Below are 72,089 nucleotides of genomic sequence, written 5' to 3' on the forward strand. Positions count from 1 at the left end.
GTGTGTGTGTGTAATTTTAGATATAAGCATGTACTGTATGTCAGCTTGTATGCATGTAGGTATGTAATTAGGTGACCATGTGTGTAGATTTGGACTTGCATATGTTTGTATTTACTGATACAACAATTCATGAAATTTCACCTAGCCCACACAGTTTCATGTGAAACTGTATTGTCTAGTTATTATTATTATTATTATTCAAGATAAAGTATAGGGAACAGCATATCTGCCAACCTACTTTACTCCTTTAGACACTCACACACACACAAGCAATATGAAGGGGCGTGAGTTGCAATGATTAAGGTACAAATGAGAGTTGTGATCCGTAAGGCAATAAATTAAAATGTTTACTTCTGATACTGCTGATAGTCTCAAACACACAGAGGTCTCAAAGTAACTTGATGTCCAAAATCCGACCCATGTCCCCATAAATTTCTCTGTACAAAAGGTGAAAAATGGATTGTACCTCTCAACTCAGTCCAGGACAGTATGTTCAGTTTTCTTAAAAAAAGGCTCGAAGAGGTAATCCATCCTGTCAAAAGGAAAAATCTACTGAAACTGTTCTCCCATACAGGCGTAGAAAGTTCAGGTCCTCCAAACTTTTCCCACACCTTTTGCTATTGGTCTTTATTCAGTGCAAGGTTATACGATCTTTGGCTCAAACGGGCCTTAAAACTACCTTAGTTCCAAACACAACAGCCACCACGTTATATCAGCAAGGCTTTTTCGTTATCCTCCCACTTCCCGCCTCAAAACATCTTTTAGACCTACTGTAGGAGCGCAGAGTCTTACCATGGCGAGTCAGATTTACAACACACGCAGTGAGAATAGGAATGTACGTATTGCAAACTTGCACTGTACGTGTGTCAGATTGGCACTACCTGTTCATGTGTATTTCTTACACCGTATGCAAGGTCCTGTCCAACTACATGATCTCTAATGTGTGAAGTTTGTGTAATATGAAAAGTCCATGAAATCATTGGCGATCTGGTAAATTAGTGAGCATTCATACAGTTTGCTGGAAAGGAACACCGAACCAACAGAATACAAGTTGATGATTGGTCAATCTCTATGATACAATCTCTGGCCCCAAATGTTGTCAGAACCCAATGGATGGATGGACTGACAGGTGGATGAATGAATGGCAAGAGACCGATCCATAGTCTCCCAACAATATGAAAATGAAATGAAAATAAAATACAAAATACAAAAGTATGTGTCAAAGATGATGCAAAATTTGAAACTTTTGTTGAACGTGTTCCAAGCTTTAGTTTACGACTTTGTTCTCCACAAAGTTGCTTGATGCCTCACTGAGAGGCAACAATTCTACGTCCTTTTAGTGGGCCTGTCAAACTCCCCCAGTCTACAAGAGAAAAGACAAAAGACAAAAGAAAATGGGCCCAGTTTACTCGTAGTTGCAGTTTTACTGCAATTGCCAAAATAAGGTGATTGTGAAATTTGCTGCTATGTCACGGGCCATTTTAGGTGACTTGATGGAATAGTGTTCCGTCTTGTTTTTTCATCTAGCCGAACCTGTGGATTTTAGAATGTCAACATTCGATTGCTTAACAACACATAATCTTTTGAACCGGTCTCGAATTTTAGTGGATATAAAGATCAAATGTATTTCTTTTGTACTTGTATTTGTTCTATTTATTTGCAATGACTTGGCCTAAGCCTTTCATGGACATTACTGTTAATACTACTACTACTACTACTGATAATAATAATTTTATTTTTTATAATACTTTTCAAAGCACAGTTACAAAGTGCTTTTCATAGGAGTAAAAACAGATCAAATCAACAGCAAAAGAAATGAAAGCAAGGATAAGGAATACAAAAACAAGGCAAGAAAAGTAAGCAAAAAATTGAAAGGGGAGTCACAAACAATAAAAAACAAAAGATCATAGCATAAAAGCAGGTCTATAAAAATGAGTTTCAAGAGAGACTTCAGTATGGCCATTTTGGTTGTTAGAGGGTTATGAATATTCTTGCCTCCCCTGCCCTCTTCCACCCAACACTCTCTGTCCGCGGTCTTCAGATGTAGCTTGATTTCAAAGGTCACTCATATCCACAAGGTTTCTGTCTCTGTCTAATTATTCCACACCAGCAGCTACATCGGTGAACGCCTCGCTCTCCAAACCCCTTAATCTCTCCTGGTCCAACAGCTCCATGTGAGTGAGAGAAACTCATTAGGCAGAGTCTGTTTAAGTTGTGTTTGACCCGCGGGGTCAAATGTTGCGAAAGGGGGCCGACCGCTCGAAACCTCCACCGTCTAATCTCTGGCCGCGGATCTGAATTAACGAGGAGAGGGTTTTTCATGTGATAGAACATGCTCCTTTTCTGGGAAATGTTCTTTTTCAACCCTTTTTCATGTTCATTTGGGAGGAGGGATGGAGAGTTTCTTACACTAGAAAGGTCACGGCGCCTTCAATCGACTGTAGATTTGTATTTTAGCATTGAAATATCTCGGCTTTCAAAATGTCCCTCTGTGACTTTTCCTTGACTCCCGTCTTTTACAAACTAGCGTTTCACAATCATGCAAGGAAATAGCACTTCTAGCAATATTACTCCCCTTCAGTTGACGGCTTGTTGGCCTTCTCTTACATCACCGAAATCCATTGGTCTTGAAGGGTGAAGGCAACATCTTTTCTGCTGTTTCACAAGCCTTATATACAGTAGATCATAAGGTCTCCCACACATATGCACATGGCATTTACTGCAGTGTACGTCTTTCTACCATTCATACAATATTAATGTTAAGTATTATAAGTGTGTCAATGTCGATGAGGTTTCTTTTCTGTGCTGGTCGTTGCAGCCGAATGGGTATTAGGATTCAGGAATTAGAATATAAGCACACAAGATATAAAATAAGTAATTAAACATTAAAATAAAAAAACAGTGAAGTAATAAATTAGAGTGTAAACAGTTGTGGCGTTACATAAGCGTATGATGTTGACAATTTAAACACGTTAAGTAGACTGTATTGGTTGGATGTATGGGCAGTTACTTGCATATAGATGTTACTAACAGACATGGTTGCTTACTCAATATGAATTACAAAATTATAAGTAAGTTCTACATAATATATAGAACTTACACGAGCTGTGTGTGTGTATTATACATGCTTATAAGCATGTATAATACACACACACAGCTTTTGGACTTGAATGAATGAGAGCTATCTATTCCAGTGGTTCTCAACGTGAGGTCCGGGGACCACCAGGGGTCCTTTGGGGGTGTTCCAGGGGGTCCGCAGCAAATTGATGAATTGCTAAACTTCAGCATTACTTCAGTTAACACAATTAGAGAATGTAGAAGAATGACTGTTTTGATCATAGTTTCACTGTTATCTCTCTACCTACAATACAGATAGTCATGGAATTCTGGACAAAATCATCAAATCATCTAGGAATTAAAATATTCTCAGATTTGGGTCCAAGAGACAAATTCTCATCAAATGTGGGTGCATGTGACTAAACTAGGGGTCCTTGATATGAAAAAGGTTGAGAATCACTGCTCTATTCAGCAGAAACATGTTCATCAGTGGGCTTTAACTTTGATCAGTACTGCATTGGGGATATGTAACCATCCAGCCCTCAGCACTAGATGTATCAACACAGCTCCTACTGTAACACCGCTACACAGGGGCATGATTAAATTTGACAAGGCCCCTTCCTCCGGTCGTAAGTTTATGCAATCTGAACCTGCGGAAAAGTTCACAGAGCCACTGGTTGCCGCGCGAAAATACTGCACCGGGGATGGAGGGCTGCGAGCACGTCGAGCCATTGAGTGGCTCAAATTGCCTATGCTGTGAAAAACTACAGTACAGCTCCACCGTCAGCAGTTTCATCACTGCTATTTCCGACAACAAGAGTATTTTCTCCGATAAGGCTTTGTGTCTCTGCTTGGTTCCCTTTCCCCACTGCGATGAACACCGCTCCTCAAGGTCAACGCTGCCTACGGCTGGATGCAGGGCGGTGAGGGAGGACGCACACACACACACACACACACACACACAAACACTTGCATATGTACACGGACGCGCAAACGAACGCCCTCGCGCACAATTTTAGTTTAACATAATGACACAATAGAAAATCCCTCTCTGTTTGTACCATGTAAAAACTGCTGTGTAAGTAATAGTAAGGGCTTGAATGGCTGTGACCTATTCGGAAACCATGGATTGCACAATTGACGGTGCTCTCGTACCTATGAAAACGCACCGGCGGCGACATCAAGGCTTTCCATTAGAAGTCGCGCTGCATGAGTAAAACACTGGCTCATCCGTTTTTTTTTTCCGTAAAGACATAGTGGCCTTCTGCTAACTTGGTTTCTGTTATTAGATTCAATGCTCATAGGTCAATGCCTTTGTGAAATGGGCTAAATAATTATACCGAATGCATAGGGCAACAATCCGTTTGTTGGGGGGAAAAGAATGTGCAAAATAAGATTGGAAACGGACACATGAGCAAGCACACAAACACACAAGAAAGGAGATTACAGCGCGCCTCATTATTACCTCATTGTGACTATGTTGAAAACATGATTGCATTCCTGCAATAAACATCACTGAAGCTAAAGCGCGATAACGGAATATTGTATCAATTTGTGGGGCGAGTGTTCCCTCTTAGTGCGTGTAATCATGATGTGAAAATGGAGTCATGGTGTGTGTGTGTGTGTGTGTGGGGGGGGGGGGGGGGGGGAGATGCAAAGGCGGGATGCAAAGGCGGCCCTCTCTCAGGCATCAAAGACCTACAAACGTCTTCCCCACTGGCAAAATAAGCGATCTCATTAGTTAAATAAGTTGCGAGCATATTGATTAGAGGTGTTTTAATTTACCTCACCTCACCGACTGAGCGGCAACGGCCTTAAGGAAGGAGAGAGGAAAGGATGAGAGGGAGAGAGAGAGAGAGAGAGAGGCACGCCAAGGTTCAAAAGCAAACAAATGAAAGATGAGAGCGAGAGGAACAAAAGTAGATGAATATGCCACAATATGGATCCGAAAGCTCTCGAACAGCCGGGATCAAGTGACGACAATTATAAGATTTTTCATAAGATTTCAATACATAACCTTGAAATGGCTCCGTCGCAAAAACGCAACTGCCGTGCGATCCAGCGCGCCAGAATAATATTCCGCCGAAACATCATCCCACATTTGCACACCGCTAAACACACTCGCCTGCCCTTCTTCATAAATTAAGCATGGCCATTTCTAAACATTTACATAATATTCTCAAAATAACCCCACAAGGGTATTTGCATGCTTGTCGTGCTATCAAAGCCACGCACAGATCTTAGACCGCATTAAACACCGCTGCTCCTTCACTCTTCCCTTTGGGTTAGCGGTCAAGTACAGTACCACCCCCCCACCCCCCCACCACCCCCCTGTCAACGTTCCTCTGGTGGTCAACGCCGCCGGGGGACACGGGGAAAAAAAATATGGCTCAGGGGACAGACAGACAGACAGGGGAAAACGCTGGCTGTCACCACTCCCTTGCCCAACTTTCTTAAGTTGCCACTAATCAACAAAGAGCCTGTTGAGGTTGCGGCCCAAGGGAAGCCTCAAGCTATTTTCCAATTAGTGTCACCAGAGAGACAAATAGAATTCTACACAGTACACTCAGAGAGAGAGAGAGAGAGAGAGTGAAAACAAGAGGAGGGGAGGGGATGAGAGAGGCGAGAGCGGAGAGGATAAGACTGTGCTTTGCTGAAGAGCGCGTTGCAAGGGCAAAGAGAGAGAGAGAGAGAGCGAGGAGGCAGGCCAAAAGAACAGTGAAAGATATAGAGCCGGGTATCTCTTTTCTCAGGGGTGAGCAGATTAAACGATTGTGACAGCAATTTGGGCAAAACAACATTCGTGGCCGAGACAGACGGATAGACAGTGGGCCGCGGCCTGTCTGGGAGAATAGTCATTCATTACGGGGGCCATTGGAAGGGAATGGGAGACGGACAGAGCTCCGGCTCCGCAGTATCAATTAACTCGAGCTCGCTTTGTATGCTGCGGCTGTGTATGAAACTCGACAGTCCTTCACCAAGTCCTCTCGCCTTTTTAAGATGCAAGCCTTTCCATCAAGCCCCGCGCTCGCTGCTCAAAGCCCTCACAGTCCTCTTCCACCGGCTGCATGAAGCGAGCAATGCTTCCTGCACTTGGATCAAAAACAAAGGCAGAGTGACTCAGCTGTTTAATTTATAGGTGTGTGTGTGTGTGTGTGTGTGCGGACTCGATTTGGGTACAATGAAGGTCACAGTATTATGCTAAAAGATGCGATTGCAGCTCCTGCAGCTATTGATGGTACGCTGCTGGTAATAAAGCATCATCTCGTGTGCGTTACATGCCGTCTTTCTGCATTATGCAATTAATAATAGTGTGATTATAAGTTGGGAGTACCAAGTGGTTAGAGAGGCCGACTTGTAACTGGAAGGCCCCAGGTTCAACACCCACAAAAGCCAAAGTTGTGTCCATAAACCAAAAAGCCATGCGTCCTTGAGCAAGACACTGAACGCTACCTTCTCATTCTTTATATGTCGCCTGTCAATCACCTGTCAATCAAACAGTGTGGGCGGAGCTTGGGTTTTCTGTTGATGCAGTTTGAGTTTCTTTGTCTGTTCAGCCATGGTGGCTACCACTGCTCATGCTAACTACCCAGTTCTTCTTCTGTTTATTCCAAACAAACCGGAAACGTAAAAGGCATCACTACCTGTGTGGCAAAGGATTTTTCCCAGAAAAGAGCTACCAGACTCCAGGTGTTTAGAACAGCAGATGGAAAAGCTTTCATGAACTGGATATAGGTTGAATCACTGTTGGCATTAGAGAGAAGCAAAATGGACATTTATTTATGAAAATGTTTAAGTGTCACCAAGAATTTGCAATTGTCTACCCTTTGTGGACGGTACCATAAAACACACTCTCAGCCCTCTGTATACTCCCTTTTGCCGTCCTCATCGAAAGTGGCAGCGCCATAATCTGTAAAACAACTTCTTCTACTCTTACTTATAAATGTTGCGCGTTACTTCACTCGCGCCGTGCTCCTGCAGAGCGATGGAGAGAGCACAGAAGGGGGACGAGGGGAGAAAATAGAGAAGGGAGCGGGAGGCTTCCTGAAGCTGCCGAGCATCCCTCCCCTGCCTCTTCTGATCCCATCATCACGCCATGCATTAGTCAAGCCTTGTGGCCCCTCTGACGTCTGCAGAGAATATGTGAGGGAAGAAGGAATCCATCAAGAGTAATGGTATTGCTGTATGCCCTCAGGGCAGCCATCTTTAATCCTTACCCATCATGCCTCAGCCATAAACTATGCAATCACGGCCCCGTTTGCCGGCAACAGGCAAGTCCCCACTCAGCGAGCGCGTGGTCTTCATGCTCTATTTAAGAAAGTCGGGGGCTTTACTTTAGATTTCTCCATCTCCCTCCCTCTCTCCCTCCCTCCCCTCTCTCTTTTTCTCTTTCTTTTTTTACCTTAACCAGATGTGTCAGGTCCCTCGTCTCTCCTCCGCTCGCTCACTCTCTTCTTCCTCCACTCCTCTCCTCCCCTTGGCAGCTGTTCCCTCACATGGCCTCCCGTCTCTCTCTCTCTCTCTCGCTCTCTCTTCTCTGCCTGACTCGAGGTTTGTCTCTCGCTACTGCTCTCTCTCTTTAGTTCTCTCAGTCTCTCTCGCTCTCTCTCTCTCCAGTCGGTGGGTTTTGTGGGTAAAATAATAATAAACCAGTGCATTGCAGAGTGGCGCAAGAGGTACACTATAGCTCCTGCAAAACAACAAGCTGGTGCACTGGGTAGGAGATCGGTGCCTGGTTGCATGAAGCACCTTAATTGAAGATTTCCTTTAAAGAAAATCACTGAAGACTTGCACCTCAAGTCACCTCAAATCCTCTTCTCAGGATATATCTGTAAATACCGTTTGATGACAATAATCACTAATTGACCAGCATTGACCAAACTTGCACCCAAAATACGTTACACTCTCCCATATTCATCAAGTAGTATAGAGGCTTTGCAGTTGTGTCACAAATCTCCTATCAACCACTTCTGGCTCCATCATGGAGATCTGGTGGAGAATTTGCTGTGCGCAAATAATTGCTTAATTTATAACAAATAGGCTAGAAAAAGAGAGATACCTGAAAAAGTTATTGTTGTGGTGTGTGTGGGTCAATTCAGTGACTTTATATGTAAAACTTGAGTTACAATACTTAACTATCGTTTCCAAATGTAGGTTACAGTGACACAATAAACAGTGTTTTCTGTCTTTAGCTTTAGTCTCTACACATTAGCTTGAGAAGAGTCAGCTGCAGTTAAACTAAACAAACAGCTGTTTTTTTTTTCCTTTTTTAGCTAGCTAACTAGCTAGTGACAAGGTTAACATAGCATTATCAAAGACTGTAGGCCTACGCTTTCTCCCTTTAGTCAACATTGCATATTAGCAAACCTAGCTGGTAAGCATCATCAAACAGGCACCTTCAACGTAATATAACCCCTTAAATGCTATAAGCTAATGTAGCTTGGCTTACCTTTAGTGGAGAAGAAAAGATAGCGTTAGTTGGCGTTGTCACATGCTAACTGTAGTCAGGGCTGCCACCTTTATCAAATTAAATAAGGAATACATAACCTACTCTGGGAGAAGATTTTGTGAAAAACAGCTTTAACATGTTCAGTTCTGGCGACTTTTGAGAAGGCTTTAGCCAAGTCCTAATGGGCTGCTGTACAGTATTTGCTGTTTAGGGCCTCCATGTTTTACAGCTCAACATACTATGGGGTGAAATCCAATTTAATATGCTTCTTCATGGATGACAAGTGGGCATGCTCCCTTTGGTCCTGCTTCCAATGCACATAACGAGAGCATGTATAATGGCACTCTAAGCCAATTAAATCAGCATACTGATTGCAGATAGAATATACCCAGATTTATAGTTTATTTTGCTGGCAAATAGTCTTTTGATTAACAATAACAACAAAAGTATTGAACAGTGCAATACATCAACAGCAACATTTATTCCTTTAAACGTACCATCTCCCCTTATTTCCTCCTCTCTATTTAAATTGCAACATTTTAAAATAAAGCTTCAAATCTTAAGTGGCTTGTGAAAAGTGCTATGCAAATAAAGCTAAATTGAATAGAAAAAATACAATTTAGGATAATCCTTTCTCTTTCTCTCCCTTGTTTATAAATGTATGTTTATGAATTGTGTAGGCTGTGTTATGATTTGTGTAGGCTGTGTATTATGAATGTAATAACTAATATCTGCTTAAATATTTTGCATTGCCATTAAAACCACTGAGACAGAAACATTGTCATGTCCATGGTTATTTAAGCGTTGTTTAGTTAACATCAATCATATTATCATAATTACGGGAATTATTAGGATTAATCAAATTGCATCAATGACAGATAGCACCTCCAGTACTACAACAATGGCATTATAATGAAGATCATATTCCAGATTCGGATCATATTCCAAACATAAAATAAAAACTAGTGTAATCAGTTCTGTGATGCCTGTGGTGCAGAAACGCTGCTGCTGGACTCCTGCATTTCGGCTATGGCTGTTTCCTGAAGCGTGTTGCTTAGCGTCACATGTTCCTCTATAGGCAACAGAAAATAGCCTGTGGCACACTTTGCAGTTGGCCTTGTATTCATTTTCACCCACACTGTCAAGCCACAGATATTCGGCTTCACATTCACAGTGATGTTTTTACAATGTGTTGCGTTTGACAGGAGGGCTTGAAGCACAGACTGTAAATAATCAAGTTGCAGAAAGGGAAGAGGCCATTTTTAAAATATCAGTCCGACTCCCGCTCGCGACTCCGTAACCTGGCGACAGCCAATGAGGACACACACACACACACACACTATCACAGAGCGAAGAAAGCACACTAAGGAGGAGAGAAAAAGCTGCTTGTTTTTTCCTGTAGCCACCTTTTATAATGACACTGTTTTCCTTATTCATAATTGTGTTCTTCTCACTTTCATCACTTAAGTTGGAAAATACGGAACAAATCACGTTCCTTAAGGAATGCAACATCTTGCTCTTCATTAAGGGAATGTATTCCATATTATAAGGGACAGGTGGCAAGCCTAACTGTAATGTTAGTAACTTTGTTAGCTAGCTAATTATGTTAGCTTTAAAAACAAAACGTTAGGTCTGTGTTACGTTACCTTGGCAACTGGAATATTCATACCAGCTGCACTTTGGCAAATTGTTTAGTATTGTTCTTACCTAAGGAATCAGTCTGAGATGTTTGTTGCTGCTCTCTTGGCAAATTTCCTAAACTTAGGACCCTGTTGAAAACAACAGCCTAGACCTGCTAAAGCTACAGGATCTGGGCTTGTGTTTGATGGGAGCTGCTGGTCTTTTGCTGGTCTTAGCTGGCCAGAGGTCTGATGCTGTTTAAGTTACACAGGTAGACCAGTTAAGACCAGCATAAAAGTGCCCAAAATATATACTAATCTAGTCATCTGCTAATAAGCATATATGGTCAGAGCATGGCCAGCATAAGCAGCTTGGCTGGTGGAGGGTCATCAGCAGGGGAAAAATAAAAGCTGAAGTGAAATCCTTAGCAGAACAACTTGGAGCTGGAATATGCCCATACTGAACACAAGTGTGTCCCCTGAAGCACATTTACTGTTCGTTTTCTCCCGTCTGTTTATCTCTATATGGAATATTGAGTTCATTCATATATGGAGCGACAGTGGTGGGCACAATATGAAAATGCATATTAACAACTTATCTCAAGACCTAAAGGGAAATATTACTGTAGCTATTATCCAGAAGAATGTGCATGCAAACACAGTCAGTGTCATTTTGTAGTAGTTTAGGTTTAAATTAAGTACATTGTTTTTTGGTTGGTTTTTGTTTTTTTGTTTGTTTTCTAGGAGTTCAACAGTTCAATAGTTAAACACATGAACTACATTTTTTTTCCTTAATAAGGTTCTTCAAGAGTGCAGAAATTAATGTGACAACAAAATATGCGTCAGAATGAATTTTGAATGCATTTTAAAAGTGTAACATTTGTCTTCACGCCTCATTCTCTCCACTCGGCTGACAAGCCAGTATCTTATATGTCTAATTCATTGCCCTCATTCCATCATGTGAGCTGGGCTTTTTTAAAATGGACATTTATTACATGCTGTTTTGTTTCCACTCAGTGTTAATCACATTCAATTAAAGTCAGGGCCTCTTTCGTACTCTCTAGACCACAATTTATATGCTTGTGCTTTGAAAAGATGCTAAGATGAAGAGGGAATGAATATATTATGGAAGTAGGACTACAGAGATTGTAGGACAGAAGCAAGTATATGCATATAGATATTTTGTTTAATTGTATTTCACTTAAAAGGCTATTTCATGCCTTAAGAAAAAAAGAAACATTTGGTAAAATAATTACTAGAGATGTGTTTAATTTTACTTGCTGAAAGTGTAAATATGCAGCTACAGAAAAAACACATGAAAATCCTATGTGAAACATGACATCACATGGGCATGGGCATGCTTTGCACATGGGAAATGTGTGGTTTTGGAACATTTTCAGGTGCTCCACATGTGGTTCTGGAACATTTTCAGGTGCTCCACATGTGATAACATGATTACATGTGGTTTTTCTGAAAGGGTTAACAGAATATCTGATGGATAACTGGGATAAATTAAGCTAATAAATTTCCAATAGACTTGGTATGCCATTAAAATAAATAAATTTCTACTGAATTTGTAGGAATACACATGTAACTTTGAGAGTTTGGGTAATTTCTGCATTTGGGAAATTGTGTTGATTGTGTGTTGCTATCTCACACGGATGTGCTTTTACAGACATGTTCTTCTTCACTGTGTAGTCTGAATGTAGCTGTACTCCTCTTAATTAAGCAGTGGTACATTTGCAAACTATATTATTTCTAACAAGGTAAAAAAAATATATATATATATTATATTATTATATTTAACTCCTTCCTGTGCAATGTGTGCCAATTTCCTTAACACTGGCTAACCTTGGGTCACTCCATCCATCCATCCATCCATCCATCCATCCACCTTTCCACCTAGGAGAGTTACATTTCCAGTGGTATTCTGTAGCGTGTCATTTTTAATTCCTTACATCCCCCTTTGCCAGACCTACAATCAATCACAGAAGAACTTACTTTGGTGGATAAAGCCATATTTGGGAGCCAGTGGGAGTTATGTGGATTGACTGATCAAAGACCTCTCACATTGCTACGAACACGCAACCTGTTCCTCTAACCATGCAGGAATATTTTGATAAAAGGGGATGAAGTCCCATAGCTTAGTAATCACTGGATTGCCAGATTTACTCCCTCTTTTGACTTAATTCTACATTGATTAGACACAGTTGGAAGAAGTTTCAGGCTGAGCATTTATCTCGCACCTTCCCATGATGAGGAATATCGTTTAACTACGCAAATGTCATATCCTGGTTAACCTCAGTTTTCAAAGAACCCTCAGCAACATTCATATTTCAAGAAAGAAAAAAAATGTCTTTATCCTACCAGGTTTTTAAGTGTCTAATTGACATCTAGATGTTGGCTTGTGAAAGCGTGGAACTACGCTCAACATGTCAAAACACATTCAACTTACAGAAAACTGTGCTATTTTGGGATTTTTTTTAAGCAAAGTTTCTCCTGCCCTTCTGTTTGAGTGCCTCAATTCTGCTTTTCCATTATTTTAAGTTTGGACTTGGCACACACACTCGGCATCAATTTTGCTCTTTATTACCTTGGCAAAATGCGTTCTATTGTGTTTTTATTTCTGTAAGTGGTGGTTTAAATTTCCAGCGAGAAGAGCTAGAGCATTTAGGGCATAGTAAAATATCTCAGTGTTTATGAATGCGTTTTTCTGTGTACGTTTCAGCGCCTAACAATCCACCTGCTAGGTCCAGGTGCCCAATCACGACTTCAAAGTGCAGGGTGCCAAATAACAACTTCAAATGCTTCATTGTGATCCAGTTAGATAACTTGTAATACATACAACCCAGACATTTGTCTCACTGCGGCTGCTGTGCCGCACGACTATCTTCGCCAAAGTATAAAGAGCGTCTCACAACATTTGCTTGATGTATGGAGCGTAGATAAAACACATGCTTCTCAAAGAACTGGACTATCTTCACTTTGTTATTCCAATATCCTCTTCATTTCTTTTATAGCGCAAGTATGATAGGATCATTAGTCATTTGCACACATGTCTATAGCAGCCAAAGAATGATTGCTTTTGCCTGACATCATCTTGGGCTGGTATTTGAAGCAGAGAGAGTCTGGCTTTATCAGAATGAGAGCGACTGACTGAAAAATAACAAATGAGGGACCACTTTTTCTCCTCCCCTGCTGAAGATAATCTTGTTTTTGACTTGAGTGATAGGCAAGGATTTCACAGGCGCTCAATCTGTTTCTGACGGCTTAGCCTTTATGTCAAAATTGGATTTCTTAATCTAATCGCGGCGGTTCTAAACTAGCGTTTTGCTCGCCTCCCCTCCCAGCGCCAGATCATCGCTTGGATCCCTGTATCCCCCCCCATGCAAAATACTTCCTCTGATCCGCCAACGACGGATGGTCCTCAATTATGATAATAGCGGCGTAAAAAAGGAGCACAATACAATTCGCACAAATGGGTATAATATACAGTCTTTTGCAAATCCAACTTAAGCCCTAGCTGGGAACCTGTACGCTCCGCAATCCGCCCCACGAAAACGCTCTCGCCAGACGGCCGCCGGAGCGAATTCGACTGCCAATGTGTAACAGGAAAGGACTTCAGAGGGGTTGGGGGATGGATTGGGAGGTGGGGGGGGGGGGGGTGTTTGAGTGGGCAACAGGATCAGGTGGGCTCGACAGGGCGAACAGGTTTTGTGTCGACCAGGATTAGAGGAATGTGTCCCGGCCGTTTTTTAATGTACTGTCACATTATGTAAATCCCCGCTCCGTACGAATGCCAGAGATACAGTATTTGTCTGCCTGCTACACATGTTGTCTCTCCACGGGCTGCGCGGATTGACCTCAATATGTTTCACACCACTTCTTTTTTTTTTTTTTGCATTCTCTCCCTTTCTCTCGCTCTCTCTCTCTCTCTCTCTCCAAGCAATGGACTTGGGTCATCCGTATCTCCCTGTGACGGCGGCAAATGACAGAACGCCTTCTGCACCGTCGTGTTTACAGGACGCTGCGAGTAAGATCACGGCGCGCTCTCGCTGTGAACAAGACAAGAATTCAGACAGAGGAAGAGGCAAACTGCTCCTCCAGGCTCTCGCCGAGACGAGTCGGCTCCTCCTCTCCCTCCTCCGTCCGCCACTCTTCCCCCTCTATCTGTCTCTTATCTGCCTGCCCTCCTCCCCTCTCTGCCCATCCCGTTTCCTGCCTCCCTCCACCTTTAACTCCAGCTGTCGGCTGGAACTGGACTAATTGACAGACTAACCTGAGGAAAAGTACTGTTACTCTCTCGCCCGTACGCTCATTTTCTTCCCTCTTCTCTGTCTTTCTCTTTCATAGTTCCTCAGACTGCCCCGCGGTAAAGCTCTCTGTCCCCCCCCCCCCCCCCCCCCCCCCCCGTTTTCTTATGGACTTGGTAATGAATCGCGGCCGTGAGCGCAGGCAGTCGGTCATGATGGATGAGGAGGGCAGGGCCTAGGAGAGGCGAGAGCGGACGGACGGTTGGACTAGACTCTTGTAAGGCCGAACTTTAACAATGCAATGCCTACTGCCGAGACCCGACCTCCGGCCCTCCTGCGTCAAGAGGCTTTCATCTCATCAGACGCATCTATAGTTCAGGTCTTTGCGCGAATCCTCTTAGATGAAAAAGAATGCGAGCACCTGCCCGACTCTCGACTTCAGACGAACCCGTCTTCGCATGTCCGCTTCCTCTGTCTGTTCATGCGTTTCTTCCTCATCCCCGCCCTCCCTCCATGTCGTTTTGCCCACGGCCTACACGCTCTCCTCCTGTATGTTTTGGGCCCAGATGAGAGGTAATAAGTCGCAGAAGAGCACTCCTCATAGCCCACTGTTGAATTTAACCACGCTGTCATTCACCACAGTCAGTCCCCCCCCCCCCCACCCCACCCCCCCGCCATAACGTTCCTTTTTTTCTGCTTAAGTGCCACTGAACATTATCTTTATGACTGTGAAAACCGACAGCTGCCGGTAGGAGTGAAATAATTGCCACCGCCAGTGTGACAGACATTATTGGCTCACTTGTACAATAGCAGAACAATGCCGTGCTTTCAAAAGCATTTGGGAACCAGAGGAATTTATACATTGTTATTCCGCGGATGAGCCAGTTGTTTGCACCTGGATTGAATGGGCCTCCGTGATGATGATATAACATTTTGTCACTTTGTGTGCGCTTTAAAATGGTTCCGTTATTTTGTGTTTTGCCACTCCTAACAAAAGAGCGGCTCATATCCAAAACCATCTTGGCAAGATAATTCTCGGCTTAAAAAATACACCCTGCTGTTTTACTGGCATGGAGAATAGCCCGTCACGTCATCACACACACACATACACACAGATCACAAGATAGCCTTACAGTCTGTGGGCTTTGACAGTGACAGTCCCAGCCAACTGTAACCGTAGGGAGTTGGATTAGTCTCCCTTCCTCAGCTGCACTGGGAAAACCAAAGCGGGTCTCTGCAAAAATGTTTCTACCAGAACTGATGTCATAAGTGTTGTGTACGGATGTATTTCATCAATATACAATTACGCGCACTGTACCAAGATTGTTGCTCCGAATGTGTGTTTCGTGCCGAGCGTCACCTGTCATTATCCATTCATTACATGCAGCGCAAGTTCCATCATTACCTTGAACGATTTTATAATGATGACTGTGATTATTATTTATGATTAAGTCAGTGTTTCTGTCATTTCTTATGATGAGGCTGATGAGAAATGAGAACAATTCCAGATGCCATCCATTCCACATGCCAAAAATTGTGGTGCCATATAAAAGGATTCAATAGGACTTTAATCTACATCCTATAGTGTGTGAGTCCTATAAGACTAACCATCCTATTGGACCATCCTCTAAGACGCTAACAATTCTATTGGACCAACCTGTAAGACTCTAACCATCCTATTGGACTGTCCTCTAAGACTGTAACAATTCTATTGGACTGTTCTCTAAGGCACTAACCATTCTATTGGGCCATACTCTAAGACTCTAACCATCCTATTGAACTGTCCTCTAATACTAACAATTCTACTGGACTGTCCTGTAAGACTCTAACCATCCTATTGGACCATCCTCTAAGACTGTAACAATTCTATTGGACCATCCTCTGAGACTCTAACAATTCTATTGGACCATCCTCTGAGACTCTAACAATTCTATTGGACCGTCCACTAAGATTCTAACCATCCTATTAGACCATCCCATAAGACTCTAACAATTCTATTGGACTGTCCTCTAAGACTCTAACCAGACTCTAAGACTCAAAAGTCACATGGACTCACAAGTAGCTCATTTATTGGAGTTTTGGTAACCTGTCATGCTGCAAGGTTAGTGATTGTAACTTTAGCTAAGCATGATGGACTTGTCCGCGCTCTTCTTCTCTGGTGTTCATAGCAGTTAAGAACACATGAAGAAATAGCTGAATATGAGCATCAATCCAGACTGTGGTTTGACCTTGGTTCATTTTGTTATTTTAGAATTTCCAAGCATGAACAGATGTCAACATCTGTCTCCTTATACCCATAAAACCAAATGGAACAACAGTTGAACAACAAACAAGATGCTCAGAAAACCAAATGTTTTGGAGTCGTTACCTGTAGTTGGTTCAGATTACATTCTCACTCCTAATGAACCGCACTGTAGTTCTCTTGTTAGAGGCTTGAGACTCGCATTTTCAGGCATCTCAGTGTGGCTTTTTTGTGCCGCCTGAGTTTGAGTGGCATTGCAACCAAACTAAAGAGTAAACGCTCCAGACTTAAAATAAACCGCTCCAAACATGCTTTTTGTGAACGCCCCCTAAACCTATAACCACCCTAATGGACCTTCCTTGTAGCCACGCTATTGGACTGTCCATTATTGCAGGGTTGTGTGCTCTTTGGATAAAAATGGGTCATCTAGTATTCTTTTTTCCCATATGACAAATTGTGTTTGGATATTCATAGGGCAGAGGTCCTTACTAATTTGTTGGACGGGAGCCACTTTGGCACAGGCAAGGCATTGCAATGGTGGTTGATTATGTCTGCATTTTACATTGTCTTGCTAATGTCCTGATTTTTTCTGTCGACATTAATTTTGAGATTGGCAGTGCAAACGCTGCACTATGGAGTTTTCTTTGCAATACCAGCTTGTACCAACTTTCCACATGTGCCTATTTCATTAAAAGATTCTTCTTGAGAGACAATATGTGCATACAAAAGAAATAAAGGGATGGAAAGAACAAAAATAAGAGAATGAGGTAAGGGGCATGTGTATGGGTGGAAAGGGTACCAAAATATCATCCACAAGCAGAAGTTACTGAAATCTGACTTGAGTAGAAGTACAATTACTGGTGTAAAAAATTACTTGAGTAAAAGTAAAAAATACCTTGTTTAATATGTAAAAACTACTGAGTTGAGTAAAACTTACTGAGTTGTGTTTTCACAATGAAAACATTCTTACATATGATATTTATAAAACAAAATACTTTACAAAATGAAATACATGAACAAAGTAAAGTCAGGTAACTCTTCTCTGGCTGACCGTTCACAGCTAATGTCAGCTAATGTGTGATTTTCCCATTTCTGATGCTTACACAGAGCCTAAATAATTCGTACTCCGATTTAAGACGTAGCAAAGTACAATACAATACAAAGTACATCAAAGCATACTCAAGTAAAAGCAAAATTATTGCCTTTAAAAACGACTCCAAAAAGTACACATACACAAAAAAGCTACTCAATTACAAGAAAGCGAGTAAATGTGATTTGTTTCCTCCACCGTTGGATATGCGACCCCCTGTAAATGTATTAGAGAAGATTATCTGTGCTGTGCAAGACATTTTGAAGCATCAACTATTGGCATAAATACAGACTGCTACAAAAACATGTGATCATTGCCAACTGGACTAAGCTATTTTGGAATTATATTGGAAACAAGTATAGGGCCCAGGAGAGCCATGCTGCCGGTGAGCCGTGTAATGAACCAGCGTCCCGGTTGCTTCAACTGAGCTGTTAAAGGATAGTTTGGCCGGCGTGGCGGTGGTTGGCCAGACGGTTGTGACAGGTGCCATGTCTTTCAGGGAAAAAGAGCAGTGACAGACAGGACTGTGTGTGTGTGTGTGTGTGTGTGTGTGTGTGTGTGTGTGTGTGTGCCCGCCCAGTAGAGCAGCAGTAGCTCTTGGCCAGACCAAACTGGACATGTCGGCTTAGCTCATTTCACAAACAGGTGTGAAGAGGCCACTGCCTGCCGCTGTCAAGGTGTGACACACGCAAGGTCTCTCTCTCTCGCTCTCTCTCTCACACACACACACACACACACACACAAGAATGCGATATTAGTTGTCACAAGCACAGACATATTACGGACTAGGGCTGTCAAAATTGGCCAAAAATGACGTTCGATTATTCCTTCTAAAAAAACACATAGGTTTGAACCGTTCGAATATCGATTTTTGCGCATTATGTCCATAAGAGGGCAAACCAATATGAGAGACATAACTACTTGTATAGGTATATTTATTTCAACATAAACATGTCTTTTAAAAGATCTACATACCTACACATTACAAAATAAACAAATAAAATAATGTCCTATACCGTAAAACTTCATTTAAAGACCGTAGACCTCTATCTCTCTCTCTCTCTCTCTCTCTCTCTCTCTCTCTCTCTCTCTCTCTCTCTGTCCGCCGTGGTTGGTGCTAGAGTGAGAACTGAGAACGCGCTGTCTCTGGGAGCGAGATCAAATGAATGATTCGTAATTGATATGTTATTCGATAGCCTACATTTTTATACAGGTGAGGTAATATTCATACTGGTTTAAATAAACAATTTGATACAACTTTATCTCGAGGTTCCACAGTTTTGCTGTCTGACCAAAATCCGAAGTATTTCCAAACAAGGCTTTTCAGATTGCTCGGAGGGGGTTGTGAACTCTCTGCCATCATTACCACACGGTTGTTGTTGAATTATTCGCTCGTTTCCGTCATGTAGTGCATTCAGCGCAGCGGCCCAGGCCCACGCGAGAACTCGAATTCGATTATATAATTGAATTTAGAATATTCGTTGACAGCCCTATTACGGACACAGGCGATGACAGGTACGTAAATGTGGACAGGGGATTTGCCTTGAGGATAGAGAAGCGCACTTGTGACCACAAGGTTGCTGATTCGAATCCCTGGATCAGCTGGGAAAACTTGGATGGGGAAAGTGAATGAGTAACTCTCTCCCCTCTTGCTCTTGAGCAAGGCATTACCTTAACACTGTTAAAAAACAGCTATTGGTGATGTACCTTGCATTTCTGGGTCCATTTTGTTGTGTGGTGTGTGTGTATTTTTCTTATTCCCGTGGATAACTGGTCAAACAAAGACGTCACATTGAGATATTTCCAGCAGCTACAATGGAGTTTGATAGCAGAAAATGTTTCATTGATCTAAAACATCAACAGTGAACGTCAGGTTTTGGTGTCAGTCCCTCAAAATCAAAGAGAGATTTTGCCATTTTGCCATTGACATTCAACAATCATACAGGGAGAAATCCATTGTAGAAGAGGCAGAGAGACCAATTTCTCCACAGTAGCCTCAATAGATCAGAATGCAATGCAGCCACAAGTGCAGCTAAGTGGCGTGACTCTCTTTTTCTATTTTTCTTGACTGGAGAAACTGTTGCTCTGAAGTCGCTTTTGCTATTTATCTTTCCACCTACTCATAAAACCCACAGCTGAATGCAACAAGTTCATGCCTCTTCTCTGGGGGTTGCCGAAAGGCATTCTGGGAAATGTAGGGAATCATGAACTGAAGTGGAAGTAGACGAGGCAAGTGGATACACCAAAAAATTTAATCACCACACTTCGTCACAAAATAACTCCTGGAATGCATTGAAGATACTCCAATGTAACAATAAATGCCAAAACATAAAAAAAAAAAAACGTTTCTTGTATTTTTATATCAACATCCCATAACTTGTACTTCTTGGAAAACATCTTTAAAGAGTAATAAACCCCAAACCCAAATCTGTGGAGAATCCTGACACCTGCTGAACTGGCCATCTGCTATTGGCTGATCTTTGGTGCCAGGTGATGTCACCACTTGTTGTACTCTATAGAAGGTGACATCACCTGGCACCAAAGACCAGCCAATTACAGATGGCCAGTTCAGTAGGTGTCAGGCTTCACCACAGATTTGGGTTTGGGTTATGTCCCGACCCAATGTCCTGTTTCAACAGGAAATACATCGCATTAAGGAGGCAAGATGCTCTCAAAATGCTGTTTCATTGGGACAGCCATACTGGGCAGCTCCCAGTGGCCGACAGTAGAAGACTGTGACTGTACTGGGTGTGTGAACGTGTTTCAGTATGCGTGTGTAAAGCAGGGCGTTGCCGAGAAAGCGCACGGCTCCCAGTCGGCCCCTAACTAAAACGAGTTACGAGAAGTAGTCAAGCATCAAATACCTTCAGAAACGTGGCTCGGAGGCTTGGAGGACCGCATGGCATCGAACCAGGCGGCGGCCATCTTTATGCAATCTGTCCATAGTGGGTGGCAGAAGCATGAGGGGAGGAAGAGGATCTCGGAGCCAGACAGGAGAGAGAAAATTGCCTGTAGTGTTGTGGGTGTAATAGGGGAAGGCAGTGATGCGTTTCTGCCAGGCTAGTCTGGTCACCAGGGAGCTTCTGTCTCCAACGTTTGCCACTCGCTCTCAGCACAACGGCCCTGCAACTTCTTCTTCCTCTGCTTCTTCTCCTCCTGCTTTCCTTCGCCTTAGTTTTCCCAGTTTTCTCCTTCTGCCTTAACTCTGCCCGAGGTAAATATAACCGCAGCCTCTAGAGAGTGGGTGGGCGTACATTTTCAGCTCGTCGGGGAGTTGCGGTGTGTGTGTGCGTCTGTGTGTTTGTGTGTGCTTTTCTCCCACCATTCTGCAGAGGGCCATCTCTTTCAAGCTAAATTAACTAGCTCACTGTGGGCCTGTCTCTGCTGGGCATCTACTAATGGCTGCTCAATTACATTACAACACACACTCGCGCACACAATCCGGGCTAATGTGTGTGTGTGTGTGTGTTTGGGGAGGGAGGGGGGGTAGGCACCTTTGAAGTCCTGCGATGCTGCCCTGAGATATGAAGTCGAACGGTGCTCGGAGTTAAAAAAAAATAAAATAAAAAAAAAAAGCAGAAAAACACACAAACCTGTCAGAGGCCAAAACAAGCCAGCGTCTTGGTTTGATGCCCTCAGGGGAGGATGGGGATGGCCGAGGTGTGTGTGTGTGCTTGTGCGTGTGTAAATGCGGCATGTGTGCGTTCGCAGGAGGTGGTGGGAGCGTGTTTTTTTTTCCGCGGTGCCCCTGTTTGGCAGGGTTAAACGGTCAGACAAGCCTTCAATTTGCGCGTCCTGTACTCCGCTGCAGCTCCAGTTCATTAGGGAAGCCTGTTTAAGCAGCTAGGCAGGAGCCCAGGGGACGCCGTTAATTACACCGTTAAAACTCCTTGATGGGCCCGCGAAGGCTGGACACACACCGTGGGAGGACGCGCGCGCGCGTGTGTGTGTATGTGTGGGTCCTGTTGCATTGAAACCCAACACCAAAGGGCTGTAGCCTCATTTAAATGGCTCAAAACAAACATTATACCATACAGTCGTGTCGTGCTCATTGGTCCAGCAGTTTTCCTCATAGGGAGAAATGAATCTATATAGTATTTGAACCCGCAATGCTTCATTTTTTGCATTGCGTCTTGAAAATGATCTGCTGTAAGGCAATCATAACGTGTAAAAACACATTTCAAAGCATTGAACTATTACCCAGCGTTTATTACATATATGAGTTTTGCTTTGTAATGTAAAAAATAAGAAAAAGCTCAAATGGAAAGTGCTGTGCTCACATGATGAAGATCAGAAAACGTCATTGCATTGGTTAGGATCATGCCATGTCACACACACACACACACTCAATCATGATGTTTTCAGGGTTAATCCTATGTTCAATGCGTTCCAGGAGTTATTTTGTGATGAAGTGTTGTAATTCACTTTTTTTGGTTGTACCCACTTTCCCTCAACCTGCCTTGTCTACTTCTGCTCCATTTGGCGATTTCCTACATTTCCCAGAATGCCTTCTGACAACCCCTAGGGAAGGGGTTCTCTGAGCTGTATACATGTGGGTGGAGAGAAAGTTTGAGATTTTGAGTGAAGAGTTCAAGTTATAAAAAAGCTGTTGCATTCTGGTCTAGCCAGTCGAGAAAAAGCGAGTCGCCTGCTTTACTCGAAACACATGCCTTGTAGCTGCATTGCATTCTGGAAATTGGTCTCTCTTCCTCTTCTATGATGGATTTCTCCCTGTATGATTGTTGAGCGTCTCTTGGTGCAAAATGGCGGTTCTAGAAAGAAGCCCTCACTCTTTGATTCTGAGGGACTGACACCAAAACCTGACGTTTACCGCTGATGTACTAGATCGCTGAAACATTTTCTGCTATCAAACTCCATTGTAGCTGCTGGAAATATCTCGACTTAATGTTACGGCGTCTACGTTTGGCCAGTTATCCACAGAAATAAGAAAAACACACCACCAAACAACAAAATGGACCCAGAAATGCAAGGTACATCACCTGTAGCTGTTTTTGTTAACAGTGTTAAAGTGTTTTAGGGTGGATTTTACCTTTAAAGTCGAGATGAAATGAAAAATGCCTTTTTAACCCTTTTAGATCACATCCCCGGTCATACTGTGCACCTATTTAACAATATATGCCAAAAAAAATACCAAAAATCAATTTCATTGTATTCTTATATCAAAATTCAATCATGTTTTCTTCCTGTAAAACAAAATATGCCGTGTGCTTACGTAAGCATGCCCGTAACTAATTTCAACCAATAATATCATGACATCCACCCATCAATCAATCTTCAACTTTTAGCGCACAGAGCTAAGAGGCTAAGATTCATTAGTTAGCTAGCTAGCAACAGCACACCCACTTTTCAACATTCAAATCAAATTCCTCCCAACATTATGTCCCGCCTGTCTTTCCTGTTTCACTCGGAAATACGTCACGATACGGAAGTTAGATACTCTCAAAATGCCGTTTCATCTCGACTTTAATAGAGAATGAAGTGGCCTCACAGTCATGAATTCATGGTACAGCACACTGAGCCCCCCACTCACCTCCGGGAGTTGCTACTATCTTTCCTTCACTTGTGCAAAGAGGAAAGGAAAAAAAAAATCCCCAAATCTAATGTTTGCTTGGCAAATGGCGACAGTTCACGTTCTCCAGTCGTGAGACGCTCTGATTGGCATAATCAGGTTACGCCGAAGCTGAAAGGGAAAAAGGCCATCAGCGGGAATTAACGTCACGGCGGCGCGCTAACGATCGGTAACGTCAACTGGATATGTATCGGATATGGTGGTGGTGGGGGGAATTAAAAAAAAAAGGCAAATGTGGCTAGCCGTCCTCAGCAGGGCCCACCTGATCGACTCCGGAAACGGCTGCCTGATGAAATCTATCATTAACGGCGTCGCTCTCTGAGGCGGCGTGTGTGTGTGTGTGTGTGTGGTGATGGTGGGGTGGTGGGGGGGAGAAAATAGCAGCGGCAGACAGATTTGAGGTGACAAGGCGCTTACAAAGCCCTGTCAGGAGCCCCGAGATGTGAAGAAAGGCTGTCAAGGATGCAGGGGAAAGGCAGGCACGCTGTGGTCTTTTGAAGGAGCTTGTCATTACAAGAATTTTTTTTTTTTTTTTCTTTCCTCAGGTTTGATTTCTAATTTAGCCGTCTATTTACAGCGATCATTTGAATATTCACCGCTGATCACCACGAACCACATCGAGCCGTTTGCTGTTCTGAAGGCGCCGGGGTGTATTTTTGGAGGAATCTCGACTTCCGATTAATTACCTGCCCCGGCCAACTTGTAATTGTAAGTTGGACTGACAGCGTTGCCGTCGTTAAGTCGGCTTAATTTATGAGTTGTCGTATTGATGTAATATCAAACGCTTTGACGGCGCCTGTCAGTCAATCGGTGGTGGAATTACATGTAGCACTCATGCCATATCAATCGCTATTTTGACCAGAGGAAAGAAGAAACTGATCAACATTTAGTTTACATTATTGATGCAGAAGTGAAGTGATAAAATGAAATTATAAAATGCTAGAAATAAAGGGATGCAAATACTAATTTGTACACGTGAGATAAAAAAAATTAAAGAACTTACAAAAACATCCCACCTCAAAGCCAACTATAGAAGGAATGACAGAAAGACACAAAACAACAAATAAATCTAGATGACAAGCTGAAACACAACTGGATTGGATAACAGAATATAACTGATAATAAAAGTGGAAGTGAGTGTGATGGTGAGTGCGAGTGTGTGTGTGTGTGTGAGCATATCATTAGGGTACATTAGGGTTAGATCAATATATGGGGCCGATATTGTCCTTTTATTAAAAATCAGATGTGGTCCAGTCAGTGTCGTCCATCTCTGATATGATGAATATGATGCAGTTTGTTTGATTACATATATGTATTGTAGTCATATTGTATTGTATTTGTATTGGTTGTCATATTGTCTATGGGAAGCCATCAACCTGAATTAATCATAATGTGACATTTTGTAACATAATGACTTTTAGTGTCTGGGGGAATCACTGAATACTTACTTTTTTTGGAAGTTTTTGGCATGAAAATGGTTGAATTTGAAGATAATGACTATTGGCTACAAGCACCTTCAATATAAAAAAGTATTGGTACTGGCCCTTGCAACCTCAGACATCAGTGATTCTCTATATTTTTATTGTTAGATATGATTTTGTCTAGAATTGACTATCTGTATTGTAGGTAGAGAGATAACAGAGAAACTATGACCAAAACAGTCATTCTTCTATATTCTCTAATTGTCTTCACTTCTTGTAAATGAAATAAAGGTGAAGTTTCATCAATTTTGCTGCGGACCCCCTGGAACCCCCTCGAGGACCCCCGGTGGTCCCCCGGACCCCACGTTGAGACCCGCCGCTCTAGATCAGCGGGCTTCCGCTCGGCCTCCTTCCCCGGCCGACAGCGAAATAACTCCTAAAGACGAACAAGTCGCTCCACTTCCTAACTTCTCATCTTCACATTTGCATCTCTCTCCGCTGCTGCTTATTTACATCTCAATTCAGACGCTGAAATCTGAGACTCCGATTTGCATTTCTAGCGGCGCAGGAGGGGGAGACATATGGATCAGCGGAGAGAGGGAGTCGAGTCGCTGAAGGACAAACCCGAGAAGAAACGACGAGGAGGGGGTTACAGCGAAGAAGGGCATGTGTGATCAGATGCTTAGAAGTGGCAGGTATTTCTGCCACTTGCAAAGGCATGATGCAAAAATCCCAAGGCGGCAGTAAGGTGATTGATCATGAAGCGGGCCTTCATAGCTCTTAGTAGAACGTATGAGAAGCTAGTCTTACCATGTCTGACCATCATATTCATCATTATTTGATTATTTATTTTGTTCTTTCTGCATTTTATCTATTCATTTAATTGCTGTTAACTTAATTCTTTATTTAAAGGCAGTAATGTATCCCAGAGTTTCCCAGAATTTCATTATCCTGGGTTTCAGTGGAGAGTTTTAGTGTCCCATGATGGTCTAAATGCTGTTTCATTGTCATATTCATTATTTTTTTTGGGCATGAAAATGGTCAGATTTAGAGATATTGAATATCGGCAACTGCAGAGTGTAAAACTATGAGTACCTGTATCAGCACTTCAAAAAAAATAAAATATATATATATATAGCCTCCACTCCATAGCACATAACAGGGGATTGGCTGTGTTTTCGAAGAAGGCCACAATATGGAGCCTGTTTATTTCTCTATAGGTGTTTCTCTATACAGTCTGGCTTTGAGTCTCCTGTGTTCTTCCATATGGGTTCTGCCAGCAATAACAGTGTTTAAACTGTTCTTCTGATTCTTGACTTGATTCTCGACTCCAATAAGGCCTGTCTATAATCCCCCACACACACAGACACTCTCATAATTAATGTGTTTGTGCTCCCCGGCGTCCGCGCGAGAAGAGTTACTATTGATATCTATCGGGATGCGGCACTCAAGGACGCGTGATTAACACTCACATCGCTCGGACATAATCATAACTTGATCGATCCCCCGCCTTGATCGATAGGCGAGTTGATGCGGTTTAGCAGGCTGGGTAGGCGATGATGCAGCATACTGTACAACAGCAACGGTAGTCCGGATGGCAGAGCCCTAAATGAAAAAAAATAAAAAAATCAGCTTTTCCTTGTAATTAGAGTATTAGAAGGTGACGCGGGAATCAATCTGACATTATTTATGGCCAATTTGTGCGGCAGAATGGGAATCTTTACACGGCCGCCGTTCAATGGTAATTACTTGAAATGTGTGGCTTCGCCGCCAGATATCGAGGCAATCCTTGTAGTTATGAGACTGATCAAGAGAATCATAACTCGCGCATCTTTTGATTAGAGCGTGTTTATGTGTGAGGACTTGGGCCGTTACTTTACGAGCGCTTCTTTAAAAAAAAGCCTCCTTAGCCTGGCTTCCAGCTGGAATCCCTCACACCGCATTGCCAGTGAGCCTCGCACTAACAAGATGGAAAGGCTGTGAGTGACTGACTGACTGAGTGTGTGTGTGTGTGTGAGACAATGTGTGTGTGTGTGTGTGTGTGTGTGGGTGGTGTTACCCCAGTCTATGTTCTGTCCAAAGTCCCCTTTGTTCCATATGAAAACAGTTAGGGTAAGATTGTGTTTTTGAAGGTCGATACGGCTGTTTTTGCAATGAAACTGCCAATATTCAATACAAAATTCAACATCTTTAAGGTTTCATAGCCAAGAATTTTCTTCTCGTCAGGGTGGAAAAGCCTCCGAAACAGCATCTAGACCAGTGGTTCTCAATGTGGGGTCCGGGGACCACCACGGGGTCCTTGAGGGGGTTCCAGGGGGTCCCCAGCAAATTGATGAATTGTTAAACTTCAGCATTATTTCATTTACATGAAATTAACACAATGTAGAAGAATGACTGTTTTGATCATAGTTTCACTGTTATCTCTCTTCCTACAATACAGATGGTCACAAAATCATATTTAACAATAAAATGTTCTCAGATTTGGGTTTTAGAGACAAACTCTCATCATCCATGGCTCTAAAATGGACTAAATTAGGGGTCCTTGATATGAAAAAGGTTGAGAATCACTGATTTAGACCATCAAGGGACACTAAAACTCTCCATTCCTCCTCTAATGAAATTATTTTCAGGTTAGAATCTCCTCAAGGCAGGCACCTCACCTCTTCAGTAATAGAGGAAATTACTGCCTGTCAATGAAAAATTAAATCATTATTGAACAATTGAATTAATAAAAAAAAACCCTCCGTGGTCCCCGTTGACCCCAATCTTCTTCCCCAAAACCCCGAATTGAAAAAGCCTCAGTCTTCACATCTCCCAGTGGTCTAATCTGTCTCGCCCCCCTACCAGTAACAGCCGACGCCGTTTCCCATCTTTGACCGGTGTTTCCCCTGCCAAAGATAGGGATCTTCTGTCCCTCGGGGGGCGAAACAACCCAACGGTTGTCCAGTCAGCCGTCACACCGCTTCCCACGGTCAGACTGATAGCTTCCCCCCACTGGCTGCTGGGATTCGGTAATGTCCCGAAAGCCGAAGCGTCAAGGTCTTGGCTCAAATCCAGTTGAATTGAGGTGGGGGTGGCGGGGGGGGGGGGGGGGTTGGGAAGCGGAGGTCATTTTTAGCCACTGCTGAGCAAAGTAAATAAAAATTGGCGGATTTGGGCCGGCCATTCGCTCCGGCGCCAAGAGGGGGGTAGGAACAGGACAAACGTTAAAAGCAACGGCAACAAACGATGAGGTTTTTTTTTTTCCTTCGGAGGGAAAGAGATAAAGCGGGGGGGAAAAAAAGAGACACATTTCTGGATAATTGAGTGCAGAGGAGAGTGGTTGTTTTTCCGCCGCCTCCCCAGTGGCCGGCGTCTTTGTCTCCTGTTAAACAATCAGGAGAAAACAAGAGACAAAGAGCGGGGAGAGAGAGAATCCGAAACGACAAATTATTTTGAAAGAGAGTGCGGAAAAGTGGTGCATGTGTCAGAGTGTGTGTGTGTGTGTGTGTGTATTGGCATCGGGGGCGTCTGCACCGTTATTATTGATTGTTGAAATGGGATGGAAAGGGGTGTGCGGAGATCAATGCTAACAGAGTTTGGTCAACCATGAAACTTTCCAGAACACTCCGGCCCTCGCTCCACCCGTCGATAGAGTTAACGAGATATTAGGACACACAGAAAGAGAGCCAGACTGGAAGACAGGGACAGGCGTCAATATTTTTGGACTTAAATTTTGGACAAATTTCCAAAAAGTATGCAGTGTTTCCTCCAGAATTTTGCTCTTGTCAAGGGTGGAAAAGCCTTGGAAACTGCCATTAGACCATCATGGGACACTGAAACTCTCCACTGAAACCCAGGATAATAACAACAACAACAATATCAATAACTTACAAAAACAAAAACAACAGTAATAATAACAACAGTAACAATAATCTTCCTGTATACTTGTGGAATGTTATCAAAATTAGAAATGTCATCAAAATGTGGAATGTCATCAGAATTGGGAATATCATCAAAATGTGACAGCTGCTGTAGCATTGATCAATCATACAATAAATATGTAATCAATCAGACTGTATCATATCCATCCTATCAGAGGTGGACCACACTGACTGGACCAGATCCCTTTTTTTTTCATTAAAATCTGATATAAGCCCCATATATTGGTATAACCCTAAACATCATGATGATAACTTGTTTGGCTGTTTATTGAAATAGATTCCCAATTTGTTTAACCCTCTAGAATTTGCTTCAAATCAGATCTGCTGTGTCTCATAATAATAATAATAATAATAATAATACTTTCCAATACCAATTCCAAGAACTCTATTGTCAGTTCACATGAGCATAACAAACAAATCAGATTGTCCTGGAAAACATGTAGGCTAGGATATGATAGGATATGATGTGTATATGCCAAGAACAATGCTGCAGTGATGTTTATGTGTGTTTATGGGGGATTGCGGGGATTATCGGGTATTAACGTTGTGTAGTTACTCTGCCATAGCTTACTTGGCCAGAAAAAAAAAAAAAAAAAAGTCTGGTTACTGTGTGTGGAAAACTGGATATTGAAGGCAGGTAGGCCTCTTCTGAAAACGGTATGAAATGAAGTCAAAATTATTATTATTTGTGCATTCCTGTGTTTGATATTCATGTATTCCTCTCTTTGTTCACTGCAGCGTTGCGTCCAACAGAAATCGCTTTAGCTGTTGTTTGAGTGAGATGCTGTAGCCTGAAGAACAATTAATTTATACGCATCAGAAAATGACCCAGTGACTAATGCATCAGGGCTTGGGTTGTTGTTTTTTTTTTTGAAAGGGGGGGTTGGGCTGTAAATAACTGGCATCCGCCGCGACTGCGCCTGACACCAATAAAGCACAGGAATGAAACGCACGCGCTCGTAAAACTGTTTTACAGATTTACGCCCGAGTGTGAATATTAAGCGGCGTCGCTTATATCATTCTGCTTCTCTTTTTTTTTTTTTTTTGGGGCAAACTGACAGGCGTCAAAAATCATCGGAGACTGACAGATAAGACAGACCTCCAGGCTAAATAAGGGGGGTTGGGGATAGAGGTGGTGGTGGTGGGGGGGTGGTGGGATGATAATGCATCTTTTATACCGTCACTTTACTCCTCCATTTGCTCTACTTTGTTGTTTTTTTCTTTTTTTTTTCTCTTCCTCCTCTGCTGTTGGTTGTTTGTTTTTTCGAGTGCCTTCCCTCGGGGATCGCCTGAGTGAGCGCCTACGCGAGCGTGACAAGCACTTAAGGGACTGTTGAACGCCCGTGTGGATATGAAAACCAGCCGCTATCACACACACACACACACACACACACCACACACACACATCACGCGCGCGCACACACCAAACACACCGCCCACGGGTGTGGTTGGCGCGCTGTTGTGCAACAGTCATCCGGGCCGGTCGAAAAATCCAAACCGGTGATTTGCTTTTGAGGAGACGATTCCGCAGAGGTTGATCTCATCTACCGCAGATTGACCTGCGACCTTTCCGATTACACCAGACCCTTTAACTATATTTCATATCTGTATATTGATATGATTTCCCCCATCCCTCTCTCTCTCTCTCTTTCTCTTTCTCTATACCCAATTCTCCCTCGTGCTCTCTCTCTCTCTCTTTTCTTTTTAATGAAAATCTAATTCTCTCACGCAGCATTAGAGGAAAACTGATTGGTAAGCTGAGCGCAGGGTATCAGTGGGGCTTAACCTCGCTCGTCCTTTTTTTTTAATATCATTTTTCATGTATTGCTTCCGTGGTTTCATGCTCTGGATTAGGACCATGCAACATCTGCGGCTAGACCTCGGTGAGCCCGATCGTTGATTCATGCAAACAACTGTAGGAAATCAATGTTCATTGTTCAAATCTGGGACAGGTGGTCAGCAAAGTGTGTTAGGGGTGTGTATGCATGTTGGTGGGAGCATGTGTGTGTGTGCACGACTGGAAATGGAGAATTACGGTTACTCTCGTTGCTGTAATTGAGCTTTTTTGTGTGCTTTTACATTGAAGTCACCAATTTTACTTAGGTATCATTTAACTAAAGTATTGTAGCATACCAGTGGCCAGTTCTGTACACATAACCTACTCTTTCATGTAATTTCCTGTCTTTTGGCACAATTTTTCTGGAGTTTTCTAGCAAAAGACAAATGACATGAAATTAAACATATTTGAGAAACTCATATCAATGTGTGTGTTGGATTTGGTTTAAGAGTGTTTGGAATTGGCCAATCACATCCATTACAGAGTAGCCTAGCCAAAATGTATAGGCTATCCATAAACATTGCATCAGAAGCTGGCCATTCATAAATATGGTGTATGGAAATGTGAAGGAAACATAGAGTTAAGTAACTATAACATGAAATGCTCAAATTCATCCATGATATTAACTTAGTTGACATCCATACAGCTACAGTATTATTGGTTTGCATTTGCCTGGTTGTTGCTGGCTAGTTCTCTAGCCTTGCTAGCTAGTTGGATAGCTAATAGTATAGGAAACATCAGTGTAGTAACTAGGGCTGAAACGATTCCTCGAGAAACTCGAGTAACTCGATTACTAAAAATCATCGATGCAAATTCTTTGCATCGAAGCTTCGTTTAATCCATATAACTATATACACGCTCAGTGTTTCGCACGGATGACTATTACTGTTGCACAACGCGCTGGAGAAAGAGAGAAAATAGCAAGGGGCGAAGAGAAGAGACAGGCCAGAGAAAATGACAGAAAGTGTCCAAAGTTTCGGATCCAGTGTTGCCAACTTGGCGACTTTGTCGCTAGACTTAGCGACTTTTCAGACCCCCCTGGCGACTTTATTTCTCAAGAGCGACTAGCGACAAATCTGCCGACTTTTTCTGACCATGGGAAGCAATGTTAATGTGTTGAATCCCAAAGCATTTGGCAATAAATTGGTTCGGCTGATGCCGGTTTTCTCTACTTGCTTGTCTAATCCAGAGAGGTCTGACGGTCACAGCGCTTCCCACACACAGCGTAGCTCCCTCCCTCCGCTGAGAGCAGGGACTGTAGGATAGGGTCCACTTGTAATTGCTACCGGCGTACGCCGAAACTGGCCGGGTGGGCGGAGTCAGCACTTAATATTAAAACGGGATGAGATGAAGGCTAGTAAAGAATGCACGTTAATTATGGCTATATGTAATGGCTAGTTAAGAACGTAAATCAATATGGTGGCTAGTTATGATGTCCCTAAGTTAGCTAAGTTTTGCTCAAGAAAATAACCACAGAAAATAAAATGCTGCAGTCAATTTGTGAAAGCCTGAGCTTCATTCATGTTATTATTATGATAGTCACACACATACACACACACACACACACACACACACCTACTCCCCTCACAGTGATGCATAAAATACCCCAGAAAGCCAAATATCAGGTGGTGTAAGTAGCAATTGGAGCCTAAAATGCACCAGTCCAATACAGCAGGTATATTCAGTTTAGTTTGATTGCAGTGAGTAGGGTCAGCAGGTGTAGGGCAACCCTTCAACATAGTAAATAAATGTACATTAGCCAGTCTTATGAACTTGTATGATATTTAGGCCTAGTAATAAATATCAATAATAATTATTATTTCACCTCGTTTTCAGTAAATCACAGTGTCGTATGGACAGCTTCGTGCGGACAGCTTTTCTCTTTTGTATATTTACTATTGCTCTTTAACAAAGCAAAAGTATTTCTTATCCGATTACTCGATTAATCGATGGAATAATCGGTAGAATACTCGATTACTAAAATAATCGATAGCTGCAGCCCTAGTAGTAACATTCTTGAATAATGGGGATGGACCTTTTCACTTTTTTTATCAGTTTGAATGACACAAATTTTACAATCAACCCTCAACATAGTCTAAGGACATGCAATATCACGTATTCATTTCTGTGCTCTCGTCCTCTTAGCATTGCATAGAAAAGATCACAAATATGTATTTGTGAAGTAACTCTGCAACTCTGAGTAGGTTAAATGCACTCCTTTTTACTTTTACTTGAATAGATATTTTTACTTTTAGTTAAATAGATGTTTAAACCATTAATTTTACTTACTATTTCAGTAAAATTTCAGTAATGGAGGAGTACACTTGAGTTGGATATTTTGGTATTCTGTGTGAGTTAATGCATGGTATATTTGTGTGTATTTATGTGTACATACATCCATGTATATGCATGTGTTGTGTTTGTGTTTATCTTAACCTTAGTGTAGGTTTTGTGTGTGTGTGTGATTTGCAACCATACTAACTTCGTTGTCCATGGAGGAGACGGGACGAGCGGTTATTGATGACACCCAAACTTCATCTCCCCCCCTCCTCATTTCCATTCTGCCTGCTCCACACCTTGCCACATTACTTTACGACATTCTCATTAGTTGATTTGCATATTTATGTAGGTAGGCAACAGAGATCCTCGGCACGGGGAAATACACGCATCTGCATGTTGTGTACCGTGAAAGATATACAATACCTCCCACTTTTATGGAAGTCCTTCATAAATTGTGCGCGGGACACGATTTGACTGGTGAGGTACGAACCCGTAGCCATTCTGCTGGTAGAAATTAATTGAGCGTCCCTTTAAGAATTTGAGAATGCTTGTAGATAAAACGCAAAGATTGATAGCAGGCTGGGTTAGTTTATAATGAATGGGAACTTCATAAAACATAATATTTTATACAGAGACAAGCTTAGAGTACTAGTCAACTGTGTGTGTGTGTGTGTGTGTGTGTGTGTGTGTGTGTCTTACATTCCAGTAAGTTTAAAAACAATCTAAGCTTCTTTGTTTGTGTATATTGATACATGTGTCTATGTTTGAAATAGTGTACTTGTGTGTGTCTGCATATGTGTGTGTGTAATGGAATGGAATGTGATACTTTATTAATCTGCCGTACAGAAATTTTCTTTTCGGTTGCCCTTCTCCACGGCAGGGTCGGCGTGTCTGTGTATGTGTGTGTGTGTGTGTGTGTTTGTGTGTAAGGTAGGGTCGCACATGGCATGGCAGTTACATGACAAGGTTCTAAGCAAGCACAATCCATCATGCTGCTCTTCAGAGTCCATACGCCACCCCGCCACCACACACACACACACACACACACACAAACACACATATACTGTCCACGCGTGCTATGACCGTGATGATGATGATGATGATGATGATGATGAAAATTATGGTGATGATGATGGTTATAGTGATGATAGAGATAATGATTATGTGATGATGATGATGATGATGATAGTGGTGATGATGATGTTGATGATGGTGATGATGGTGGTGGTGATGATTATACTGAAGATAGAAATGATGATGATGATGATTATAGTGAAGATAGAGATGATGTGATGATGATGATGATGATGATGATTATAGTGAAGATAGAGATGATGGTGATGATGGTGATGATTATACTGAAGATAGAGATGATGTGATGATGATGATGATGATGATGATTATAGTGAAGATAGAGATGATGGTGATGACGATGATGATGATTATACTGAAGATAGAGATGATGGTGATGATGGTGATGATTATACTGAAGATAGAGATGATGTGATGATGATGATAATGATGATGATGATTATAGTGAAGATAGAGATGATGGTGATGACGATGATGATGATTATACTGAAGATAGAGATGATGGTGATGATAATAATGATGGTTAAAGTGAAGGCAGAGATGATGATGATGCTATAGTGAAGGTAAAGATGATGGTGATGATGGTGATTAGTGAAGCTAGAGATGATGTGATGATGATGGTTATAGTGAAGGTAGACGTGATGATGGTGATGATGATGTTATAGTGAAGGTAGAGTTGATGGTGATGATGATGATAATTAGTGAAGATAGAGATGATGATGACCATGATGGTGGTGATGATTATAGTGATGATAGAGATGATGGTGATCTATCTATCCTAATTGTGTCTGTGGGAAAAGAGGTAGAGTAACAGAGTGAAAAACAAGAGAGGGATATAAAATATATAGATAAAAGATACATATAAAATATATAATGGGCATATAAAAGATATAAAAGCAGCTGTGACCTTCCAGTCCTCCCCAGACAACCCAACGCTACACTGGTGTCTGGTCTTGTCCTGCCTGCCTTGAGGAACATACACTCTCACACACACACACACACAGACACATACACTCTCTATCACACACTCACTCATTAGTGCGATATGCCTGCTACCATTTCCAGTTGTCAGCGTGGCAGAAGGAGTTTTTGGTATCATGGCCTTGCCTGCAGACACAGGGCCTGTCACTGTGGATCACAACCTAACACTGATGGTCATAACCCCCCACCCTCCCCAGTCAGTCTCTTCACCCCAGACTAACACAGACCCCCCCCACCCCCCATCACACCCAGAGCCCCAATCCTGCCAAATGTATCCTAGCATGGGCTTAAAGCTCTGATCTTTTACAGTGCAGGGCCCCTAGGAGGACAAGACTCCATGATAATGTTACGAAATGTCATGTTCATCTTTTACTGTTTCTTCCCCCTTGAATTGAATTAGGTTGTCAGGCTATTGGCAGCTACTTGTTGGTATGAGTATTCCTTTCTAGTCCTTTCATTTCATATGAAATCTTATGTGATGTAGCCAGCCACTGACAAAAATGTTGGAACAAAGGGGGATGTCAGGGAAATTAACCTGGGATTGATGCACCTTCTTTTTCAGAACCCATCTGTGTTTACTATACATTATGTTGAGTGAGAGTATAGGCCTATAGCATTATCCAAAGTAAGAAGACTGACCTTTTGTTGAGTACTCAATTGTGATTGACCAATGAACGCATTCTGAGCTCTGATATTTATTATTATAGTTATTTCATCTAATCATATCACTCCACAGTCAGAAGGTCCAATTTGTTGATTTCTAATCAAATATACTAAAAACACCTTGCTGAAAATATGTTACTGCTGCCAATAATTTAATTTATTCAGAGAGCACAAAAACTTTCATTACTGTTAGAGGTTGAATGACAAGCTGGATTTATTTATGTTGGTATGGTTACAGTTCTGCCACAGTGTAGCCATGGATGCTAGCTACAGATGTTTCTATAGTTACAGTTCTGCTACACTGTAGCGCATGAATGCTAGCTACAGATGTTTAGTGGAAGCTTGTAAATTGCTTTAGCTTGTAATGAGATCATTTTAAATCAATATTTTGTGTCAAATGATTAATGTCTCACATTTAAGAAAATGCTGGTGGCCTGCTATCACTCAACATAGTGTATGCTAAAGAGTTAGCATGGATCCTGCTATCACTCAACATAGTGTATGCTAAAGTGTTAGCATGGAGCACCAGAGCAAACAATCTACCGTGGACACATGACTGATTTTGGTGTCTATGTTCTCATCATTTCACAGCTAAGTTGACGGGACAATCTACCAAAAACATTGTTTATTCCTTTAATACAGATCAATACAAATGACACTACTCATTGTTTCCAGTAATAAGACAGACAGAGAGAAAAAAAAAGAGAAAGGAGAAGATTGGTAGAGAGGGCAGAGAAGCTTTTCCACTTTTTGGGGAATAAAGTCGGGGGGGTGGGGGGGTGGAGTGCTATAAACACACTGGTGAGGTCAAGCGATAAAAAGAATGAGAATGAAAGAGAAAAAGGCGAGAGGCGACTCATTGGTATTCACCGGCAATGAGTATCTCGTTAATGGCAGCTGATTGTTTTATAGCTATAACCGAGAGGAGCGAGGGAACGAAAACAGCAATAGTGGGAGAGAAAACGAGAGAGCATGAATAAGACCGAGCAGACAAAGAGGAGAAAGACACAGAGAAAGTAGCCTCTCTCTTCACACACAGAGAGAGAGAGAGAGAGAGAGAGAGAGAGAGAGAGAGAGGTGGGGGTGCAGAAAGCGACAGTTCTAATATAAAAAGAGACAGGGAGGAGAGGAAGAGGAGGTGACAGCAGAGGGAGGAGGAAGGAGAATCAAGAGCAGAGATGATAGAAAAAGACTAAGAGGAGGCCAGAGGAGAAAGAGAGGGGGAAGAGGGAGGTGAAGAAAGGTTAGGATCTGGGCTTTTGAAGGCCAGTGCCGATATTTTTAGATTGAGGCTGTTGAGCCAATATGTCGTGCCAATATTCAAAATCTTTAACCATTTTCATGCCAAAAACAAATCAATGCATACTTGTGTGGAATCAATTCAGGTTAAAGGACAAATCTACCTTAAAACAGCTATTGGTGATGTACCTTGCATTTCTGGATCCATTTTGTTGTTTGGTGGTGTATTTTTCTTATTCCCGTGAATAACTGGTCAAACATAGACCAGTGGTTCTCAACGTGGGGTCCGAGGAACACTGGGGGTCCTTGAGGGGTTTCCAGGGGGTCCCCAGCAAATTGATGAATTGTTAAACTTCACCATTATTTCATTTACAAGACGTTAACACTATTAGAGAATGTAGAAGAATGACTATTTTGATCATAGTTTCACTGTTATCTCTCTACCTACAATACAGATAGTCATGGAATTCTGGACAAAATCATATCTAACAATAAAAATATTATCAGGACTCAGACTTTCAACAATCATACAGGGAAAAATCCATCGTAGAAAAGGCAGAGAGACCAATTTCTCCACTGACAGTAGCCTCAATAGACCAGAATGCATTGCAAAAAAGCAAATGACAACACATGGAATGCGTTGAGCATCATAAATTGATGCTATCTAACAGTATAAGAGTATCCAAGGGTGGATGACACTGACTGGACCATATCACCGTTTTAATAAAAGGCCAATATCAGCGAACAGAGATCAGTTTGACCCTAATACAGAGAGGGGAAAGGGGAGGATGGAGAGGCCAAAGGAAGACAGAAGCATTGTGTGGCGGGTTGGACATGATGGGATGTGATGCCTCCATCCACAGGTAAAGGAGGGACGGAGGGAGGGAGGGATGGCAGGGGGACAGGAGGGATCACAAAGCTTGGCAAACACAGCCGGGGGATGTCAGAGCACTTTGTGGCTAGCCTGACGGACAGACTGTACCTATCTCACACACACACACACACACACACCTTAAATCTGTGTGTGTGTGTCTGTTCGGGGGGAGGGGATAGAGATTAGATGGGTGATCTGAAAAGGCAGCTCAGGCCTGGTGTGTGTAGGCAAGTGTCTTCTGAGGTATATGTCAGGTCAGCATGTGTGTGTGTGTGTGTGTGAGATAGAGATTTCTGCCTCTGTGCCTTAGTACACCCAATCATGTGCGTGAACGTGAGTTCAGCCATATGCAAATGTATATACATCTATACTGTATACTATGTTGAACAGCGTGTGTGTATGTGTGTGTGTGTCTGATAGACTGCAGAGCTGGCTGAGGTGGCGGCCCACTCTGCAGATTGCCTCTGCTCTGTATAGCATGATGAGTGAAATGTTAAGTGACTGCAGCGCTGTTCTGACAAATGGACCTTCGGTTGAAGCCCCGTGCAGAGCAACGGCAGACAGACACACACTATCTGAAAAATGAGAGGTACGTTTCTGCTTTGAAACGTAAAGAGGACATTAATGTACCCTCGAAGGACACGTGCGGTCCTTGACATCTGACACTGGTCAAACATTGCCCCTTTTCCATACCTCTATGCAGTAGGAGGTCAGCAGAAGTCAGCCTTCTCCTCAGGGGATCCACGGTCACGACCACATTCAGGATTTTTCACCCAGCACTCAATGTCGATAATTGCAAACTGGCAAAATGACCTCTTGAAAAAAGTAATTTTGATCTGGAATACAGAAAGGTGAATTCACAAAACGATTGCGCAGCTTTTGCTGACGCTAAACCTGTGCAAATAAGACAAAAAGAAACCGTGTAATTCACAAAGCACTCGCAAAGGGTGAAATGCACCGCTAACTGCGCTGCCACGCAAATAGCGTCTCGGTGCGCCTGTGCTATTTGCATGTATTTAAATTAGGTAATATGCATGCATTTGGCGCAAAATTGGCCCCTTTCTATGCAAATGAGCCTCATTGCAAAAACAGTCCAATTCACAAAGATCGGCGCTAATTGCCACACGCAGTTAGAGTGAAATTATTAGCGTCTTCAGAGAGTTGGTGGTAACTGAAGCGCATTTATAAGGGGTGTCACGCCCAGACTTTCCAGTGATCATGGCAGCAGTGATTGTAGCCAGGCGAAGGCATCGTAATGCCAGGTGGAGAGGAGAATATCACTTGTTGATTTAACTGAGAATTGAATTGACCTTGCAAATGTCTCTGCAACAATTCCACCTTTGTGTGACCTAAAAAATAAGATTGTCTGTAAATACAGTCTGTAAATAAAATTTTGACATTATTATTATTATTATTACTATAGAACTTTAACACAGATTGCTTCACAAACAAAAGCAAATAAATCAGTACAACCAAACAATCAATACAACTCAATTTCTCACTCTGAAAATATTTTCACTTATCTCAGCACAGTGGGCCTTATTTTGGCCTAAAGATTCAGCACCATGGACAGCCCCGCTCAAACTCGTTTATTACCTCCACCAAGGAGGTTATGTTTTCGGTGCCGTTTGTTTGTGTGTTTGTTTGTCTGTCTGTCTGTCAGCAGGATTACGGAAAAACTACTGGCCCGATTTTCATGAAACTTTGTGGAAGGGTGTAGCATGGGCCAAGGAAGAACCCATTAAATTTTGGAGCGGATCCGTATATTGGTTGCGCTTGCACATTTGCATATCATAGAAGACTGGATTGGCCTTGGCGGAGGTCTGCGCTCTCCGAGTGCCCTTCTAGTTTATTTTGGGATGCAGTGAGATGCAATGACAAACAAATTTGAATGCAATTGAATGAATAAAGCTCCCCTACATTCTCCTTTGTTCTTCGCTTCAAATCATGCCATCTTGTTTTGCAGTCTGAAGGTGTGCGTTTGGAAACACCAACAGCACTGACAGACTGGGATATTAAATCCCAAATATGGTTTCTCGCAGTCCCGGTTAAATTTCTTGCCTGAAGTTTTGAGGAATGCCTCTGCACCTCGTCCGTCAGGACTTGCAGCTCGTGGTCTAAACATTTCATTTTTCTCTTTCTCTCTGCCATTGTCCTGCCTACTGTGTTCTTGGCGCAAAGGCAACATTTATACTTTGCCACATTGATAATTGCAATCAGACGCAAAACAGGGGCAAATTGCACTCAGTTGCAACAGGTTATGGGCGTGTTTGCACTGGCATATCATTAGCGCAATATCTTTTGTGAATCGGCCCTTGAGACGGAGCAAATAGCGGTTACAAATGATACGCAATTCATGGTGCTATTAGCTGCCGCAATCCATTCTTTGTGAATTCGTCCCAGAGTGAAACAATGTACTTGGAAGTAGGGCTGGGGGATATGACCTGAAATCCATATATATTATATGTGAGATATTGTCACATTTACCTCGATAACATGTTCTTACCTTGGTGCACAAATATTGCATTCTCCATTCGTGTCATTGCGATTAGTGTCATTAGCATTGGCCAAACTTAATCAGTTCCTCCCCTGTTCAGTCAGGAACACTTTAGTCAAAAGATAAAACCATTTATAGCAACAAATGGTAATACAGTTATGTTTCTTCTTTGCTAGCTCAATCTAGTTGTAACAAAAACATTTACTGGCAATTTTTTACTTAAGTAAAACTCAATCAATAAAAGGTGATGCTATAGAGGCTTTGCAGTTGCAGTATAACAACCACAGCTGGTGCCATCATGGAGGTCCATTGGAGAATAGGCTATGAGCAAATAATGTCTAAATATGTAACAACCAGGCTAGCAAAAGAAAGATACCTAAAAAAGATGATTGTGGTGTGGGTGTAGGTCAATCCTGAAATATTCTAAGTAAAAGCGAACAGTGTAGCAAATCAACTGTTGCTAATGCTACTTTCATTAGCATGCAAGTGTGCAAATCAGATCTGCTTAAAACAAGACAGTGCTAGCTAGCTGACCATTTACTATGGTCAGCTAGCTAACAGGCTGACGTTATCTAAACACCAAAGATGCATCAGTGGTAAAATGATCAGTTCCTAGCCAAAAACAGCAAAGAAATTAACCATGTCTTTTCAGTTCTGTTTAAACGGCCAAGTTGTATGTTTAGAAGACATTCAGCTGGTCATAGTTATTGCTGCCCAAGAGCTGAGGACCTCCAAAATGGCTGCTAGACGGTGTGTTATGTCACCTGAGAGCCCTCTATACTATTTTTTTGCCTGTCAGAAAGGAGCATATAACCTAGATTGAGCGTTGAGGGTCAAGACGGTGTCCACCATTGAGGGTCTGTAGAACATTCAGAAAAAACACTAGATCAGAAAAACCACATCTATAGTTTGTGTTTAGGCTCCTTCTCACCCTGCCAATGTTTTACATAGGTATGACTGACAGGTGACAAGGTTTACACCTCTTTTTAGCAAGCAAACCTGTCAAACTTTACCCAGCTTTTCAAAACAGTGCAAGAAAACCCCTACAGCTCTACAACACTGGCTGTCTATGGGGACATAAGGAATAAAGTACAGGTATTTACAGATGCAGTCATAAAATGTGCACTCACCTTGAGGAAGATGAAGGTCAGCACGCTGCAAGTTGGTTAAACACATCTGTGGTGTTTATTGAGGCATGCTGAGGCGGGGAGAAGTAAAATGTCAGATACCTTGAGGAATCTAGATGTCTGTACTGTAACTGCAAATTATCCATGACTGGTTCCATATTGTTTGCATACGTTCTGTTCATTTTGTAGCCATTTCCATGTCCGATAATGAAAACAACAATTGTCTTTTCTCATGCTTTAAAGGATAAGTTCTGCAATTTTGGACCTATATATAATTTGTCTCTTACATAACTGTAGTACTTGGACCCGCATAGAGAATAATGACTACCGAGTCAGCTGTCGGTTGAAACAGCAAGCTCCGTTGCCAGGCCTCTTGCTGGGGTATGTCAAAGTACTACAGTCCAAGTACTACAGGTATGTAAGAGAAAAATTATATATAGGTCCAAAATCGAGAATGGTTCCCAAATCAGTTGTAGCATGTAATAATTATGGTAGTGTAAGCTCCGTGGCCCATTCAAATGCTACATCTCATTTCAACACAAGGAATGGCATGCACTCTGCCTTCGTCTGTAGACAAAGTGAAGGGGTTTAAAGTTGTCCGGGTGTGCTTACTCTCCATGTTGAACACATGCACACAAAGAGCAGAGTGGGGGGGAATGGGATGCTTCTCAGGGTTGGGCTAAAGCCCATATGTCCCCAGTCAAGTGCCATGGAAATCCTGTTGGGACTGAGCACACAGCTCCATTCACTGCAGCCTAATCAACTGGTATCTGAGCTCCAATCCTCTTATGCTGCTTGACTGGACCGCACTTCTCTAAGGCTGGATTGCACTTGCTGTCTGAAACCCTAGAGAGAGATGGAAAGGAGGGGAAAGAGAGAGAGAGAGAGGGTCGTCTTTGTTTCATTCTCTGCCTCGCTCTCGCTCTCGCAATCTCTATCTTACCACTTCAGTATGCAAAACCATGTGTGCATTTGTAACACATTCAGGAATTATGTATCTGCTGCTGCTTTTTTCATGATATGCTGCTTGATCAACACAAATGCAAAGCAAGAGCGGGACAGAAATAAGTCCAAAAGAATCCGCCGCTGAATCTGAATGCCTCGTCTTTCTGTCAGGCTCCAATTACCTTTGTGTGAGGTACAAAGGTTGGCCCTGCTTCCTTGATGAGCTCTTTTCACTGAACACGCCACAGCCCTGAAAGCACAAATACAGAAGCATGGCTCCAGAAAACCTCTAGGACCCGGCCACTTCACTGAGAACAATCAAACTCATTTCATGCTTTTAGACCGTGTGAAATTCCAGGCCTTTGCCTTTTAGAGAGACAACAGAAAGGCTCCCTATGAGGTTGGGGTCCATGTTGATAAAAGATGTAAAGACACGACTCAGTTCCAGGTCGATGCTAGATGAATTGGACGAGGTAATTAGCATTCCCATGGATGGAACTGTGGATCAGCCAATGTTGTGTCCAGATGTCGGGGCCAGTGCTCAGGCTGTTAGCTCACTGGTCCATGAGACTTGATCCATAGATGGAAGACAATGTCCCCGGTTCTAATTAGCTCCACCAGTCAAGTGTCCCTAATTGGATTATGGGCCCGGCTTTTTGGGACGTTGCATATCCAACTGAGAGAAGGAGCGGTTAGTGTGCAACAAGCACAAAGGAACCCATACACATGCTTACACACACGTACACACACACTATTCATGCATGCTAACTATGAGGGTTATTCAACACATTACCCATGCACACACACAAAAGCACGCACCCACAAACACATGTGCATACGTGCTTTATGGAGACACACACATGCAAACACACACACACAGACGGTGGAGTCAGTTGTAACCAGCCTAGGATTTGAGAAGGGCTCTTAGGAACCAAAGGGTATCTGAACAAAACCAGGGGAGCACAGAGGCTGCAGAAAGTGGGTTCTTTGTTTTCATTTGTCACTGGAAAGCAGATACGTATCACGTTTTAGGAGGACATACTGTAAAGGCTTGTTTTGCATGCCGGCTAAGCTCCTCTTTGCTTCCAGAAAACAAAAGCGATTTCACTGTGCCACAATAAGTTGAAAAGGAAACAGCTTGCACAAAAGACTGAACAAACCATTGTACCACATTGTACACTCTATTCATCATTTGTTTGAACACAGCAAGGTCAACAACAGAACTGCTTGTCTATTCAATGGGCTACAAGAGAAAGAGTCTAATGCAGCATAAATCTAATTACAGTACTCAGCGAGTGTTGTATCTTTTGCTCTTTTGTCTTGTGTGTGCGTGTGAGTTACAAGACATTGGAAGTGGTTCTTTAATAAAATGTAACAATTTTTTCTTACAATGGAAATGCAGAAAAGTAAGCTGTGACTGAGTGAAAGAACACAAACAAATGCTACAGTCTCTTTGTCTCTCTTTTTCTGTCACAGCACTGCTGCATATGTGTGTGCATATGCTGAGTATATTGTATTGCACAAACCAAGAGGCAAATGTCTTTGAAGAGCATTAAGGATTTTTGAATGGTACTAATCATCTTCCAGCCAGACCATGTGCATACACTTATAACTGCACCAGGTAAGATTTTTTTTATGTGAAAATACAGCTGTCTTATCACCCTAAATTACTAATTGTGGCTGCAACAGAGAAGAGCAAGAAGTGATTAATTGGAACTTGGAACTCACTGAACTGAACTGAACTCATTGGAACCAACAATCACCAACCAACAATGGCTGAACCTCTTCACCACCTCTACCCCTACCAGACACTAAGAAGAAGACATTTAGTTTACTGGTGTCACCTTACAGGATTTCTGGGTAATGAAGTAATTCAAACTTAAAAAAATTCAAACAGTTATATATAAATGGCCACTTGGGGTCGCCAAAGTGCAAGGTTGCCTAGTGCAGCTTTAAACACACACACACACACACACAGAGAAACATGATTCGAGAGGCGGCATGGTTGATCAGGCCAATAGGCATGAAACCGAGGAGGCCCTACTTTCAGGGGGCAGTGGATGCCACCAGTGTTCAGGGTGACTCCCAAGACCTCCAAATTCAAGACCCCCCCTAATTTCCCCCCCCTGCAGCCCCCATGAGCAACATTTATATGGTAATCAAGATTAGGCTTGTCCTATTATCTACGCTGACCGCCTGATTCGTTCAAACACACATTCACACAATACACACATACGCGCGCATAAACACATCATCTCCCCAATGAGTGGCAGGAGAGCTTTCACGCTTTCTCTCCAGTCCAAACAGTGTGCAGCATGTTAAGAGGGCCGGGCTGGCCAAAGCAGACTGTGTTCGCCAGCAGCTACTTAACGTAGCTGTTCATAGTTTGACAAGTCAGGCAGAAGACAACCGTAAGAGCTGGGGGGTCGAGTTGGGGAGGAATGGCGGGTGGGGGGGCTTTAGGGTTGATGCTTTGACACATTGGACGTGTTTACATCCAATCTAGACTCTAAGTTATTGGCCGTTGACATGCTTTACGTTAAGGTTCTACAGATATGGGTTTTTGGATACAGATACTGTTATTTTTTGGGTTGAAGCTACTGATATTTTACTAATTACAGACTGAAACTTCATATTCTATCTGGGGGATAAAGTAATCCTAAAGTAAGTCTGAATATTACATTACTCAGTCAGTTATCCTAACCCAATCAGTACACTAGATAAAATTCAAAGAGTAACGTCCTAACCAGGGTTACACTGATATGGGTTTGAAGGCCACTACTGATACTGATATTTAATCTTATCATATTTTGTAATAATAATGATACAAAAAATGCATTAAATTCAATTCAGGTTACGGGCGTCCCATAGAGAACCAGAGTGATCAATTATGCAATATATATGTAATCAAACAAGGTGGATGACACTGACTGGCTGATATTTAGTTTTTAATACAAGACCAATATCAGTCCCATATATTGGTCTAGCCCAACTTTCCATGCTGTTTGCCAGAGTTTAGGAGCATTAGCTAAGGTGTGTATTGGTGTGTTCATTTGATGTGTTCGATATACTCAAGAAGTTAGACTGTGATAAGTCTTATTTCTCCTGCTCAAACGTGCAGCTGTGAGCGTCGCTAGTGACAGAGTACGAGGTTAAAAGGCACAAGTAGTGTTACATCATTCTTCATCATTACCCATGTGTAAGTTAACACAATTATCTAGTTTTGCTTATTTTTCCATAAACAACTGAAGTTGTACCGTGAGTAACATTAATGTACCATATAGAAGTACTTATGTCATCATCTCTAACATTTATTTAAGTGACTCTGGTTCATGTATCCTTTATTTTGTTTACTGACATGGTGATAAATGACTGTAATAAGCCAAATCTTGGCAGCTATTTACATTTATATGGCTCAAATATGGAACAGACCGCTGCAAATTCGGACAAAAATAGAAACCATGCGTATCTCCAAAGTTACGGCTCCGATCCAGCTCTGTTTCAGATCCGTCATTGCGCTGCGTCCGCGGCCTTCCAACACGGTGTAGTTAAGCCTTTAGAGATTGCTCTGCTTGCTGTTGAAGAAGAGGATGAGAAGCCCATTCTGAAACAGAGGATGTGGACACATGACGTGCTCCTAGGGAGAACAGAGCACCCACAGTTTGATAATCTCGATCTGCCAAGATAGAGCCGTTTCAAGAGCTATTTTCACATTGACATAATGCTGTGGCTAAAGTTGAGACATTTCCAAGTACCTGCAGTCACCAAACCCTTGAAAATAGCTGGAAAAAAGATGCAGACGTAAAAAAAAAAACCGCCCTATGTAATCATGGCCTTAGGAATGCAGAGCACTGTGGAACTGTTCAAGTCCATATCACTTGCTTGTTTGGTTGTCTCAAGCAATGCAAACATGATTGGTGTTAGATCAAACCTTGCTAAGATAAAATAAGATGGATTACGTTGGTGGTGGTTGTCGGGGGGCTACACACCAGAGAGGGTTCCCATTCCGCAGATTACATCTCAGCAAAAATGAGTTAAGACAAGCAGAGATACATATCATAGCAGCAATGGCTTTGTTATGGCCAGCAGGCTTCTAAAAAATTCAGACTTGATTTATCGAACATGACACCTGATATTTGTGGCGCGCGCGTCGGCGTTCCTCCATCATGTTAATAAGCCGCTGCCCTCCGGAGCCGTCCCAGAAGTCTCTGCATGCTGGGGTGTCACCGCAGGGACTGCCATTTAAACAAACTCGCAGGATGTGATGTCAGAGGAAGAAAGAGGAACAAGAGCCGCGGGAAGAGTTTTAATTGGTAGCCAACCCCTGCTAGTCCCCATAAATGACTCTGATCACGCTTGGTTGTAAACTTAGGTCCCGGGCTTATTACATACAGTAATGTTTAAGCTGTTTTTGTTTTCTCTTCCCTTTTTTATTAATCATTACATTCCCCACTTGCTGTGTCAACACATCCAATTGATTACACCCAGCTGATCCTTGTTATGGTGTATAATATTTTATTTTCCTTTGAAAGTTCAGAACTGGGTGAGAAAGCTACAACAGAACGGCTTATTCACAGGGTGCAAATCAAATACTAATTTGTTGTGCGAGTTCTCCCTCAGTGGGATGTGTTTTGCCTCTAAAGACCAAACTAATGCACAGACTTCTGTTGCTGACAGCGGGGGAGACAGCAGCAAGCCCCGCAAAAACAGTTCCCGCTTTACGACGCCGTTATATCTCCCGTTCTCTGAGACGGTGACAATTTAAAGAGTTCCTTTAACAGGACGCCTGAGCAGTAAATACGGCGGATGCCAGGGAAGAAGTCAGAGGTTTCTCGCCGTAATAAGATTTGTTCCTGTGGATTTGCGGCTCTTACATTTTCCCCCCGCTCGCAGGTTCTGCTCGTCCCGTTTGATCACCTAACACGAGATTACGCTATGGCTCGGGATTAGCTTTCCGAGGGAGCGGTCCTGGCATCCTAGGTGTGTCTCTCTGCACTCTAAGAGGCTTACGGGAGAAATATGTGCTGGCTAATAGCCTTATATTTTTCAGCCTTTTCTTGAAGAGAGAATCAGATTTCTCTTCCACCCCCCCACCCCCGCGCCCTAAAAAGTTTGTCACATCGACGCTGATTTGTCATAGACACTACAAATCCAGTTTTACTGTGTAATGCGTCTGAACGTGGCGGTAAAGCTTTGGCTTTAAGTCTGAGTACGCCGCAGGAGAGGGGCTTTGCAACAACGCGGGCCTGTCAAGCGGGCAGTCGGTGCATTCTCTTTGGAGGCAAAGTGGAATAACAACCAACGCGGTGTCGAGTTCCGTCGGAGTTGGCAACATTCCCAACCACGGTCGCACCACTGCAGCTCTGCAGGGGATGCTGTGCAATTATGAAGGCTTTGTGCACACTGCAAAAAATCTCATTTAGTCTATTATTGAATCCTAAAGTCATAATTTTCTTAAAACAAGTGAAGAAATCTGCCAGTGGGGTTGGATCATTTCACGTGTTTCCAATGCAAATCAACTTGTTTCAAGAATTTTGTCGAATCAAGTGTCATTTACTTGATAGTAGTGCAGTGATCTGCCTTATTCTGACTTAAGATACTGACATTCATTTCTAGAAAACCCCTGAAACAAGTTGGATTGGCATTGAAGCAAGTGGAGTTATCTCACTCATTTGCATAATTCTGCTCTTGTTTTAAGAAAAATAAGATTTGAAGACTGAATATGAGACTAAATGGCTTGTTACTGTAAGATGGATTTTTTTTGCAGTGCACAGAGAGGTAATTTTCTGGCAGCCTAAAGGTGAATACCCACTCTCTCACCCACTTCTGTCATTTCTTTTTCCTTCACTCCTCCCTTTCTCTCCCTTTCTCTTGTCAATCAAATTTCTTTTCTCTTGCGAGCCTTCTTGCGGCCTTTCATTTGTCATCCCCTCCCCACCCGTTTTGCTTCGGTCTTGCCATCTCTCTCTCTCTCATCCCTCCATCTTCCCAGCCAGCCAGCCAGCCAGCCAGCCAGCGAGCGAGCCTGCTTCGTCAGCAGAATCAACAATGGGGGGGCCATTTTGCAGTAGGTTCCATGCATTGCTAATCAACCTCTCATTCAGCGTGTATGGGATTAGGCAGCAGGTACACTGAGCCCCGGTATTGTGCCAGCATAAATCAAGCCCCGTCTGGAAAACGCTGCAAATTACCGCCGAAGGGCCATGTCTGGTGAACCCAGAGAGAGCGCGGGGTTATAGCGCCACTATGTCTTTTTTAAAACCCACAATCGTATTTGCTCGGGGAAAAAAAAATCACAGAAAGAGCGCAAAGGGGGCCGGCTCACTTGCAGTCGATGTTTTTCGTCAATATAAGCTCATAACGGCGGACATTTATGAGCCTATGAAATGTACGATGGCCGTCCGCGGTCTTAAGGGCGCATTGGGGGTGGGGTGATGTTATAAATAGGCGCGTATACAGGAGGTTGTGTCACGCCAAGGTTTATAACCGGCCGGGGATGCTGGTGGGCTTTTGTTCCCGCCGCTTTTTTTCCGCGGTGTACCGTCAGTGCCGTGACATTTATCCTACAAGGAGAAACAATGGAAACAAGCTCTCCCCTACTTCAATACCCCCCTCCCTCTCCTCCTCCTCCACCTTTAGGTCACGGTAACATCTGCAGTCAAACTGAAATGTCACCCATCCCCTCTCTTCCTTTCTTTCTTTCTGTCTGTCTCCCCTTTGCCTCATCTCGATCCCCGGTGACTTGGGATCTCTTTCCCACCATGACACAAGAAACTGGACTCCCCCTTGTCGCTGGTGGTGTAGGCTAACGTTTATTTGATGTTGGATGAAAACCTTGTATCTCCCCCCCCAAAAAAAACACAGGTTAAACCCAGGCAAGATTTGTATGTAAAAATGCACTCATCTTATCAGTCTAAATCGCAAATCGAAGAGCGGAGAAGAGCGTCCCATCCCTCCGAATTGGGATGCCTACCAAAGCAATGTTTAAAAGGAAGTGAGAACATTTTTGGAACACACATACATTGGAGCAAATTGAGAGTTGGCCAATATTACAATTATTTAGCTAGTGCCATGTTTATCCTATGATCTTTTGATTGTGTTTCTTTTAAGTTTGGCATTGTATGTCAGTGTATTGTTATCTTCCATCAAGGACCACAATGGAAATAAGTACTTTAAATAACACTTTTTTTTGTTTTGTTTTTTCTAATTGTATTTTTCTATTTTCCCAAATCAGATCTAAATCAGGCTGTAGATTTGCCCTTTTTGATTAAATTCTGGTGTTAGATATGGACGCTGGTGGGAAACTTCTCCATCAGGAAGTGCCGAATTGAAAGTTAACAGTGAAATCCAAAAGCGCTCCATCACACTCTAAGAAAGACACCAAGTTTACTGGTGTCACCTTACAGGATTTCTAAGTAATGAAGTCCTTAAAACTTTAAAGAAATTCAAACCGTTATCTCTGGGGACAACAAGGTGAAGTTGCCTAGTGCAGCTTCAATTCAAAATGTAATGAAATGAGCATGATGTCTTAAAATGCAAATAATGTACTCTGACTCAGACAACCCCGGTTCAATTCCAAAATGCCAAGAGGTTTTCCACTGTGAGTGTAGTTTACATTTTCAGCAAACGTTTCTCTTATTTAACCATAACCCAAACCTTAACCATTAACCGAAACCTTAACCAAACTGTTTTAGTTGCCTAAGCCTAAGCCTAACCATTGGCTAACCTTCTCATGTGATGAACATGTGAAAATGCTGTGTGCAATTCATGCTACTGTCACAGTAGTTGGCTGATTCTGCGGTGCTCTCGCCTGACGTGAAACGTGCAATTGTTGGACACTTGGAGGCACTCAAAAGTCAATTTGAAAAATACTTTTCTGAGGCTGAGTCCTGGAGAAGGGACAAGACATGGATACAGTTTCCATTCAAACACAATGCATCGGACGGCTCAAACTTGACAGCCTCTGAGGAAGATCAGCTGATCGACCTATCCACAGACAGTACGCACAAGAATGTGTGTGTGAGTCAAGGCCTCTCATCCAGTTCTGGATCTATTGCCAGAAAGCCTTCCACCAGCTGACAGCAAAGGCAATGGTGAGCCTTTTGCCTTTTGCAACAACTTATTAACAACAACCTCCATCTCCCCCTATTGTGTGCCACTCACCAGGGTCAGTCATCTCACTGAGGTAGGCCTGTGTCATCCTGAAGCTAAAGTTAAGCTAAATGTTTCATTATAAAAAAAAAAAAAAGTATAAGCCTCAATCTATAATAATCCTAATAATAATAATAATAATCATCATCATCATCATCAATAATAATTATGTATAAACGTTTTAGCAACCGTAAGCATAATAACTGAGTATATAAATAGGTTAATAAGGGATTATAAATATGTTATTATAGGCCAGGTTTAAAATGCAACACAATTTTTTTTTTTTTAATCTAGGGGGTCCCTGCTCTGTTTCTCTATCGACCAAGGGGTCCTTGGGCTGAAAAAGGTTGAAGACCCCTGCTTTACATAAAAGTAGGTTTTAAGGAGAGATTTAAAAGATGATACTGACTTTGCTAGCCTGAGATCCTCAGGCAGGGAATTCCACAGTCGAGGGGCCGTGACAGCAAAAGCTCCTTCGCCTTTCGTAATGAGGCGGGACTTTGAAACACTGAGGAGGGCCATACCTGAGGATCGCAGGCTTTAACTTTAGGGATAGCCACCAAATTACACAACAGAGAACTGCTTAAGTCTCCGAGTTCAGAAAACGACACTAAAGGTTGCTGTAATGATCCTCGGTTACCGATATGTCAACCTCGTTAGCAGCAAAAAATTTTCTGTCGCTTCTGTGTTCAAAGCGGCACCAAACACTACAATATCCATGATCCTTAGAGGTTATTATGGTGATTTGGTAGGTGTGTCAAGCACATAGACATGTTTTTTGCCGAATGTAAACCTTATAGCGTCATGTTGTGAGAGATGACTGTGTGGTGCATGTGCACGGGCGAGCTAACCAGCAGTTCTCTGATACCTGCTGTGATAAGTTGTTGATTAAATCTAATGAGTTGGATCCATCACTGCTTCGCCGACTGAGACGATATAAAACGATAGAATGAAGTGTAACTGTGCACTCCTGACCAATAGTTGCAGCCGGGTACAAATCACTGGACCATGTTCTTCTAGTCATACAAGATATGACAAGATATATCTCTAGATATACTTTGTCTCTCCCACATGACAAAATGACACAGCAAGCTCTGTAATTGGAGGACTTTGATGGTGCAATTATCTCTGGGATGAGTAGTTTCTTTACCCCGTAACACCCATATGTACACAGCCTTGTACCTTAGCCTTTTTTTCCATCTATGCTAGTTTTTTCGACTCAGCTGCTATTCCTTTGAACTAATGGGTCATTGTGTAGCGGTTCAGGTCATTCAACGTTTGGAACACTCCTATCCGTGTCACGTGACAATGTGCATGCGAAAAATGAATGGGTCTTTTGCTTCCGGAACTGAGAAATAGTCACGCCCATGTCTTCATGTCTCAACTCTATTGAGATCCATCAAGACCAGATCCAAATGAAGAATCGTTTACTACGTCACCACTACCTCGGCCAGACAAGAAACTACAGGAAAGACGGACCTTAGGTGCTTGACAGTCGTGTAGTGTGCGCCCGGCTCAGACATGCAATGGTTCACTGGTCAATATGTATTTGACCTACGCACAATATCAATGCCAACTTGTCATTGACTCCATACAAGAGTGCGCAACCACTACTCATCCAGTCATTGCAGGGGAATGAAAAGCACTGGAGTGGTCAGCACTTGGGATGTCTAGCCTTTTCAAAGGAGTCGGTCGTTTCCGTTGGTCAGCGGGTCAACGATGTACTGAAATGGACTCGTTGTCCTTGTGTTGCGGCAGCGGAGATCTGAAAGTAGGTCACTATTTCCTCGATATTCCATTCTGAATGCGGCTTCGACTCGTACAACATCACACTCCACCAAAAAAATATGCAGCCATTTCTGTGTACGATATGACTAAAGCATCGCAGATCAATTGAAGGATGACAAAAGACGGAGAAGAAAGGAGGATGTTTCACGAGAACATATCAAGGGACTTGCTTTGTTTACCTATGTGGGCTTATTACTCCATGCGGTAGGTAAAGCACGGAGACGGCACTAGACCCAATAAAACAAACCGGAAAGTTCTTTATTCTCCGCGAGCGCCATTCTCTTCCTTTGCCCTTTGAAATCTGTAATTACTGCGGGTTGAGTTTGTTTATACATAGGTTTATTTATCTGTTTTTTAGCTTGTGTATTAGTTTTTATTCCCCCTGAGTTCTCTGGAGGTTTGAATAATTGAAGTGATTTGTATTCTCTTAAAGGCGGTAAAGGAAGGGCCCGGGGGAATGGCTGAGATTGAAAATACAGAGGGCCTAAAGTTTATCTCCATCCGCCTCCTTAAACACCCCTTTTACTGTTTAAATATCTCTTATGAGTTTTTAATATGGAGAGAAAGAGAGAGAGCAGAGGAGAGAGAGAGAGAGAGTAAAGGAATGTAAATGACATGTTTTTCCACCGCCCGAATGATAAAAAGGAATAATAAACATTTGTTTTAAAAATAAATATGCGCTTTCCTTGAAAGCTAAATATAGACGCGGCTTATTTGATGTAGTAAGCTGTATGTTGTTGTCTGCACGCAATTGATTCTGCCTTTCTCTGTATGTAAGGTAAAATGTTGGCAGAGACAGTATTATTCAAATACCGCTCTGAGCTTCAACAGTGTTTTGAAAGGTTAAACAGCGCTTTAAACGTAGGCTGTCCAAATGTTAAGCACAAAAATATTTCTTGCCGCACTGTGCAAGATGAAGAGCACACAAACAGACGAGCGCGCCCACACAAACATGCACTCAGGCTGGGTGTAAGTAGCACTGTAATGGTCACTATTGTGAGAAAACCAAAGCAAGTATAGGTGATTAGTTGCTGCATAACCCAGACATGTTTGAGGAAGAAGCATCGTTTTATACAGCTTAAAATAATGGCTGGTCTGTGTAAATAATATTACAGAATTAGAATACTTTAATTTCATATTCTATTTGGGGTACAAATCCTAAAGTAAGATATAATTAGATTGCATTGCTAACTGATATTGTGTGTCAATATTCAAGAGCTTTAAATTTGACAATTTTCACATAAGAAAATGACAAGTGTTCAATGTTTCCCCCAGAATTGTATTCTCATCAGGGTGGAAAAGCCCCTGAAACTGCATTTAGACCATCATGGGACACTAAAACTCTCCATTGAAACCCAGGATAATGAATTCTTTTAGGTGGGTTAACAGCTCCTTAAGGCAGAGTGAGGCAGGTTTCACTGCGGGTTTTACAGACTCCCACACCACACTGGAATGATTTCTCTGGTCTGACATCTGATAGAAAAATAATAGTAATAACAAAGTATCAGGAAACAAAAAAAGTCCCTCACATATGATGAGGACCCCCTCTGGGATAATCAGCAAAAAATATGTCACCTTCTTTTTGACTCTTAATTGTAGCGACCCCCCTTGGGCCAATCAGTCTGATTTTGACAATGTACGAATGCAGTGGTGACATGCATCATTTCCACATATTTTATCCAAATCCAATCAATGGCGTCTGGGATATTGCATACAACAAATGAATGAACAAATGAATTAATGAATTCCACCAAGCTTCTTCAATGATTTGTGGACATATTGACCTCTATCATATCAGAGGTGAACAACACTGACTGGCTGATATCCCTCTGTAGAGAGCTTTTATTTTGAAAGAGGTGCAAAAGGGAAACGTTTCTTGACTAGATGCATCAATATGAAGAAGTAAAGCTTTGGTATTTTTTTGGTGTGGATTCACTATGTGCATAAACAAACTACAGTACAGCAACACATATTAACTATTAATAAGTTGCTTATTAACATGCATGTTAGTAGTGTATTGGTTCATTGTTAGTCATTACAAACCACTTATTAGCATCTTATTCTACAAGTATGCCCCATAAACTATGGGTTTAGGCTCTCAATAGCCTCCTAATTAGTGCTTAAAGCAGTCAGTAAAGAAGTTGTTGCGCATGAATTGGGCATTTATGCTGCTTTGCTCAGTTATAAGGTGCTAGTATCATATATTATTGAGAGAAATTATGAAACTATTGAGGGAAAACCCATAGTTAATAGTTAATATGCATTCCCTAATCCAGTTACCCAGGTTACAATTATCTGCTTTTTGGAGCGTGGAGGCCTTTTTCAATTTAACATCACAGCCTATGTGGATTGTCATTGATTGAGTAATTGCGAGTCCGTACACCAGAAACCAATGAATCTCTCATTATTTCAACGCACAATATGAGGATGAACGTGCGCTACAACCGTTAAGAATTGAAAATTGAAGCAAGTAGTGCAACCTCAACACAGCTAGAACACAATGAAAACGCAACAAGAACGTGACACCAACGCATACACTGATTTCAAAGGCAGCATTCCCTCCATGGCTGACGGCTGCACTCTTGGCACCTCAGCGTGACATAGGTGGTCGTCTTCGTCTGCCGTTTCCTCCTCTAGGAAGCTGATGTAGCACAATTTGGCTGGAATAAAAACCACGAACTAGCAGGGCCGCCGGGACGCATTGGGATGATTTAGGCTTGTTCCCTGCGTCTCCTCCTGCAGATAATCCCCTACCGACACTTTACAGCCTGACGGGACGAATGAAACGTTATTGAAACGTTATATAGTGCCGCGATTTTCTATTGTCTTTGGCTCTTTTATTTTTTGTAGATCCTTTCTTTCCCCCCTCGTGTCAACTGCCAAGGCCTCGATCAGGAACAAAACACAGAGGAGGGGGAGACGGGACCGGGGGGAGGAGTTGGGAAGATGGGATGGGGGGGGGTCTGGGGGTTGGAATATTTAGCCGCCATTGATGTGGCAATGTGGCAGCCAGGCAGAAATACCTTTCTGCCGCTGCGACTTGGATCGGAAACAGACTGGATTCGATGTTGGAGGCAATTAATATGTGTATACATGCGCGCGCACACACACACACACACGCACACACACACTTTCAGACAAATGGACTTCCACATGTACGCGTACGCACATGATATTACCTGCAGTGCAGCTTCTGTGGAGCAGTGCGGTTTCTGTCAATCCGATTTCTATTGATGAGCGCTCTATCTCCGAGAGGAACAAACATACACCACAGATGGTGTTGACTAAATCTCTGTCGGGGCGGTGCTGATAGTGGTGTGTGTGTGTGTGTAGGTGTGTGTGTGTGTGTGTGTGTGTGTGTGAGTGTACGCATGAGACCCAATCTACAGTAATAGTGTAAGTTGTGCAAGTGCAAGTTAGAGCTTCGCATTTCACAGACTTTCACATTTCAGCGGAGTTTGATTTGCCTCGCAGTGTTAGATGTTAGATGTTAGATGTTAGATGTTTCGACAGCGGAGCGAGGGCCACCTGAATCTGCAGAAAGGTATTTACACCCCGTGTCGAGGCCTTGACCTCCTAAACACGAGAGAGAGGCGCTTCTGTTCCCTTTCAGTCGTAGTGGAAGAAGGCGGAGGGCCGGGAGTTCAGGAAGGTTCATGTTTACTGCAGTTGGTAACATAGGCTCGCTGGGATTGTGTGTGGAAGCCATGTATCCTTCACAACACAACACTCTATAATACCCAAGCCCTTCAACAGCGAGTACAGTATTTCTCCATTGTAATGAATTTTTATATGTGATGGCTTGCTGAACAGTATTTTTTTTTTTTATTATAATGCGCTTTATTATGCTGAAAACAAGCTTTACACTAAATTTAGCTGGGGTTTCTCATCCGTTTTCATATCAAGGACCCTTAATTTAGTCCACATTAGGGCCATGGACCCCTATCTGATGAGATTTTGTCTCTCAGACCCAAATCTGAGAATATTTTTATTGTTAGATATGATTTTGTCCAGAATTCCATGACTATCTGTATTGAAGGTAGAGAGATAACAGTGAAACTATGATCAAAACAGTCATTCTTCTACATTCTCTAATTGTGTTAACTTCTTGTAAATGAAATAATGCTAAAGTTTAATAATTCAGCAATTTGCTGGGGACCCCCTGGAACCCCCTCAAGGACCCCTGGTGGTCCCTGGACCCCACATTGAGAACCACCACCAAACCTCCTTTCAGGGATAACAAAGTGGCAGTATAGCATGTTAATCTATTGAATCTCCGAGTCTGATACTTGTCACCCGCTGAAATATTAATTTTCAGTCAACTAATCCACTGACATTTGATCTGAACCCCAATCCATGTTTAAAAGAGATGTACACACATATACACATGTGCTTCATCTTAAAAATAGGCTCTGTCAGGGGGCAAGAAAGAGTGAGAAATGAGGAATTAATTTGCAAGGCACCAAATCATTAGCAGCAGGCTGTTCTTCATGAATTAATAAACACAACAACGTGTTGCTGTTTGAATTCAATTACAAACTAGGTCAATAGCGCATCCCAAATAATTAGACCCGCACATTAATAGATTATTGAATATTTCAGAGTAACTTAATTAACAACATTTTGGCTCATCGGAGAGGTAGCGAGACCTAGAGAGAGACAAAGAGAAATAGAAATTAACCTTTATTTACACCGGGAAGGCTGACAAAGCAGGTCATGTAGGAGCTGGTAATGTAATAAATGTTGGATAATGTAATAACCTGTCTAATTATAATGAAATGTCCCTCTAAATTAGTCAAAAATGCAATAAAACCTGATATTATAATATTTGTTTTTTCATAATGTAATACATGATTACATTAACCAGCAATTATAACATAAGGGGTGTCACTTTTTTAAATTATTATCAGTCTACTATTATCAGTATACAAATCTTTCTAGTGATGGCATCGGCTTGCTAGAATGTAAACAACAATTTAAAAATGTCATTACAAAGTGCAAATAATTTAATTCAACTCAAATTGATCTTGTGAAATTGTGATGGTCAAGCCGTCTCATTTTGTGATTACTACAGCAGAATAAAATGGAGCTAATATTGCAATTCATTTTTCTGCCCCGCGATACGTATTGTCGCATTTTTGCATCGCCATATATTGAATCTCGATATATCGTCCCATCCCTATTAGAGTAATTTAAAAAAAAAAACACCCCTTTTAAAGAAATAAGCAAGTTTTACTACAGTTTTAACTCATTTCGAGGGACTTTTCTTTATGTTTTGACTATGTTTATACATTGTCCAGCTGCTATTACATTATCAGTTGCTGCAGCAGCCCAGTTCAACCACAGTCAAATCAAAACAAACCGCTTGACAGATGGAGAGGGAAACAGAGATGGAGGGAGAGAGAGGAAGGATAAGTGGCCTGTCTTTGAACCACAAGAAGGCAATAATGTAATCAAGCACACTCACATCAAGCTGGTTATTACGTCTAGCAGGTGACCTCAGAGCGACCCGAGCTGAGGAAGACTGTGTGTGTGTGTGTGTGTGTGTGTGTGTGTGTGTGTGTGCATGTTTATGGGGGATTGGTTGGCTCGGTAAGAATGCCAACTAAATAAGGCTCAATAAAACTGCTTGGCAAGTGCACATTTACCTGCAACGCTCCGCTTTGATAAATGCCACGGCTAGCTGCGGAAAATTGGCTGCAAAGGACAGGGTGACTAATTCCCTTGCAAAATGTTATAAGGGCTTTTGTGCCAGTATGTGCATGGGTGTTTATGTTTGTGTGTGTGTGCGCGCGCGTGCGTGTGTGAAGGACTTACAGGTTGTTTGAATGAAAATGAGACCTGTTCAATAATACATAAGGCTGTCTGCAGAACACTATTACCAAAGAATATGTTTTATGAAAGCCCCCGTAAATGGTGGATATTTCCACGCTGCCATATATTTTACACATTTGACAAATTGCGGACAAGACCCGATATTGCATTTGGGTTTTTCACGCTTGGCCGCCTAATGTATTCCCCGCAATTTTGAAAACATTGAACGGGGCTAAGAGAAAATATTAAGCGTATTTTTTCATTATATTACATTATTCTGCCGCTCGGTAATATATGGCATCACTATGCATTATGTGTTCCCTCACATGCAATGGGTGCGAAGCTGCTAGTTAGCCTAGTTGGATGGCTCATAAACTTGATGCATTCCTGTCAAATATATGTAATTGTTGATCCGCTTAATGCAATAGGTTTATCTGTTAAATTAATCGTGGCAAGCATTTGTGATTTAACGCATGCTGTCCACAATCTAAACTCCCTCACCACATGATACTCACAATAATGAGTACTATCCATACTAACTGTGCTGTAGACCACTGATTCTCAACCTTTTTCATATCAAGGATCCCTAATTTAGTCCACATTAGGGCCACAGACATTTGATGAGATTTTGTCTCTCGGACCCAAATCTGAGAATATTGTTATTGTTAGATATGATTTTGTCCAGAATTCCATGACTATCTGTATTGTAGGTAGAGAGATAACAGTGAAACTATGATCAAAACAGTCATTCTTCTACATTCTCTAAGTGTGTTAACGTCTTGCAAATGAAATAATGCTGAAGTTTAACAATTCATCAATTTGCTGGGGGACCCCCAGGAACCCCCTCAAGGACCCATGGTGGTCCCCGGACCCCACTTTGAGAACCACTGCTGCAGACTGTAGCGTGCAGTATGCAAAAAAAAAATGTCCCTTTTCAGCATATTACATTGAAATCATTCTGATGCACAAAATGCTCATGCATGTCGAATGTGACTTTGTTGTTAGCTTCCTGGTTAATTTCATCATCACTCACGCCGCACAGCTTCTGGAGTTTAGATTCCCAGTTTCTGACATCTACTCAATCAGACAAGAACAGTGCAACATGCTTACATTTGCAATGCAAAGGTCAGCGGGAAATTCTTTTTTTGCCTTTCTACTATTTTGAAATTCAGTACGCTGAAATCAGCAGGATCTACACACTACTACCCAGGTTACATGCAAGCATAAGTCTGTTTTAAGTCTTTGATATACGTTCTTCCATTTAGATGTCTGGGCAACAGCTATTGTTTAATGGTTTCACATGTCTGCCAGAGGCTGCGCCTAAACCGCTTGAAGAAAAAGAATGAAATTTAAGATGTGCTCCGGCTCACACTGACTCAGCCTTGGGTAGTAAATAGCATTGGCTGGAGGAAGTTCCAGGGACTCGAGGCTGCACGTTAACAGCGAATTTGCCCTTGGACAATAGTCGACTGTTTGCAGAGAGCATTAATCAATGTCCTTTTCTTCTTCCTTTCCTCTTCTTTTCTTTTCTTCAGGTTTTAGTCTTAAGTTTTTCTTGTTGTCTGCGGGTCGGGTCTCCGTCCATTGGTTCGTCTGTTCATCCGTCACGCACGATATCTCGGACACCGCTGATCGGAATTGGATCAAATTTGTGGGAATGATGCATCTCATCAATGTGCACGGGTATTTGCAAAATAAAATAGGAGCACACTACAATTACAGGTAAAAACAAGGTGAGATACTTGTTACTGATTGGCCCGGAGGGGGAGTGCGTCATTAGTGCGGGACAACGTCTTTACTGTTGCCTTGTTTTCCTCATGTTGTTCCGTCTTTCTCTTGCCCTTTCATGTTCCAACTAAATCAGTTAAAGCTGCACAAGGAAAGTTTTTTTTTATGTCAAAACCAGCTGGCTTATCAGCCTAAATCCCAAAGGGGGGCTGCAACAGAGAAGAAGCGTCCCATCCCCACTAATTGAGACGCTGTAGATTCTTTTGGACACTTCTTGGGAAACTTAAGAGCGAAATCCAAAGTGTCTCCTAAAGCAGTGCATGAGTTCTCCGTCCAGAGAACGCAACATTAGATTTTTTTCCTCTCTTGTCCCTTTGGTTTCCTTGGGTATAAAGCATCACAGAGCGGCCGGCTTGGTAAACATGAGCGTGCTGTGTGCAGTTTACTGACGTCACCATACAGGAATTCTGGGTATTGAAGTTCAAACCTAACCGTTGCCTAGTGCGGCTTTCATCAATGGAGACATCAAATATTTTGCATTCAATTCTGTGCAGACTTCTATTCCTGCATCTCTCTCACCCTGCCTCTCTTTTCCAGGCTTGAGTTTCCCCTGTGCTAGCTCAGGAAGCCTTCAGCTGTTGGTACTCCACTGCAGCGTGTAGGGCAGTGGCCAAGCAGCTATGTTGGTCACACATCGCTGTGCTCACTTGATGGGGGTTTACTGCCTCTAAAATGCCAAGCAATGTGTCAGAGCTAACCTTTTCGGTAAATGCGCGTGTGTGTGATTGTTTCCCGAGCCCCGGCTGGCAGCTTCCCGCAAAACAACAAGCTTACTTTACAGCTTCCCTCGGGGAATTGAAGTCACACGGAGAGAAACGAAGGCTGCTTTGGTTTCCAACGGTGAACTTTGGTTCCACGTCGTGGGTCCAGAAGCACCAAACGCGTCTGTTGGATTTCATTAGAAAAGCATCTATTTTTAAACCACTATTTATCCTTGGAACACGGCGGCTTTTGAAGGTATTCTTCTTCACCTTAAGAGAGTGTTGCATATCTTCGTTTTTTAAGTTTTCTTTGTGCGTGTGACATTTTTCAATCTGCAACCAAGGACACAAAGTGTTTTATCTGTGAATAATTTCTTTATCCATTTCGAATTAAGAGGGGTCAATTGAAGCCACTGTGACAAACACAAACACACACACATGTACACACACTGTGAAAAACAGGATTTTTGTCATTTCTCTATGTCGAGGCTCCCAAGGCTATTTCAGGTTGTTTACAATAGTTAGATGTGGAAATGCAGAGAGGGTTTGTTTAAAGAGCAGAAAAAAGTGTGCCTCTCCTCTGTGGGTTCTCCTTGAGAAATCTTCTCTGTCCATTAGAGAGTGTGTGTGTGTGTGTGTGTGTGTGTGTGTGCATCTGTGTGTGTGTGTGTGTGTGTGTGCCAGTGTTGTCCTGGAGGACTGAACTGTATGCGGCCCTTTCCTCAGGGTTGCTGGGAGAGCGTAGAGCTGCTGTACTGATGATAGAATGTCTCCAGAGTATTTAAATACATACACTATCTTCATCGCTCTCTCTCCATATCACACACACACACACACACACACACACACACACACACATTCACTTGCATAGTCCACACCCCAACCACACCAACCACAACCTGGAAATAAATGACACGACTTCAAAAATGCACAAAAATACTGGATGTACTTGAGTAAAAGTACTTAGCCACTTCTCCGCCCTTCCTTGCACTTTACTACAATTACTTACCTGGCATTCCTCCATCTCAAAAGCAAAGATGTCTGAACGATGACACTGGAATAGGGATCCATGGGACTTTTGACTCCCCCACTTTGGAGGCCTGGCCCCCATTTTAAAAGTTCACGTTAAACTGAAAGATTTGCACCCATTACTGTCATTACGGTAACTCAAAATCGCTATGTTCGCATCTATAAGCGCCATTACAGTGACTCGAGGTCGACATATTTGTGTCCATTAGCGCCATTATCATAGCATAGTGGATTATTCACTTATTCCAATGAACGGATTAGCACTTAAATTGTCTAGCTACAGTCCTACACCTTTGCCCAGGAGCTGATAGGCTCCAGCTTTTGAAGAGGGCCCCTTTGACTCAAGCATAGGCTAATCATGAAAATGTCCAAAGTGCGGCTCAAGCGATGTAACCCCCATGCTCATCATGTACAGTGCCATTTATGAACTTATTTCATTCGGTTCCTACCTTGCCTTCGGCTATTCCCGTCTCCATCGCTTTTCCAGGCCCAGGGAAGTTACGGCTTCTAGGGAATTTGTCATTGGGAATTCATTACGAGGTGAACATGTGCTCAAGGACACTATAGTCATTGGAAAAGTATTGAGCAAAGGGATTATTCTACTGTACAATTTAGGTGGCCTATTGGTAAAAGAGGTTCAAGCCCCTGTATTGGCAAGAATCTCCCTGCTTTAGTGTCGCTGAGCAAGACACTGGCTGCATTTGTATCCACATTACCATGTTGTCATTCCTTGATGTCTTCCCTTCATCACGCCCCCTAGTGATGAAATGTAGAACATACAAGAAGTAACCGTAACCCTAACCCTAACCTAACCTGAGTAGCTCTTGCAACTGTATATAGGAAGGAAGTCCTGTATATCTACTCTCAGAAACAGAATAACAAAAGGCTTTTCCAGCGAGAAGTTTACCCTCGTGTTTGAAACCAAATAAAATTGCAGCTAAACTTGTGTAGTCTCTATAAATCGAATAAAGCCTTTTTGAGGATATTGGGTTATTGAAATACTTAAAACGCTGCATCTTTTGACAACCTGCCCTCTTTTGAATGGTGCAGCATTATGATAAACTGAAAAGCAAAAATGATATCAAAACTGGAAGTTGCCAAATCAGCTTAAATTTATAGGATATGCACAATTTCTGTCAGCCATTGTTCTGTCACATTCAGCGCGGATTCAGCGACCGGAACGGAGCTACACTCTTCACTGGAAGCTTGCATTTTAACAGAAGCTGGAACTGAATTCCACTTTGTTTGTCAGCTATTTTTAATGTGGGAATTTTGGGGAATCCCCCCTCGATTCGAGGGAAGACGACATCCGGAAGAAAGCCTTTTATGTGGAACTGAATGCAGCCGCTGAATCCCCTACCAGCTCCAGTGTTGCTGTTCTGTAGCTGACCCTGACCTCTGACCTCCCTGTGTGTGTGTGTGTGTGTGTGTGTGTGTGTGTGTGTGTGTGTGTGTGTGGTGTTGTGGGGTGGGGTGGGGAGGGGGGGAAGAGAATTTCCCCATGGAGATCAATAAAGTATCACACAACTCCCATAATTCGCCTGACCTCGACTGAATTCACTTGACAGATTGTTCCAGTTGGTTGCACCTTATGAAATATAAACCATTGCTCATAGAATATATGAAAATATGCCTAGTGTGTCATTTTCTCATTGTATTAGCAGCTTCTGGCTAACTACTCCAAATCAAAAATACAATATTTAATTTCCATCTAATTGCACTGTAATTATGGAAATAATGGAGCTGTAATATTAGTCCAATGTATCCTTCCAATGCATTTTTTTGGTCATGCATCCATGGAAAACAAAGTGGTGGTATCCCCACACAGGCACTCATCCCAGTACTTTAAATAAACATAGAGCTGAATGTCATACACAGCATAAGCAGCTGCTTGCATGTAAGAATTTTACAGTCTGTGTGGGTTATTCACAAAACTCACTGGCAGGGTTAGTATGACATTAGGGGCTGATAAAATTGCTTATTCAATCACTTACTCCCTGCTCCTGTGGTGTTTTAATCAAACAGAACATTACTGCAATTTCTGAAATAAATGTGAAAAAAAAAAAAAGGTTTTCAATATTACAAATGCTTCAATTATGTAACAAATGTCTTTTGTTAGGATTGAGAAAATTTCCCCAACAGTCAAGGACTTTGGCTTACTTTGATGTTCTATCACGTCCTGAACACAGCAAATTGTACATGCACACAGGCGTGTACAAGTTAATTATGCAACACTTAATTAGGATAATGATTACATTGGCTGCGACCTGCAACGCCACTTAGAATAAGGCAATGATAATCTGAGTCTGTCACAATAATCGCTGCTACGGTAAGTTTATGAATCATTTCTAACAGGCCGCAATTTTTGCGCAATAGAATGCATTTAATAGAATGCATTCCAACCTCATTCGTTCTATCCTCTCTCACAAATACACACACACAGCACATATACACACTCACATATAAATTGTAAGGCTGCTAATTTGAATTCAGATGCCGGGGCTTGGCGGTGACTGTCTGAAGGAAGGGGTGGCAGGCCAGTAAATTCTCCCTAACCGCTCATAACCAAGCAACACTGTCACAGCAGATGAGTGACTGAAGCCCTCTTAACTCAGCCTGTCACCCCCTTTAATGGGGTTCAGCCCATATATGTGCGTGTGTGTGTGTGCATGTGTGTGTGTGTGTGCAAACGGTCCTGTCAGAGTTTACATCGTAGCTTGCGTGTATGTACGTCTCTGAATGTGTGTATGCGTCTCAACACCTGTGAATGCATCGTCTATGGTCGCTTACCCTAACCATTATCACTAAGGGAGAGGGAAAGGAAGGAAAGGAAGTCAGTTTTTCTTGACTTTGAAAAGCTATAAGATGAGCGCAAGAAGAAAAGGAGGAAAAACCTGACTGTTTGCTCCCCTTCCCTTGGCCAATTTTGGGTAAGACTTACATTTATTGGCGAGGGTAACGCTCCCACCCGTGACTGGGTGAGGAGCTGCTCTTCCATCTTCTCAAGATATTTACTCGTTCATCGCGCTACCTAACATACAGGACTTTGAACTCTGCTTCTGCCAAGAGGCTCCACTCCGTCGTTTCTTGGAAATAGTTTCGGCCTAAACAAATGATCCAAAATGGAAAGACTGGTTGGTCGAATCGTCGGTAGAGGTAGATGTAAAAACCATCTTCGGCAAGTTTTGGACTGGCAGGGTGCCAGACCAGGATGTTGAAAATAACGTTCGGTTCCGCAAAGATCCCCATCCAGATTCCCGACTCCATCTCCCCGGGCCCGTACAATGGCCGCATCACCTACCCTGGCCAGGCGGTCAGGTGCTTTATATGCCAGGCTTCAGACCACAAGGTTAAAGAGTGCCCGACAGTTAAGTGTTGGAGATGTGGAGGCCTTGGCCATAAAGCTAAAGAGTGTAATGATGAGAGCGAATGCTCACTCTGTGGGGCAGAAAGGCCACACATTCTTCAGCTGCCCTAAGTCTTATTCCAACAACACCAAAAGTGCCATGCAGCCCAACATTTAGCCCTCATCTCAGCAAATAGTGTCCCAGCCTCCTGCCCAGCAATCTGCTGCCCAGTCCAAACTTTCTGCTCAGCAATCTGCTGCTCAAATTCAGCCTCCAGCCCAGAAGTCAGCGGCTCAACCTCCAGCCCAGAAGTCAGCAGCTAAACCTCCAGCCCAGAAGCCAGCAGCTCAACCTCCAGCCCAGAAGTCAGCGCCTCAACCTCCAGCCCAGAAGTCAGCGCCTCAACCTCCAGCCCAGAAGTCAGCGGCTCAACCTCCAGCCCAGAAGTCAGCAGCTCAACCTCCAGCCCAGAAGTCAGCGCCTCAACCTCCAGCCCAGAAGTAGCGGGTCAACCTCCAGCCCAGAAGTCAGCAGTGCAGCCTCAGCATCCAGACCAGAATTCAGCTATCCAGTCCCAGCCTCCATTTCATCCATCAAATACAGAGATCCAGTCTTCAGAGTTCCAACTATCAGAGTCTATGAGTGAGAAGGAAAGCAATGATTCCTCCTCTTCCCAATCGGAGGTGAGTGGTGATGATGATGATGATGATGACGGTGATGAGTCAGAAAATTATGAGAATTCCTGCTGGCCAGCGTGCCAGCTCTCCTGTTCCTTCCCCTTCTGAAAATGATTAAGTATGTGGACAAAGTAATTAAACTGTGGCATAAAGGCAAATGTATAATCTCAATAGGAGAAAGCAGTGCAGATGGTGTTGGGATACTGATCACAAGATGTAGATATTTATAGGAGAAGAGATATAATACCAGGAAGACTACTCATGGTGGACTGCTTTTATCAAGGTCAAAAATATTGTATCATTAACGTTTACGCTGCTCCAGAAGCCCGGAAGAAAGTACAATCATTCAAAAGGCTTCAAGAGTCGATTCATGTTGGTTATAATGTAATTCTGTGTGGAGATTTTAATACTGTAACAGAGGAGAGTGACAGGTGTAGTTTTACAATGTTTAAGCTAAGCCGGGAGGGAAAGAAATGTGTGATGAAGCTAAGATGGACTACATTGAGTGGAGAATTCTTAATTGATTAAAGTATATGAAGGCACCTCAATTGTTCTTGTTGTTTTTAGCACTATCGTTCTAGAACAAGAGTGAGTAGTCCAGACCAAAAGTTTTTTTTTTTGTCTTTTATGAAACAGCAGGAACGCTCAGAAGGATGCAGGAGAGTGGAAGTTCTAGACCACTAGGGGATCTCTATTTCAGTAGAAATTCTGCTAAATAGCTGTACATATTAATAGGGACTGTCAGATGTACCTTAGAAGATCTCCATTAAAGTATGTTCTTCTACTGGTCGGCAACCGAATTTAAAACATAGATCAATGCTCTGCTTTGAGTGGAAAGGCTAGACTAAGAATCCTGGGACAAGAGACCAAATTTCCAAAATTTGAATGCAAGTCTGAAAAGGTTTTCGAAACCCTAGTTTACTGTACATATTTTTACATATTTATCTCGGCGTAGCTTGTGCCCCACTTGGAATACAGGAATTCAAAAAGAGGAGCCATTGAATTCAGAAAGTGAGACACCGGAATAACACTATTTTACCTCGTCTTGTGATGCCAGTACCTCCTCATTCTCCACCCTTCCCACAAATTTAAGAAAACTCAGAACTCTTTTTGTCCTTGTGGGTGAACCCTTAGCTCAAAGCACTGTTTGCTTCGATACGAAAACCCTCCAGAGGGATTCTACAAAAACACATCCAGGTATTTGAGGCCACTATTTCAGGCCTCTTTTTTGCTGTAATGTAAAGTGCAATGCCTAGCATTCCTTTTTCCTATAAAAAGAAAAGAGGAAGGACTAACTTGAAACAGGGTTTCAGAACTGAATTTTCAAATAAGACTTTGAAGGAGAGAGAGCAAGTTTAAGAGACAGACGGTAAAGTGTACATGTTGTGTGAATGAGTGTGTGTGTGTGTGTGTGTGGAGGAAGCACAGGAAGCGACAACCTTAATCTGAGGGGAAGAACACACCCTCCACTTCCTGAAAGGCAGGGAGTTCCAAGGCAGAACAAAACGCTCGACGGCAAACGTGTTAAAATCAACTCAATAATTCATTTGTCTGCAAGGTACTTCTGAGGCGAGGGCTCCTTTGAAGTGGTATAGGCACAGATGGCCTACCAATGAGACACACACACACACACACACACACACAGGTATACGCTCAATTACTGTACAAACCCACATGCAGACACAGAGATCTGTGTGACACACCTGAGTTCACGCCATACATACTGTGTGAACATACTGCACCCAGGGGCGGAAATTACGGGGGGGACAGGGGGGTCCGGACCCCCCCTTCCTGGGACTAACAGAGAGTTGTCCCCCTCAATATATCATTGTAAACATAACTATATAATTTTAAATAATATAATAATATGCATTGAAAGCACTTGTGCTAATTATAGACGCAAAACAATGCGTTTTTAAGTTTCGAAAGATTGCGTCCCCCCCTCATACGCCTCACAGTGGTTTGGTCCACTGCCTACCTGCCTCCCCGAACCCCCACACACACACATTAGCCCTCGGTACGAGTGTCTGTGGAGGATCTCTGGAAGTGTGTCAGTGGTGGCTGACCTCCAGTAAGAAGCTACTTTGCAAAGGTTAACTTAAAACAAAGGATGTGTCAGACATTTTTCTTTACTTCTACCACTCAATAGAATAAAACACATTCACAATTGTAACCAGACTACATTTTGTTGGCTCCATTACCTCGCGGTTGAATCTTGTGCGTCAGTGTGTTGGTACGGTCTCCTAATGCATGTATGTCTATGGAGGCAGGAGGTCTATCCACAATTAAAATCATCATAACTCACTGAATTTTCGACCGATTTTCAAGCGGTTTGGTTTGTTACAAATGCCAGACATGTATTTATGATACAGGATACTTGGTTAAATTAAAATGCGGGTTTTCATACCAAAATACTTTATCTTTTGTAGATGGTAACAGTAATATTTCTATAATATAATATTTAAGATTAACTTACCCTATGTAATTAGGTTCTAAGTATATTATTTTTTTCTTACTGCATGTAAAATAGCTGCCACTATGTTATTTTGTTCATAATTTTGGAAATAAATGAAGACTTAATTAATAAAAAAAGACATAATTACAACAAACATTATGTTAAAATATAAGTAAGTTTCTGGCAGGCTTCATAGCGTTCTGGACTTTTACACATTGACAGCAAAACATTAGAGATCTGCTTTTTCGGGAAAACTAAATCTAATTAGGCATATATTAGCTTTAGTTCAGTTAATGGGTGTTGCATCTCACCTACTACTGTAAATAACCTGCATGCTGTGTGTGTGTGTGGGGTGTGTGTGTGTGTGTGTGTGTGTGTCTATTTGTCAGCCAGTCAGTTAAAATGGCAGAGAAAAGAAAAACAGACATCCGATCATTTTTCAGTGCACCGAAACACCAAGTAGAAAGACCCCAGTAATATCAAAGGCAATTTGATAAAATCTTCATAAGAAAGGAATGAAGTGCTTATCGAAATGTTTCATAATGGACCTCTATATACATTTAATACAACAGTACTTTTGGCGGCACCTTTGGTGTCCCCTTCAGGAATTGCTCTTGAGAAATTTTTCTGTTTATTGTCCCCCCCAACAGTGAAATGAAATATCCGCCCTTGACTGCACCTCTTTCACACCTCGTGCGCACACACAAACGCACACCATCACAAGCACAATCACACAAGCACTACATGAACACACCAACACTCTAAAGAGGCCGACCTCATAAGAGGTAACCCGGCACAGACCGTATGGTGTCATCATTGCCAACTGCAAACACACACACACACACCGACAAACACACACACACACACACACACACACTCTTCAAGGTAAAATGTTATTGAATAATATTTTAGTACAGGTCAAATGTACATTGTCTAGATTTGTGTAAAAACTCCAAGATTGGTATACATCTATAGTTAAAGTGCAGGCATTAAAGGGAAGGTTCACTGATTTTAGAGGTCTATCCTATTGATCACTAACCATGTTCACTATTATAACATTCAAAACATTTTTACATCCGAGTTTTTGTCTCTGAGAAATCAGCATCAGCCTCATGTTAGCATTGTTAGCAATGCTAGTGCAAGTCAATAGGGTATGAAACCATTGCTTTCATTCAAGATCCATTTCCAAATCCAAGTGCTTTGAGCAAGTTCTATTACGTATTCTTACTATTACTACAGCTATGGAAGTATATGGAATGGCTTGCAAGTGATTTTAAGAGGTATGGCTTCATACCCCATTGACTTGTGCTAGCTTTGCTAGCAAATGATAATAGGAGGTGGTTGCAGATTTCACAGAAACGCAAGCTCTAATGTAAAAACTTCTGGCACATTCTAAGAGGGGGCTTGATTAGTGATTATTAGGGTAAGCTTATAAAATCGCTGAACCTTGCCTTTAAGTAATTTAGGACTTTCAACAACCTTTATCGGCAACCAAGGAATTGCAGCAACATTGACAGGTCTCCGGCACAGCTTACGGTGGCCTGTAATAGACACAAACAATAAATAATAAAGTCACACTTTCACAACAGCGAGGAGTAAACTATAGCTAATTAGAGCAGAGACCCGACAGAAAGCTCTGGTGAAGAGGTAATATATCACCATGCAAAATACTGGAATAATAATACTGCTTTGTCATTTATTTTCTGGCTGGAGAACCAGGCTTCTTAGCCTTTGTAGCTGAAATGTGCTGTGACTCGCACCGACCTCCATCACTGAGCAGCTGAAAACGCCACTAGGTGTTGTGTGTGTGTGTGTGTGTGTGTGTGTGTGTGTGTGTGTGTGTGTGTGTGCGCGTGTATGTGGGTTGGGGGGAGGGTCATTTTGTGCTATGAGGCAGTAAAAAATTCAGATATTGCACCTTTAAAAATGGTATACATGTACAGTTAGTGCAGTTCAAATTGGTATACATGTAGACTTCAATTCCCTGTACTTTGGAGACATCGCAAAAATGTATAAATTTTTCTTTTGGCTCTTGCCAGCAAATGGGTTTTTCCTCCATATGATGGGACCATGATAAGAAGGAGTTAAGAGTAGTAGGAGCACAGAACTTGAATAGATAGAACGGTCATTCCCATTCTAAATTCCCAAAAAATGTTCCAGGACGGTTGGACCAGCGGCCATTTTTATGTGTACCGTTGGGCTAGCTTCTGTACAAACTGACTTACGGCAAGTTGCTGAGGCGAGAGGTTTTGCAGCAAGAACAAAACCAGTGGAAGTAAGTTGTCACTTAAGCCACCACTAGATGGTGGTGTTTTACAAATTACTGTGTTTTTAAGCAGGTCAAAAGTGCTTATAGTTGAGTTAATGTCAGTTTCAGCTGATGTCCGTTAGCTGTTTAAAGTTAGTGAATGCTAACTTTTCTTCTCCACTAAAGGTAGGCTAAGCTACGTTAGCTTATAGCATTTAAGGGGTTATATTACATTAAAGGTAGGCTACCTGTTTCATGATGCTCAGCTAGGTTTGCTAATATGCAATGTTGACTAGAAGAGCTAGCAAGAGAAGTACAATCTTTGCTACATTAACCTCGTTGCTAACGTCAGCTTTCAGTTGAGTTTTGACAATTTGCTAAGCACTCGTGCAACCGACACATCTGCACAGTTCTCAAGCAAGTGAGACAGACTACTGCTTGTGTTGTCACCATAGAAACTAACCCTTAAAATGTCATAGTTGCCATTTTATGCTGTACTAGCCAAATTACCATAGCAAACAGTAGCAGGACCGTTCTATCCATTCAAGTTCTGTGAGTAGGAGGCTAGTAGGAGTAGAGGAGGTGTAGGAGGGTGGCGTAGATGTAGTAGAAGGAAGAAGAAGGTTGCTGAGTAGGTAGAGGAAGCAGGAAGTGGAGGAGTACAGGGATGAAAGAGGAGGAGTAGGGTAGAGGAAGAATAGGAGGAGGGTACACTAGAGGCACGTCGCCAATCCCTGCTCCGCTATTTGACTAAAACTTTGCTGCATTTCCCTCTCTCTCCCCAGCGTCTCTATCTGTCAAACCCTATTCATGTATCTGAGCTCTCTATACTCTCTATATTGTCTGTATTGTCTATAGTGCTGCTCTCTGTCCCGGAACAAGGTGGGATTCCTTCACAGGGGATTGAAGCTGCTTCGCTTGTCAGCAAACAGACGGGATCATTGCTTTGTACCGGGGCCCTGTTATCTCCTGACTGTGTGATAAGGAACTCCGCCGAGTTTCCCTATCAGGAGAGAGAAGAAAGACGACCCCAAGGTATACGTTGAGATTATGACAAAAATTTAACATTACCATCGCTCTTATTTACATTGACTATCTTCCTGCACACACACACACAGACATGCAGTAAGACAAACGTACAAACGTGCAAACACACATGTATACAATAGGGTCAGACCAATACATCAGGCCTATATTGTCCTTTTATTAAAAATAGTACATGGTCCAGTCAGTGTAGTCCGATGCAATTTGATTCATTACATATTTATTGTAGAATTGATCAATAATACACTGGTAGTCTATGGGAAGACCTTAACCTGAATTGATTCTAATGCAACATTTTCACCAGATTCCACATCAAGTATGCACTAACATGTTTATTATCATTATTATTATCCTAGGTTTCAATGGAGTTTTATTGTACCATTGTGTAAATGCTGTTTCAGAGGCTTTTCCTCACTGACAAGAATAAAATTCTGGGGGAAACAGTAAATATTTGGCATTTATGATTATACTAAATATTGGCACAAAATATCGGCCATTGGCAGATTCAATCCACAAGAAAATCAGCATCTGCATTCAAAAACCCAGTCAAACTTCCACATACACACACACAATCACACACACTTACAAAACAAACACGCACGCAAATGCGAAAAAAAACCCTGACAAATGCATGTTGTACACACACAAACACACTTTGACTCCTGATAGGGGCAACAGGGACCATCTCCAAATGTCAGTGAGCTTTTTTCACCCCCCCGACAGGACAGTGCTGCGATCTGTCCCTCCCATTATTGTCCTCCTCTATCCCACAATCCTCAGTGGCCTTGGCCTGACCACCTGGCAGGGGTTTTTCTATGTTGGAAGAGCCTCAGAGACAAAAGAGTGACCTTCTGCTTCGGTCTCAGCA

The sequence above is a fragment of the Centroberyx gerrardi genome, chromosome 16 (genome assembly GCF_048128805.1).
Source record: "Centroberyx gerrardi isolate f3 chromosome 16, fCenGer3.hap1.cur.20231027, whole genome shotgun sequence".
Lineage (NCBI taxonomy): Eukaryota > Metazoa > Chordata > Actinopteri > Beryciformes > Berycidae > Centroberyx > Centroberyx gerrardi.